Below are 72089 nucleotides of genomic sequence, written 5' to 3' on the forward strand. Positions count from 1 at the left end.
ACGCACGCCATATAAGAACGATTATATTTTGTTTTTCTTTAGAATTAGATATCTTACCTTCTGTTATTTTCTCCAAAACCACTTCTATCTTGGATAAACATAAAGGTAGAGAAGGTATATTTCTAAGTAAACTTTTCATTATAGCTGTCCACATCAATGTCATCATCCCAACTACCTTGTGGATAGTGATCATAATAGCACACTACACTATGTGCAAATTTTAAAAATGGCATAAAATAGTAACAGGCAATAGATGCACCAACCTAGAAAGGTCTCCATACAACAAAACAAAACAAAACACATGGATGTACTTTGTAAACTAAAGAGTCAACAGTCTTCGTGGAACGGCGTTTGAAGAGAGGACTATCACTGGCATATTTGCTGGGTTTTTGTCAGGAAAAAAAATCATCACTTTTCTTCAAGGAGTCAGAAATGCACTACTGGATATTTACCCTAAAGATACAAACGTAGTGATCCAAAGGGGCACGTGCACCCGAATGTTTATAGCAGCAATGTCCACAATAGCCAAACTATGGTAAGAACCTAGATGTCCATCAACAGATGAATGATCAAGAAGATGTGGTATATATACACAATGGAATACTATGCAGCCATCAAAAGAAATGAAATCTTGCCATTTGCGACAACATGGATGGAACTAGAGCATATCATGCTTAGTGAAATAAGTCAAGCAGAGAAAGACAGCTATCATATGATCTCCCTGATATGAGGAAGTGGTGATGCAACATGGGGGCTTAAGTGGGTAGAAGAAAAATCAATGAAACAAGATGGAATTGAGAGGGAGACAAACCATAAGTGACTCTTAATCTCACAAAACAAACTGCGGGTTGCTGGGGGGAGGGGGGTTGGGAGACGGGGGTGGGATTATGGACATTGGGGAGGGTATGTGCTTTGGTGAGTGCTGTGAAGTGTGTAAACCTGGTGATTCACAGACCTGGACCCCTGGGGATAAAAATATATGTTTATAAAAAATAAAAAATTAAAAAAAAAGAGACTGTTTGCATCGTGAACTTGAGATGTCTTGAGCTTGTGGCAAAGGCATAAATTGGAATGTGTGTGATGTAGATCAAGTTTTGAGCAGGGTGTTCTCAGTTCTCGTAAATTCCTCGTAGGGCTGGTCAGTCTAGCTGTACCTTTCTATCAAGAAGAGGTCTACTTCTCTATCTTCATACCACCTTTGCCTTCAGTTTTGAGTGCCTAAGGCTGATTTCCCGCTATGGGCACCTAGGAGTTTGCCAACGAGTGCCCCCGTATCATCCCTCCTGCTTTCCAGGACAAGTAAAACCAACCAGCGTAGTGCCTGGAAATATAGAGACTCAGCAACGACTCTCCCAAAGTAAGAGAAGTGAAGTGAGAATGATGGAGGTACGGTGCCTTGATCCCTTATTTTTATATGCTACACTGTTTGTTCAACCTAATTTCAAGGTAATGTTACCCATGGTGCATGGAATTCAGCAAAATAAAATAATGGAAACTTTTTTCCAACCCCTGGGGGAAAAAAATGACATCACTGACCACACTCTCATTGTTCATTATCTTCCACATATATTTATGCTTCATTTTTGGTGTCTACTACTGTTTGTCTTCTAGGAAATGCTGGTGCTTAAAAAATGTGCAGAGATCATAAAAAAATAGCAACAGCAAACCCTCATAACAATAGCCAACACCTACTGGGGCTCCTTCCATACTCCATGGTCTAACGTGCATGAACTTACACAGACAAAACCCTGATGGTCATTGTAGGTAAGAAGTTGAACTGACTTGACTCTCATCTCACCTATGAGGAAAACTGAAGGTTGGTGGCTTCAGTGGTTAAGATTGCACTAGCTGCTAACAAAGATGAACTCTTAGTAACTAAAACAGAAGAAATGGATTTCTCTTCTATACAATAGTCCAAAGAGAGTGTTAAGTGGATAGTCTTTCTTGCCATAATTCAAGACTCAAGATTCATACTGTTAGGATTCGCCATCTTTAAGACATACCTTGCAAAGTCGCTGTGGAAGAGGAAAAATCATAGCACCCTAGAAATGATACTCTTCATTCCTACACAACTTCCATTTGTGAGAATTCGTCATATGGCTTCATTTAGAAGCAAAGATGATTGGAAAATTGAGGCCATAACTTGGAAGCCTCTGTCCAGCAGTATGTTCACACAATGGGTGGGGAGCATAAATTTTTGGTGGACAGCTGGCCATTTCTGCTAGAGGAGGGGTAACCTACTTTCTTAAGAGTGCTCTTGATAACTAGGCAACCAGGAATCTGAGCTCATCTTTGTGTCCAGATGTAAGCTCCGGCTCACAATTTCATACTTTTGGAAGTATGGCTTATGGTTTCTTGGCTCCTTCACCACCCTGTACATAAATCTCTATGGTTGTGACTATATATAGCATAGTGAAATTATAATAATATTTTATGACATTCTGAGAAAAAAGAAAAAGTCCCATTACTGCCTGAAATTCTGCCAGCAAAATAATCTTGAGAAATTCCATGATGGGGTAGGACAGTCATGTTCTAAGACCGGAATGGGTGTCACGAAAAGATAATAATTTTTAGTACTCAGAGGACACAATTCTCAGCACTTTCCCTATAATATTCCCTATAGAAAAAAAAATCTTAATGTACAGTTTGCCAAATCAAATATTATTCAATGGTGCTTTATCTCTTTTCTATATCAATCTTATTTGATGAAGTCATATGTGGCCTAGAACAGAACTGTTTTTCTTATTAACAGCTTTTCTAATATAAAATTTCACAAAGGCAAGTTTTGTATAAAATATTAATGTTGGAAGTAACTGCCCTCTACCAATAAGACTTTATCGGTCATGTCTAAGCACACCAGAAAAAAGAAAACCACTTGCCTCCCACTGTTCAACAGCAACGGAGAACTAGAGGAACCCCAAAGATAAAAAATATACGGAAATGGAAAAGACAATATTACCCTCCTTCATTATGTTCTTTAGACAAAACACCCTGATGGGATTTGCTATATACATTGCTGAGCAAGTTGAATCTCTCTTGAAATTATACACAAAATAAAATTGCTACATAACTCTTTAATTCAACATATTCAATTTTACATATGTTTATTTAACAATGCAGCCGAACTGGGAATGCTGACAGATAGGACTAGCTGACTGACAGTCTGCACTGAAAATAAACTGTAAGATCAGTGTTTTGCTATTTCCAACCTTTCTTCCTATTAACGACAACATAATTATAATTTCTGAATCAAATGCACCAATGATCTACACTTATTTTTAATTCAGATGAAAAGGTCAAAAGTAAGACCTGTAACTACCTGTAACTACTAACATTGTTTTCTTAAAATGTCAAAAATGGAGAAAAATATAACAAAACTAGAGGCTGAAAATTAGTCTTTTCAACTACTGAGATCAACATCAGTTCTTTCCAACAAACATTTAGTGAGCACTAACCGTGTGCTACACCTTGCGATAGTGTCCCACAAGAATGAATCATATTTCCTTTTTCTCTTCAAGATGTCTACAATGTAGTTGGGGGAAATGTGTGCTTACATTCTTTAAATAACAAAATACAGATAACATCCACTAATGTAGTTCTTCTTAGAGTTCACCTGTGACCAAATCTGGGAAGGGGCTGTATGTTTGTAGCATTTTTACAGAGGTCTGAAGGTGAATCATTAAACTTCATCTACTGAAAATCACCCAATAACCAAAAACATCAGGAATCAATGTGAAGTTCCTTATTATACTGATTTATATCCATGAGATGGAGGAAACCCCCCAAGCTGGTATGTGCTCCTCTTTCCTGTCTTAAGAGATTTCACAAACAGCTATACACACAAGGGACAGCGACACACGAGGAATTCAATCACCACATAGTGTAATAATCCAACTGTCCGTAACTCCCAGTTAAACCCCACAGTACAGCTGAGGTGGAAGGCTTGACTTCGACAGAAGGAGACACCCTTCCTTGGCTTGGAGTTCCATCAAAACCAGTTGCTGAGCCTGTTAGTGAGAAATCCAATGCACGAATGCAGTTGTACCAGATGAAGGTGGCTTGTCTTCCCCAAAGAGTCACACCAACCTCTGTTTGTAGCTTTTATGATGGAGACAAGAGATGGAGAAAGAAGGACATTAGAGCCAAGAATGGTTGCTTACGTCATGGAAGCAAGAAGACAGAGCTACATCCGTGGGGACCACTTTTTCACAGAGCGATCCTCCACAACAAGATGGATCCAATTTGTGTTTTGGAAACTGGCCGAACTGGCAATGCCTGTGTGTGGTTTGGGTCAACAGAAGCCATGTGAGAAGGACTAAGGGCCAGGTCAATAGGGAAGAGACAGCTTTCCTAAAATTCAAATTCTGCTCTCCTCTCTGCTCTGGAAAACTTTTCTGAGAAAAATTTCAATAACCAGCTGGTTTGAAAAAATAATTTACATCCTGATAGGATGTCATTATAAAATTAGTCTAAAAGGAAAACAGACTGATATAGGTCAAACTCCATGTACATAGGTTCTCTTCCTTTGAGAGGATGGAGGGGACAGCAGCAAGGTAAGGAGTGAGTGAAGTGGGTGATTTCCCCTCTACTCATGCAATATCATATTATCACATGACACATGTTATTACATGACATAAGCTTCACCTTCATCCTTTATTCTCAACCAATTCAGAATAGTACCTATGAGTACTATAAATAGTTAATGCACGCTTCTAATCTGGGAGGAATCTATAAGGCCATCCCAAATCCAATAATTTGTTGATACACTCTGAAAGACGACCAGCAATAAGGCAAATATTAATATAACACATAAACCTTGCCCAAGTGGTACCTCAAGCTGTTGCTTGCAATGCCAGCCCATCAAATTAGGACATGTCATGGAACCTACGAACAACTTCTCAGAGGTTCCTTTTGCTGTGTTTCTTTCCAGACATACTACTAGGTGTCCTTTTGAATGGCCTAACATAGTACTTCCATTCCTGCTCTTAACATAGCACTTCCATTCCTGCCTTGGGATATAATACAGCTAATAATCAGAAGTATTTTCAAGTGAGTGATACCACCAAGGTGGTAGGACAGGAGACCCCATCCTTCATCCCCCATAAAGAACAATAACTACATAGCTATTCATCAACAGAAACAACCCTGGAAGACCTCAGGAATCCACTTACAAAGCTTCAGTAACACAATGGAGAAAGCACTTGAGAATAACAGCACAGGAAGAGTAGGAAAGTGGTTTCATTTTGCCTGTATCATCCTCTCCCCCAGGCCAGCACTCCTCACAGCCAAGAGAGAACTCTCCAGCCTGAGGCATTTCTCCTTACCAGGGAAAGGACAGTGGTGGGAGCAACAAGCTGCCTCAGCCTTCTCAGGACTGCATGAAGGACAGTGTTTGGATTCACCCCACCCAGAGCCCAGCGTAGGGGAGACATATACTTGTGGCTAGAATAAGGGAGAAATCTATTGCTACTGGTTCTACCAGTAGCAGCCACATGGCGGGAGTGACCATGGTTGCCAAGGGCCTTCACCACTGTGAACACCGTGGATCCTAACAGCTTCTACCACAGGTGACCTTCTCACAGACACAGCAGACTACTCCACAGAGAACTCGAGCAGCTTTCACCACTGAGAAAACTAATCCAATGGTCACACAATCACCATGAAACCCTGCAAAAGAGCTCCAGGGAAGACCTCTGGAAAATTCACAAGTATGGTGAGATTGAACAATATGCTCCTAAACAACTAATCAGTAAATGAAGAAATCAAAAAGGAAATCAAAAATTTAAAAATGCCTTGAGACAAAAAAAGTTAATACAATATACTAAAACAAATGGTATGTAGCAAGAACAGTTCTAAGAGGGAAATTAATAATGATAAATACCTACAATAAGAAAAAAGAAAAAAATAAGAAAACTATCTTTATATTACTAAAAACTAGAAAAAAAAATCTAAGCTCAAAGTTAGTATAAGGAAAGAAATAAAAATTAGAGCAGAAATAAATGAAATAGAAACTGGAAAGAAAAAAATAAAAGATCAATGAACCTAGGAGGGTTTTTTTGGAAAAGATAAAATCAATTAATCTAAATTAATTAATTAATTAAATCATATGTTAAATTAATATATAATATATAACTATTAATTATATTATGAAATGTGTATTTTATATCATGTTAAAATATATTATATAAAATATATAATATATGATTAGTTATATAAAGTTGCTTAAATTAAATTAAAAAGACTTAGCTAGACTAAGGGAAAAAAGAAGATTCAAATAAAATCAGAAATGAAAGAGATGTTACAACTAATAGCACAGATATACAAAGAATCATGAGACTACTATGAAAGATTATAGGCTAACAAATATGATAAAAGTCTTAGAAACACACAATTCACCAACACTGAATCAAAAGAAATAGAAAATTTGAATAAATTAAGATAGAGCAAGAAAATAAAATCAGTAATAAAAAAAAAACCATAAAAACAAAACAAAACAAAACCCTCCAACAAAGAAAAGTCCAGGACAAAATGGTTACACTAGTGAATTCTATCAGTCATTTGAAGAAGAATTAATACAATCCTCTAACTCTTCCAAAAAACTGAAGAGGAGGGAACACTCCCAGACTCATTCTACAAGGCCAGCATTACCTTGATTACTACAACCTAACAATGACACTATAAGAAAAGAAAACTACAGGCCAATACCCCTAATGAACATAGATTCAAAAATAGTCAACAAAATACTAGCAAACTGAATTCAGTGGCACATTAAAAGAATCATACATCATGATCAAGTTAAATTTATCCCTGGAAAGCAAGGATAATTCAGTATATGCTAAACAATAAACATGATACAGCACCTTAACAAAAGGAAAACTAAAAACCATTTAAACATTTTGATACCAAAAAAAGCATTTCACAAAACTCAACAACCTTTTATGATTTAAAAAGAAAAAAAAAATCTCCTAATAAAGTACATATGGAAGGGATGTTCCTTAACATAACAAAAGTCATATAGAACAAGCCCATATCATACTCAATGGTGAAAAGCTACAAGCTTTTCCTCTCAGATGAGAAACAAGACAAGGATGCCTGGTCTTGCCACTTGTATCCAGCAGAGTACTGAAAGTCCCAGCCAGAGTAATTAGACAAGGAAAAAAAAACCATCCGAATTGGAAAGGAAAAAGTAAAAAGTCTCTATTTTCAGGTGACATAATCTTATATATAGAAAACCCTAAAGTCTCTACCAAAAAAACTAAAATTTAGAAAAAGTTGCAGGATATAAAGTCAACATACAACAATCAATTGCATTCTATACGCTAACACCAAATTACCAAAAAAAGACATTTAGAAAACAATCCCACCTACAATTACATCGAGAAGAATACAATACTTAGAAATAAATTTAACCAAGGAAATGAAAACATCCGTGTGCTTAAAACTATAAAATACTGATGGAAGAAATAAAAAAGGACACAAATAAATGGAAAGATATTTTATGTTCATACATTAGAAGAATTGATACTGTTGAAATATCCATTCTGCCCAAAGTGATCTACACATTCAATGCAATGCCTATCAAAATTCCAATGGCATTTTTCACAGAAGAGACATTGAATAGCTTAAGCAACCTTGAGTGAGAAGAATAAAGCTGGAGGCATCTGAAGTCGCAATTTCTAATTTCAAACTATATTGCATAGCTGTAGTAACCAAAATCACAAGGTATCATCATAAAAACAGACACACAGAACAATAGAACAGAATGGAGAGCCCAGGAAGAAATCCATCCGTATACAATCAAGTAATTTTTTACAAAGTTTCAAGAATACACAATGGGGAAAGAATAATCTCTTTGATAAATAGTGTTGTGACAACTGGGTATCTACATGTAAAAGAATTAAATTATATTATACCAGATGCAAAAATCAACTCAAAATCAATTAAGACCTAAAATCATGAAACTCCTAGAAGAAAACACAAGGGAAAAACTCTTTAATATTGGTCTTAGCAATGATTTGCTTTTTGAATAGATACTAAAAGCAGAAAGTAAACAAGGTGGACTACTTTAAATAAAAATTTTCTGCATAACAGAGCAAATAATCAACAATTAAAAGGCTATCGACGGAATGGGAAAAACACGTGCAAACCACACATTTGATAATGGGTTAGTATCAAATCCTGCCATTTTCAACAACATGAAGGCATCTAGATGTTATACTAGGGGAAATAAGCCAGACACGGAAAGACAAATATCAGATTATCTCACTCATATGTGGAATCTTTAAGAAAAAAAAAAAAAAGAATAGAATTTATAGTAACAAGAGTGACAGTTACCAGAGGTGAGAAAATGGAAGGAAAAGGGAAATATTGATCAAAAGGTACCAATTTTCACTTATAAGATGAATAAATTTTGGAAAGCTGATGTACAAACTAGTGATTGCAGTTAATAATAATGTACTATATACTTGAAATTTGTTAAAAAAAAAAAAGTTGATCTTAAATCTACCACAAGAAAAGAAATGGTAACTATGGAAGGTGATGGATGTATTAATTAGTTCGACTGTATAATCATTTCACAATGTATAGATATATCAAAAGATCATGTTGGACACCTTCCATATATACAATTCTTACTTGTCAATGATAAATAAATTATTTTTTAAAAATAATTTCAGGGTCCGTGGTAGTAGTCAGTTAAGCGCCAGACCCGTGGTTCCAACTCAGGTCATGATCTCAGGGTCATGAGATTGAGCCCCACCACATCAGGCTCCACACTCAGTGTGGAGTCTGCTTGAGATTCTCTTTCTCCCTCTGCCCTCCCACCCCTGTGCTCTCTCTAATAATAAGTAAGTAAATAAGTAAATGACTAAATAAATAATTTCAAAGACCAGAAGAACATCATGCAGAAATTCAAACAATTCGCCCATCCCTTTCCTTTCTGAATTCTTCAGCAGCCTACTCCATTTTGCTCTGAAGAACTTGGAAAAATGGGTGAGAGAGGTTGAGGGAACCAGGGGGTAGGTATTAGAGAGGGCGCAGATTGCATGGAACACTGGGTGTGGTGAAAAAACAATGAATACTGTTATGCTGAAAAGAAATAAAAAAATTTTTAAAAAAGATTAAAAAAAAAAAGAAAAGAACTTGGTAAAAGATATTTGCTGTCCCAGGGGCGCCTGGGTGGCTCAGTGGGTTAAGCCGCTGCCTTTGGCTCAGGTCATGATCTCAGGGTCCTGGGATCGAGTCCCGCCTCGGGCTCTCTGCTCAGCAGGGAGCCTGCTTGCTCCTCTCTCTCTGCCTGCCTCTCTGCCTACTTGTGATCTCTCTCTGTCCAATAAATAAATAAAATAAAAAAAAAAGATATTTGCTATTCTTGTACCAGCACTTCATTCATTTCATCCACTGTCTTGTGAATTTGTTGAAGTAATTGCCAGAATTTTCCATCACCAAGTAGTTCATCGATTTAAGATAGGGTTTTAGATCGGGCCCGACTACCTTTCAATAGAATCAGACTGTATGTTGACGGAGCGAGGAATATTAGAGGAGGGGTTATCCCTGCTAAGTTTCTAAAGTGAAATATGAAAAAAATGGTCTTTGAGCCAAAGAGAGGGGAAAAATGAGAAAAGGAAGCAACCTTCTGACCACCCAACTCATAGCGAATGGCATCTGTCTAGCCTTAGGAATGTATCCCACAAATGATACTATGAGAAGGCTCTTTAGATATTTCCGATGCATCAGACATGTTTCCCCTGCACTCAAAACCTGCAAGGCCTGTCGTGGCCAGACACGCCCAGGAAGCACATGGGGTGACATCACATGTTTCCGCAATTGGGCGGGGAGGGGGAGTTTACAGTGTGATGTCTGGCTTCAGTGCAGAGTCTGTCTCCATGCCCCAGGCTGTTGCTTCTTTGTCGATACCCTCAATGGCATATCCCGGAATGTTGCTTATTTCTTAATGCGACTTATTGTTACTTATTGCCTAATGAAAAAACAGATTGCTCTGCCTAGCATCTAACAGTTGTTAATATCCTAATAACATTAATGTATGCAATATCGAGCTGAATTGTAAGACTGACAAGAGCCTGCGTGTGTGGAAATGTAATTACAGTGCAAGTTTAATGATAAGTCACTGCAGTTTCTCTCTTCCCTAATAAACTGTCAGGTAGTACCAAATACAGCAGAAGCAATTAGGGGAAGCAAGAGGATCTGGGGCTGAGGGACAGGAGGAATGGAGGAAACAGAATGTCTGCACCCCCAAAATAGCTTGCATCAACCGCGGGGACTTCGCAGGTACCGATCTCTGGCCAGCAGGAACGTCAGGCCCCTCGTGCAACCACCGAAAATTGAGCGTTTTGATGGCTCATTGGAGGTCCCTTATTTTCAACTGTGATAAAGGACCTTAGATAGCCAAACAGCCTCATTAAATTCCACCTATTATTTCTGTATTCCCCTCACACCTGTTTAAAGTGGTAATTTATAAAACACTAACATTTTATTTAGTTTTTGCAAAGGCAAGAAATCCCTTATTCCCCAGGTCTTTTAGCTGCAATTGTCAGATGGACAGAAAAGGGTCCAGACAGGGCCATGGATCTAGGACAGCCCATGGCACAGGATAGGGACTGCGCTGCCAAGTGGGGAACAGCAAAGGATTTAGAGAGTGACAGACCTGAGTCCACTGCCCAGCTCCATAACTTTATAGCTGGGTGACTTTGGGCAAGTTACTTCAATCATTTTGATATCCTATTTCCTGATATAGAGCATGAGGATATCAGTTAATAATATCTACTTTATAAGGTTATTATGAGGAATAAATTAAATAATGTATTAAACTTCTGACATGTGCACCGAAGATGTGCTCAGTCCGGATGATTATTGATAGTTTATTATTTCATCATCTGTTGCCATGTGTATACGTGTTCACCCCCCTGCTCCTGCAGCAAAACTAAATGACGGAATCACTACGGCATCCGGACAGACAGGATTATCGTCATTGCTCTGGCAACCCTATTGTTGGACACCTGAGGGAACTCAGTTGATCTGAATTCATCCAACTCATCTTCAGTTGGACAGATATGAGCTAGGAAACAGGCTCGGAGGGGGCACCCGAAATGCAGACAGGAGTAGAGCAGAGCCCCTCTTCACCCAAGAGTCACCATGTTGGTACTGAAGCAGTTCAGAGGCGACGTGACAAAGGCCGCCATTGCTGCTCAGACACCAAAGAGAAGGGACGTGCCTCTCTGGCTGGCTCTCTGACAAGGCGTTCTAGAGAAGATGGTATCGGCTCTGTTGTCTCTCGATTATTTCAGTGCGGAGCTGCTCTCCTGGGTAAGGGTGAGTGTTCCAACAACTTGTAGCTCTACTTCATTCCAGGAGGGCAACAACGTAGAGGGGTTTGGGTTGGGTCTTGGCTTGGTCTTGTCTTATAAAAATTCCTCTTGGTCAAGGGCCTGGATAGGATGAGGATGAGGGAAGGGAGCCCGAAACAGGGAATGAGGCACCTGGGGAACAAGGACAAGAAGAGAAAAGTTTAGAGAAGTGACTCTGCGCTTCCACCGGGAATCGACCCATTGGGGTTTTATCACGACTGAGTCTTCTGAGGTTCCTCCGTCACTAGACACAGTACCAAGCACGGTGTCTTGAAAGGAAATCTTTGTTCTAATTCCCCCCTGGCAGGAAAAAGCTTCTGGGTTCACTCAACCCTATCTGTATCCTTTACAAAGGAAAACTATAGAGGGAATGGCTTTACTCCCAGGGGCTTCAGCAGCAACTTATTTAACTAGCTCTGTCTAACCAGACAAGTGTTCCGACTCCCTCCATGCACCTGCTGCAGCCCTCACACAACACAAAAGCCTGCCTAGATGCTTTTATTTGCTTTCCTTTGGGGGTTCCTCAAAGTCTAGGTGCACCAGAGAGGAAGGCTTTGAAACCGGGTGACCTAAGTGATTGATAAAAGGGTTGGAACATTCCAAAAGTTCCAGTGGTTATTGCTTGTTTTCCTCAACCCCGCAAGAGTGGAGAATACATGACCCAGATTCAAATCGTCAGAAGGAGAGGCTTCCAATCCTACATTAAAACACAGAGGAATGGCAATAGGTCTCATATCACATTGAATGGCTGAGAGCCTCTACCATTCATTATATACGAAGAACACTGACAAGCCCTCACTCCAAAGCAGGACTGCATCCACTGCATTTTAGAAAAATTAGCATTTACTTAATTTTAGGGAGTTCTGGTAAAGAATATTCAATCTCAAGATAACACCTATCAATTTTTTTACAGCATTCTATAGTTGAATTTTCTTTTTCTTTAAGATTTTAATTAATTAATTAATTTTTAATATATTTATACAAGATAGAGAGTGCATGTGCACATGGGTGGGGGGAGCAGAGGCAGAAGTGGACTCCTCACTGAGCCCAACAAAGGGCTTAATCTCAGGACCCCAACATCATGACCTGAGCCAGAGGCAGAAGCTTAACCGACTGAGCCACCCAGGAACCCCTATAGTTGAATTTTCTAATATTTATCTCCAATCTCCTATGTATGTACTGGATCACAATTTCACGTGTATTGCAAAACTGCAGACATCTTCCCAAGGAATAATGCTAGGCCTGGAATTAAAATGATCACTTCCCGTTCTAATAATGCTCCATGTTCACCTCATGTGTATTGGGCAAGATCCGTAGCTGTAAGCAACAGAATCTGGTCCTGGGTATTTATTATTTATAAATTATTTTATAATAATAATAATTATAAACTACTTATTTATTATTGTTTACTAGAGAGAGAGAGAGAGAGAGAGCACACACGCATGAGTGGGGGCGGGAGAGGGGAGTGAATCACAAGCTGACTCCTCGCTGAGCAAGCTGAGCACAGAGCCTGACTTAGGACTTGATCTCATAACCCTGACATCACGACCTGAGCCAAAATCAAGAGTGGGAGGCTTAAATGGCTGTGCCCCTGGTCCTGGGTAATTTAAATAAAAATGTATTTATTGGGGCACCTGGGTAACTCAGTCATTAAACGTCTGTCTTGGCTCAGGTCATGATCCCGGGGTCCTGGAATCGAGCCCCGCATCCAGCTCCCTGCTGGGCGGGAAGCCTGCTTCTCCCTCACCTTCTGCCCCTGCTTGTGTTCCCTCTCTCGCTGTGTTTCTGTCAACTAAATAAATTAAATCTTAAAAAAAAAAATAATAATAATAATAAAAGAAATGTATTTATTGAAACTATATTCAGGTTCCCAGAATCTGCAGGAGGATGGAAAATCCGCCTTAGGAAATAAATAGACCTAAAGTAAGGGAATTTGGTAAAGACAAGAAGCAAGAAGCAAAGAAACCACTGCCTTGGGGCAGAAATGTCCAATGGAGACATTGCCTCGGTACTACAGAGCAGCGATGGGAACAGATCCTGTACCCTCATTGGTCACAGTGAGAACTGTGAATGTACCTTCAATCCCTCTCTCTATAAGGCTACTGTTCCAGATGAAAATTTAGAAGCTGAAATACCTAATTGACCAAGGCAAAGTCATGTCCTTGTGTGTGCTGACTGCTGATTACTCACAAGGACACTCTCTACACATCAAACAATGCTACCACCAGAGCGCCTTCCTCTAAAAGGTCTTCTTGACAATAAAAATCTGAAACTCCAGAGAGGAGGGAAAATATCTTCATTATATCACTACCTACCACAAGATAGTAGCTCAAATATCAACAGAGAACCACAGGATAATAACAGAAAAATGGAAGGGGGCCATTAAGACGCCTCTACTCTGCTCTTGGCATTAATTTTGGCTGAAGTGTGCTCACATTTGGTTAGGCCACAAACTCGCAGGGCACTCACCAGCACCAACAAAGAGATTTTTGTCCCGTGTGGTTATTTCTTGATTACGGGGAAAGTCAGCGGCCTCGGAACAGGTGGCTTCCTTCAGTCAGCTGCGTTCCTGAGAGATGAGAGGCGAGGCAGGTCTTGCGAGATCTGTCACCGTCTGGCAGTGGCTCAGACATCCCAAGACTTCCCGTCACGTTCTGGAAAGAAGGGGACATTTCAGAAACTACAAAGCTTTTCTCAGTTTTGATTTGGTGCATGGCTCCCAACAGCTGTAAAAGTCGAAAAGTTGACCCTTCGGGGGTGGCGAAAAAGGTCAAGTCTGATTATAATGAGGTTGTGCCGGAGTGTACTGTTTTCAGAAGAGGGGAAAGATGACTGTGTATAAAATATGCAGAGAGTGAAGAGTGAAAAGAAAAAAAAAAGGTGTTAGTTTTTTTTTTTCTTTTTTTAAGATTCTATTTATTTACTTGACAGACAGATCACAAGTAGGCAGAGAGGCAGGCAGAGAGAGGAGGAAGCAGGCTCCCCGCTGAGCAGAGAGCCCGATGTGGGGCTCGATCCCAGGACCCTGAGATCACGACCTGAGCCAAAGGCAGAGGCTTAACCCACTGAGCCACCCAGGCACCCCAAAAGGTACTAGTTTTAGTTCAAGCCAAAGAGATTGAACCCACAATCCCAGTTACATATCATACATTTCTAGGGGCAGAAGGAATAACTAACTGTCTTTGAAACACTCCGACATCATCTCCAAGAACATTCCCTGTTTTTAGTTTGTTTTAAGCTGTCATGATCGAACAGTGAGGGGTGATGGTGTCTAAACGCTAAACAGGTTAGTAAAACAAAATTATTGATTTAAAAACGAGGGACCGATTTTCACTGTGTCCTACGGATTCAGGAGCAAAGTGAAGAATTTTTCCCTTTGGACTTATTTCCTTTTATTTATTTCCTACTATAAGGAGATTATAAACAATTCAAACATGTCTCTCTCTTCTCTAGAGATTCAAACTGGAACTTTTTTTTTTTCCCCCTCAAAAGCAGTAGAGTTGTCTCTTCAAACAATTACCAGGTTTTTCAGGGTTCTGTTATCAGTTAGCTGATAGTGGAAGTGTTCCCGTCACTTTTGACAATAAATGCCAGCAGGAAGGTAGTTCCATTTTAATTATTTAGGATAGCAGCTCTTGACCCTCGAAGCATGTTAGAATCTCCTGGAGCACTTCAACAAAATGGATGTCTGGGCCTTCTTCCAGACCAGCTAAATCATCGTCTCTAGACACGGAGCCCATCTTGGTATTTTCTTTTTTTAACCTCTCAATTGAATCAAATGGGAACCTGGGCTAAAAACTCCTTCTGCCACTTCTTTGTGGCCAAGGATCGAATTTTGTACAAAAGGATTTCTATAAGGCTACAAAGAAAGAATTAAAGCTGAGATATTTCTGCCTCTCTTCCATAGAGGAACCCATGAGCTTGTGAGCCCAGATGTAATATAAAAACAATGACAGCAGATATCTCACCAAGCCCCATAGCTCTAGCTCTCTTTCTCCCTAATTAGTGTTTTTGATCCAGAAATGGTGCCTGAAACTTGTAGCTTCAGTATCTCTGACTTTCAGAGATCCTGGCTCTCACGACGTTGCTTGCTAGAAATGGTATCGTCCATCAGAGAATACAGGAATCCCAAGGCGTATGACTTTGACAATTTCTGGAAACATTTTTAAAGTACTTTTGAGATTCTAAGGGTGAGTTCCCCACTGGTATCCACTTGATGCGCAGAGGAAACTCAGGTAAAAGGAGTGCAGAGCAGGTTAACACTGAGCCCAGCTGGGGCCCAACTCCCACAGCACAGAGCGATGGCTCTCCGATCTGACATTCTGACTCGGTACATCAGAGGTAAAACCCTAAGATGGGCAATTTTTAAAATATGAACCTTCAGAAGATTCTGCAACAGATGGTCTGCAGGCCACCCAGGGAAATATGGCTATAGACTATTATAAGAAAAGCTTTCAAAGAAACCAGGAATATTTAGCTGGGGAAAGCTAAGCTGTCTTCAAATATTTAAAAGGTCTTCCTATTTGGAAAAAAAAAAAAAGTAAAATAAATTTTTTTAAAGCCCTCTTCTATAAGACCTCAAGAGACAGAAAAATGAAATATGGGTGAAACTGTAGAAAAACTGATTTGGCCTCAATTTAGAGAAGAATTTCATAGCAATCAAATTGGACTGCTTTGGAAAGCAGTATTTCTAGATTCGCCCTAGAATGACTGCCACTTAGAAAAGATATGATCAAGGGGATCCAAGTTTATGGAGGGTAGACGGTTCAGTTTGCCATGTCCCTTAAAATATGAATTTACTTTGAATAATAACATTTATCTCTATAGCGAGATAAGAAAAATGCAGCTGGGCATTTGTGCACCATTTTAACTAACTCATTTTCCTAAACCACATCATTGCATCTTGAATATTTTATACAAAGGAATCTTGAAACTAGCTTTTGAGTTAAGAAATTCGAACCTAAACAATTAATAGGGCTGCCAAAATAAAATGTTGATCAGCCATTTATAGCTTTATAGTCTAGCATCTAAGCTAATCTAATATAGGAATGGATACATAGATGGATAGATAGATAGACAGGACAGTAGAGGTAGAGAGAGACAGAGACAGAGATTCATTCTCTGCTAGCTAAGACAGACTAAGCACTCCCCACTCCATCTCTGTTTGAATGTGCTTTAAAACCTAGAAAGAAGGAGATTGGAGTGGTTACTTGAAGATTCTGAAAAGAATATAGCAGCAAGTGGACTGGATAAGACCAGAATTCAAAGTACCATCAAACAGTTCACCAGTCGTATTCCCCTCTGGAGGTTCATGACCTGAATTCAAGATAACCCAAGAATTAAAAAGGGTCCTTGGCACAGACAGAAATCCAGGACAAGCATTCTAGTTCTGACTCAAGGAGTACTAAGAGGGTCTCCAAATGCTCATGGCAAGTGTGGAAGTCCCAATTTCTTTCTTTCTTTCTTTTTTTTTTTTTTTTCCATCTTTTTCTTTTCCTTTGCTGCTTTCTTTAGTGCCTCAGCCAAGCGATCCTAGAGCAGTGGTGGCAATGACAACAAGTGATCCAGCAGGAGCCCATGACTTTGAGAAAAGACCTTCCCTTCCAAATACAGGCATTCTGGTTTCAAAAAGGGGAGGCGGGAGCCCCAGTTACTTCCTCTTCTCCTAATTTCCCATTCTAACCTCCCTGGACCCCAATGTAGGTACAGACAAGGAAAGCGTGCAACCCCACAGGATAGATGAAAGCCCTGGCTTTACGGCCAGAGGACTGAAAAGGTTGAGTTGAAGAAAAGTACTGAGGAGCTAGCAGAAAGGGAAGAGCTTGAGACGGTCACTCCTGCCGTTGTGTATGAACTCTTGTGCTTAGCGGAGCTACATGTGCAAGGATCTGAGTCTGAACAACACACACTAACTGTGAGAACCAAATGACAATTTAGTCCACTCTCCCCCCACCAAACCCCGAGTCCCAGACTGGCTGTACGTGGGACATGCAGGACAGATTGGAATAGGACTGCGAATGGATTTGAAAATCAAATCAACAGCGGGACTACAACCTGAAGAAGTCTAGTCAAGACCTGAAGAAGTCTAGTCAAGACCTGTGATTTGAACCCTAACAAGTTGACTGCTTCCAGAACAAAAAATACCAACATCTCTGTAGGCTTTCAACCAGAGCCAGCGATGCATGGTGGTACTCAAAATGTCCACAACATAACTTGAAATTTCTCAGCAGATGCAGAACCTAGAAAACCCCAACTTGCGTAGGAAAAGACAATCTGAGATGACGGGCGTCCTGGAATTATCTGAGGGAAACTTTAAAGCAGTTCTATAAAATTCTCCAACAAGAAAGGGCAACAGAAATACCCTTGACAGAATGGGAAGACAGACAATCTCAGCAAAGAAGCAGAAGACATAAAGAAGAAATGAAGTGAAAATCTTAGCACTGAAAAATATAATAACTGAAAGGAAAATATCGTAGCTTGGTCTCTCTGACAGAAGGCAAGCGGCACAAGAAAGAGTCCGTAAGCTTGAAGACTGAAGGACAGAGGGAAGGAAGGGAGGTAGAGGAGGGAGAAAGAGAGAAGGGGAGACACATAGAAGAAAGAGAGAAGGGGAGAGGAGCAGTGGGGACGGGAGGAAGAGAGAGAGGGAGCAAGGAAGGAAACAGAAAAGGAAAGCAAGAAAGCCAACAGAGCACCAGGGGACTGTGGGATAATGCCAAATGCTCCAACACTTGTATCCTCATAGTGCCAGGAAAAAGAAAAAAGATGTGGCTGGAAAAAATTGTGGAGGAATAATGGCTGAAAGCTTTGCAAATTTGGTGAAGGACTACCTAGAGAAGATCCTGCCTGCAACCTTGGGCAGAACAGCCAGCGTCTAAAGGGACAACAAGAAAAGCAGATTGGCCCAGCCCTCTGGGAACCCCAGCTGCAGGAGACAGAGAGCGATACCGCGCCCCCACCTCGTTTGGAATTAGTTTGTCTCCTCTGCCTTTCCGTAGCGCTCGCTCCACTGCTGCCCTGGGATTGGCTGGCGCTGCTGCAGGCGGAGGGTGGGGCGTCTCCCTGTTTCTCAGGTGGGAAGTTGCAGGTTCAGCTCTTCCAGCCAGGCTGCCGCTGGCGCTTTCTCTGATTGGGTTGTGCCACTCCCGGGGTTCGGGCTGTGTTAGGTGCGGGTCCGAGGATGCTACAGGATGCTACAGGGGAAAAAAGGAAAACTCACTCAGTATGAAAAGTCCGCTCTTCTCCAGCCCTCGTGCTGCCGCATTTACCTGCGCCCACAAGGTGCTGCCCCTGGGTGCTCCCCAGGTCTCGTAGGGGCTTTCGGTCAGAGAGACGAGGACGCCTGCTCCAGTCCCGCAACCCCATCCTTCCAGAACCGCTACAAAGGAGATATATATATATATATAATATTATATGTATATAATATATATGCATATAATATATATGCATATTATTATATCACATTATTGATATATTATTAATATACAATATTAATATATATTATATACTTATATAATGTATTATATATTATAATATATAATATATATTATAATATATAATATATATTATAATATTATATTATATTATATTATATATTTATATAATATACAATATATATACATATTATATTATACTATATATTACAATAATATACAATATATTAATATACAATATTATATATTGTATATTATATATTTATATACATTATATACATATATGTATATTATATATATATATTTGGGGGGCAGTTGCGAAATACTACAAAAGGTTACTTCTTGAATCTTCGGTAACATTTTCACGGATGAGTGCTAAATAAGTTGCTTCTGGTTTTCTGTTTATAGATGACTCAAAGGATTCTAATTCCCTTAATTATATTCCTAGTCACTTCCCCATCACACTGCCAATGCATCTTGAAAAACTAGTAGGATATTTTAAATGTATCCAAGAAAATCATCTTTTAGAAACTTAAAACGTTTGTCTCTAAATATATAGACTTTACAGATTTAAATAGTCGTGATTTTGGACTATTCTGCCACCGACTACTGTCATTAGTGCAAATAGTGGGAAGGTGGCTGTATATTGAAGCATATAGTCTTACATGTTAATCATACATTCTGTATTATTTATTCAGCAGATACTGAGTGTTCATCTAGTTCTGGCTTTGACAGTGGAGCAGCGATCAAGTTGGGTAAGGTCCTGTCTTCACCCTATCAATGTGGATATTTGAATAAAATACCGTAGGCAAGCTGACAAGCACAACTGTTCAGTAGTGTGAATATGTAGATATTTTCTTTCTTAATTATTCTGCAAATACAGCTTGCCTACTTGTCTTTTCCAATGCACTGTGTGGTTTTAGCTATGAGTAACCCTGCTCACTGAGAAATCCTTGCCTTGAAATATTTTGCAAATTTTTAAAATTTGGGCAACTATGTCAGCTTTACAAAAGCAAAAAACGAAAGAAAAAATATGTTAAGTCCAGTCTTGTTTCTACTGATTCGTGCTCTCCCAGCTGAAGTTAATAATTATACCTTTTATTTTCTTAAGCAACTTTTTAACTTAAAATGATAACATGACTTGGGCATCTGGGTGGCTCAGATGGCCAAGCATTTGCCTTCAGCTCAGGTCATGATCCCAGGATACTGGGATGGAGTCCCTCATCGGGCTCCCTGCTCATGAAGAGCCTACTCCTCCCTCTGCCTCTCTCTCTCTCATGAATAAATAGATAAAATCTTAAAAAAAAATGAAAAAAATGATAATATGACTTGACTTAGCCCGGTTTTCTCTTTTCCCATGTGGTTTATTAAATGTCACAGTTAACCTCAGGCCTAAAAATAAGGATAAAATTTTTTTTTTTTAAAGATTTTATTTATTTATTTATTTTTCAGAGAGCGAACACATAAGCAGGCAGAGTGGCAGGCAGAGGTGGAAAGAGAAACAGGCTCCTGCTGAGCAAGGAGCCCGATGCAGGGCTCGATCCCAAGACACCGATATCATGACCTGAGCTGAAGGCAGCGGTTTAACTGATTGAGCCACCCAGGCATCCCAATAAGGATAAATTCTTAACGAAAATGAATTTTTGTTTCTTCATTTTATATCATTTTGGCTTAATTACAACAGAAATTGGGTTAAGTGCTACAAATGCATTAGCTCATTAACTTGGGGGATAGTGTTAGCTTAGTATTCTGTACTTGAGCTCTGTGTCAGAAGTCAGCATACTTACGGTGTCGGACACCAGGCTTCAATCTTTCCTGTCTTCCTCGGTCTCCATCATACCCTCTCTGACCCATCTTTGGTCAATTATCATCTTCCAGAATGTTTTCACCTGGAACTGGGAGTAGACGCATGCCATCACTTCTCAAATATATCCAGGTGTGGTTCACAGCCAAGTCCGAGAGAGACTAAGGCAAGTCTATCATCACGATCACAGGCGGTGTGCACGCGTCTGTTTGTAGGAGTCCAAGAATGCAAATAACCCTCACTTGGCAGAAACACATTCAACTCATTAAAGCTGGTGGAAACTACAAAAATTTCACCGAGTTCCAAAAATCATATAACCTCTCAGTTTGTTTTGAGGCATTTTTCCCCTAACATTGGTTAAATAGCTATCATTTTTAACATTTGCATTCCTCCACCCCCCCCCCCAGGGAGGATAGTACTATTGTAATTATACTACATTCTTCTGAGGTTCCATAACGAGCTATTATTTTGCTAATGGAATATTCAAGTAGTCTGTAGTAATTTATCAAATAGTCCTAAATCCCATTTTCTCAGTGTGAATCTTTTTGTTCACAGGTAAATTGATGTGTGGGGGGGTTATCCAGGCTTTTTTGTAATTCAAATTATCCATTTCACCTCCCTTCACAAAAAAAAAAAAGAAAATACATTCAATCTTAGAAGAGTTTTTAGAAATATTTAGAATTAAAACTGTCCAGACTTCATGTAAGTGGTATTTTTTGCATTTTAATTTGTTTTCTATTTTTTGCATTTTGATACCTAATTTTGAAAAAGCCTCCAAACTGAGCTTGGGGGGGCGCAGTCAAAAATGTAATTCAAGTTCTTTCACACTACAATCTGTTCTTTGTCTGTTTAACTGCTCGCAGGAGAGCAGTATTTTAAATGAGATCCAGTGACAGGAAACGATCTTAGCTCAAGCTCTCCCACTTCCCTTCAGTCTGAACGACAAGAATTTAAACTGGTGCTGTTCTCATGGATATGGCCACTACTCTTCAGCCCAGAACTCTTCAACGTATAATGACTCGTGCACATATTGATGAATATATAAGAGCCCTTGAGTGAGAAAACTACGCCAACAGACCCAAGCTTGAAGAAGGGTTTTTAACTATTTAGACAACAGTAACAACACAAGCAAACAAATGCAAACGACTTGTAAAATTAACGAAGCCGCTGACCTGAAGGGTGCCAGTTCTTGTCATGATGGTGAAATGGCTCCTACTGCTGGTTCTGTCTCCTCAAATCAACCTTACAAGTTTATTTTGTCATATTGTCACTATGGGAAAATGTCTCTGAGAAGCTAACAGAAATAAGTAACAGACAGCCCTGAAAAGGCTGAGGGATGTCTGAAATCGCTGCGTGTGGAAAGGGTCAGGGCTCGCATCCTTCCGCAAGATTTGTATCCTATGGACGTGCTCCAGACATGACGCTGGGAAGACAGAGTGGAGAAAAGCCTTTCAAATTTGGCACTTGTCTTTCCCCTATGTGGTCTGTGGACAACCTCATCTGCCCATTCACTGGAAGTCTGCTACAGCAGCTCAGATCACTAAAGCGGTGTCCCTGAGATATTGAGGCAGCACAGAGGCCCTGCCTGAGTGATGAATTGTCAAAAACAGGTGAAGGTTGACCAGCTGCCCTTGAGCATTCACTGTCCCCAACCCCTGACCCCTGCCTCCATATTCATTTGCGGATGAATGTCAACCTAGACAGACAGCCTCCTCCCATTGCTGTGTTACCATTAAAAATGAGCCATGAATCACCCACAGGATGCAACTCCTGTGAGTGACAGTTAACAGCCTGGAATGCATGAACTTCTGTGGTTCCTGGACACTGCCCCAGGGCTTACCCCCTCCTCTATTTTTAAATTCCCCACAATCGTGTAGACTGGAGTCTGGCCTTTGGCCTTTGCCCCAAACACATTTCCAGAAATTCAAGATCATCTTTTCTTTTTAGAGGTCCTGCTGAAACAGAGTATCTGATGCACCAGGAAAACAGGAACCAGAATAACTAGATGTCAAAACCTACCATTACCTAGAAGAGAAAGCACAGACCGGGCAACATACACCATCTTAAGCAAAATTATTGGAACTGACACATTAAGAATTTAAAACAGTATGATCAATATAGAGATATTAGACAGTTTTAGCCATATAAAAGAAGAAAAATGAACCACAACGAAATTCTAAGTGTGAATACGATGTATACAAATGTGGGCATTTTTCTCAGAATTAAAGAAACATGAAAAATCTTGTATTTAGAGAGACAACTGAGTACCAAATTGGGATGTTAATGAAAAACCCACACCTAGACAGAGTATAATTAAATTAAAGAATATAAAAGAGAAAGAGAAAAATCTGAATCCTACTAAATAAAAAGCAAAGGAAGGAACTAACACCTCAATTCAAACAACTTTAGAGGATATAATCAAATCAGAAAAGAACGCATCCAGAATATGACGGAAGAAATAGGGTTAAGTAGGATGAGTGGATATTGTGGCTAACAGTTATTGTTGGCAAAACTTGAGAGAGAATCTAAAGCAAATGAAGAGGTATTATACAATAACCCAGAACTAAAAGTTAACATGATTCAATTTGATGAGGTAGCGAACTTGAATAGTAAGACTGAATTAAGATGTTTGTCTTGTGAAGGAAAATGTCCCTTCAGAAAGTTACGTTCATCACTGGTTTTGTTAGAAGGAAAATATACACAATTCTTAAAACATGTATACCTCATATACATATAGATGTCTGTGTGTGTACATAATACAAATTTAAAAATTTGCTACAAGAATATAATCATGATTATTGGGTCTTTGGAGAGGACATTATCATAGTAACAAAAAAAATGCCATGTATACATTTTAAATAGCAAAACAAATCATTAAAAACATGAGTAGAGAAAAGAAAAATGTGACACTTATGTGAAAAATAAGTACCAGTATAATAGCAGTGTATTTATCTAGTAGTTATAGTTATCTATAAAAGCGACCTAAACATGAATCAAAAGGTATGGACTCTAATAATTCATGTGAAAAACACAAAGATTTAATAATACATTCTATAAAAAAAGATGTATCAAGCAAATATGAATCAAAAGAGAACTGACATAGTAATCTTATTACCTGAAAAATATAATTTGATGTCAAGAGGGATGTTATCAACCCATAAAAGAAACACTAGAATAAGAGGATATATTTATCACAAGCCACAACTATTCATTTGCATATTGTCTGTGGTAGCTTCTCACAACACTGGCACAAATGTATAGTTGTGACACATCAAATGACTTGCAAATCCTAATGTATTTTCTCTCTGGTCTTTCACAGAAAAAGTATCAACTCTTGATATATACAGCTGAGTACTCCACAGAGAGAAAGAGAGTGGAGCAAAAATAAGATCTTAAGAGAACCAGAAATACACAAATGACAGAATTGGTAAAGAAGAGCATTAAAAAAGCTATTATGTCTGTATGCCATATGTTCAAGAAATTAGAGGAAGGAGTGAATATTTAAAATGGAGACATAGAAGATAAACTTTTTTTTGAAAATTTTTTTATTCATTTGAGAGAGAGAGAGAGAACATGAGACAGCATATGTGAGAGAGAGAGAAAATACAAGCAGGGGGAGGGGCAGAGAGAGAAGCAGACTCCCCATTGAGCAGGGAGTCCATTGCAGGACTTGATTCCAGAGCCCTGGGATCATGACCTGAACTGAAAGTAGATGCTTAACCCACTGAGCCACACAGACACCCCAGAAGATAGACTTTTAAAAAACTAAATTGAACTACCATATCTGAGATGAAAAAAATCACTGGGTAGGATTCATGGCTGATTAGACATTGCAGAAGAAGAGATTATGAAGACATCAATAAAAAGTAATTTTTTTTAATGTAGAAGATTAAAGGCTAAAGAAATATGGGTATAACAACAGTGAGCACTGGGAAAAATAAACATGATTGGAGCTGCTGAAAGACCGAGTACAGAAAATATTTGAAAAAAACAACAGACATAATTTTTCTGAATTTGCTGAAAAGCCTATATCCCAAGATCCAAAAACCTCAATAAGCCTCAAGTGCAAGTGACATGAAAAAGGCTTTGCCAAGTCACATCAGAATCAAACTTCTTAAAATCAGGGATTAAGGAAATCTTAAAAGCAGCCAGAGGTAGAATAAAGTACATTTCATATAAAAGAACAACACGTCACAGCAAATTTCTCATTAGATGTAATGTGAGAACCAGAAGTACTAAAAGAAAAACTATCAACCTACAATTATTTACCCATTGACAATATCTTTCAAAAACAAATACTGAATAAAGACTATTCAAATATACAAAACCTGTGGGCAATAAAGAGCTTTGGGAATAATAACTATGTAGCTACATGTAAAGCTTTGTAAGAAAATTATTTAAATAGTTTTTAAAAGGATTTGCTATTTAAAGCAAAATTAATAACTGTGCAATATGATTTGTAACATATGTCAAAGCAAAATATTTAGTTACAATAGCTCAAAAGCTCAGAGGGAACAATGGAAATAGATCATTTTATGTTTCTTAGAGTATACATGAATTTGTATCATATCACTTAAAGGTGGACTCTTATGGTTAAGGATATATACCTACAGACCCTAGAGTAAACACTAAAATAAATGCTCCATCCAACAAAAGAGATAATATAAAATCATAAATAATACTCAAAAAGAAGGCAGAAGAGAAAAAAAAAAAAGGAGAATGGAACAAATAGAAATCAAATGGTAAGACAATAGAATGTCAATAATCACATCAAATCTAAATGATCTAGACCCCAGTTAACAGAGAGGGACTGTATTATATAAATTTATATAATTGAAATAATACACATGCAGAGAGAGAGAGAGAGGACACAAAATACATTTATAGGTTGCCTAAAAGAAATCCATTCTATAAGGAAAAAAGTTAAAAGCAAAAAGATAGGAAAAGCTGTGATACACATGAAATGTATGAAAATAAATGATCAATATATGAAAATGTTTTTCTCTTATACAGGAGCAATACTGTATAAGAGAAAAACATTATATGCTGAGAAAAACATCTTATACTGGCTAGAAATGGAACCTGTTTGCTTATGTTATAGCTCTGTTCTGTATGAACTGCCTACCTGGAATTAGTTTAGAGGCCATATATTTGCCTGCTAATGTGTTTTTCTTGGCTTGTAACAGAAAAATGTGAATTTGTTGATGACCTTAAAAATCTGGAGACTTCACATAAAAATTCATAGTCCTAGCTTTTCACAAAAGGCTAGAATGATTGGCAGCCCTGGATAGCATTCTCACCTAGTGACACAGAACCAGAGTCCAGTGGCTACCACAGCCCTTCATCAGAACCTGCTGTCTTCAATTAGCTCTACTTACATGCACTACTTCACTTGCTTGCATGACCTGTCTGACTTCTATCAGTAATTCAACAATTGAGAATGTGAGCCCTGACATTGCTTGACTGGTTTCTAGAATTTTGTGTTATTGGAAAAAACAAAACAAAACAAAACAGAAAACAAAAATCCTGTGATACAATTCTGGTTTTTGTGGTTTGGTTTGTTGTAACTTCTTTAACGCTTTTCCTGGATTCAGATTTCTCTAAAAGTTGAAACCGCAAGTATACAAGAAAGAAAGCAAAACTGTATAGATCTAGGTCTAATGGTTTTTCTCCATTTACTTGTCTGGAACCTAATTTGTTTTACATACTGAAGTATTGACTTAGTAAGTTTGGCTTCCATTATAATTTATTACTTTTATGTCTTTATGATGATAAGCATATGTTGATGATGTTTCTCTGACTTTAATATCTATCATTTTTTCTATCACTGTTTCTGAGGTAGGAAAGACATTGCCTACAATGCAGTGGCCAAGAAAGAATTCTTGAGAAATCTTTGGTGCAAAAAGGTGATTTTATTAAAGCACAGGGACAGGACCCATGGGCAGAGAGAGTAGCACTAGGGTCATGAGGAGTGACCCATTTTATACTTTCAAGTTGAGAGGGGGTCAGGGAGAGCATAGGTGTCCAAGGAATTTTGGAAGCAAGGTTTCTAGGACCTTGAGGGAGCTGGCTATCATTGGGAAAAGATCATTTATTACTGTCTAATAAAACCTTAGTCATGAGACCCGTCAGATGTATATCGGTGGGTCATATGCTTGGGGGATGATTGCCAACATATATCTTTAGGGGGTCGAGATAAGGGAAGTTTCCAAAGTAATTTTTATAAGTTAAAGTAGATTTACAGGACCCTAGGGGTTGGGCTGAGATTGGCTCTTGCCTTTAGCAGAGTATTAACATCATTGCAACTGGATTCCTAGAGCAATGTCACTCTTCCTGTTTCAAGGACTCGTCAATTTGCTGTAGGTAGTAAGGAAATTTAGTAATTTTACTTCTGCCTTTGTTTCCCACATCAGTTTCCATTTCCTTGTTCTTTTTTTTTTTTTTTTTCTTCTGGGTTCTAAGACACTTAAGATTTTATTCCTTATTAAAAGCTCAATTTTCCATAATGTTGATACAGTTTATTACTTCTAATAATTTTAATTATGTAATTACATTTTAGTTTTTGAACATATTAAAAATATTTATTGAGCACTTAACTATATGCCAAACAGCATTTAAAGATTTTGGATATATTATTTCAATGATTTTTTTCCAAAAATCTTATTAAAAAAGGTACTATTATTATCCCTTATAAAGGCAAAAATAATGAGGCTTTCAGAGATTAAGTAACTTTTCTGAAATAAAAGAGGTAGAAAAGAGTGGAACCAGGATATGTAATTAGGCTTTTTCTTTTTTTAAATCCAAAGCCCATGCTCTTATTTAATGAGCTGCATGGCAAGATTTCTTTATCTCTAAATGGTGAAATAAATATTCCAACATCTGGGTCTAAAAGGTTAGCCACACCCATGTTGGCCTCAGTAATGTTTCACTCCCTAGGACTATTGGGCAAAGGTGCATTCATTCAAGACTCAAGTGGAGCCAAAGGGGAGAAGAGTGTGTTGGGATCCCACATGGAGGAGCTTTCACAAAACAGAAAGGTGCACCTGTGCCTCCATGAGGTGGTGTAGATGGAAAATCCCCCACCTGGGTAGGAACCCACCTGGCTTGGTCATTCTGCCTCCAGCCTCAAGCTTTCCCTCCTTGACTCCCCACCTGACATTTCTGACCACCCTTCAAGTTTTCACTGCTGTCCAAACTGTTCTCTCTTTTCCTGTTTTCATGAGCATTGTAATGGAAGGCAGCAGAGGGAGAGATGGGAACTGCAGACCGCCAACAAGGTTGCCAGAATGCCCTCTTTTCATATTTAAAGAAGATGAATGTAGGGTGCCTGTGTGTCATGATCCCAGGGTCCTGGGATGGAGTTCCACATCCTGCTCCCTGCTCCACAGGAAGCCTGCTTCTCCCTCTCCTACTCCCCTTGCTTGTGTTCCCTCTCCCACTGTCTCTCTCTCTATGTCAAATAAATAAATAAAATCTTAAAAAAAAAATAAGATGAAGCTAGTAGTGGTGTTTGCCTTTTTGTGCCTAAAATCCAGTGTGTGCCAACAGTCACACACAAGGATGAAGTACCCTTCGACTGTAACTTCAGCTGGTCTTTGAAGAGCCAATTTCTGTTTACTACTACAATCTTTCCCATTTTCTTATCAGTAGTATTGTACAGGAAAAGGTATATATAAATTTTATAAATTACCTATATTATATCAAGATACTATTTGTATTTTTTCCTCAAAAATATTCATTTTTTTAAAGATTTTATTTTTGTTTGAGAGAGAGACAGAGAGGGGGTGCATGCGTGAGCACAAGCAGGGGGGAAGGGCTGGGAGGGAAGCAGACTCCCGGCTGAGCAGGGAGACAGAGGCAGAACTCAGTCCCAGGACCCTGGGATCACAACCTGAGCCGGAGACAGACATTTATCTAACTGACCGAGGCACCCAGATGCCCCAATATTCACGTCTTTTTCAACATCTTTAAGACCAAGTATAATTCTGATGTGATAACTTTAACTACTATCACGGTCAAGATTTGAATATGTCCCACCTTCCAAATTCTGTTTCGTGTCCCTAATGCCTGTGAGTTTAATGACCAGCCTTTGTGGAAGGGACAATAACTCCATTATACAATCTGTTGAAAACCCATTCTCCTGTGGTCTAGTTCTTTCATTACATGACTTAGGGAGGGTGGAACAAGTAGGAACAGAAGAACAGAGTGTGAAATTTCGGCAACAACTGTGGGCCAAAGCTTGAAATTAAAATTCCAACTAAAGCTTGTTTTAAGAAAACAAAAACAAACTGAACCAAGAATGGGATTTTGTGCATGTGTGTGTGTGTGTGTGTGTGTGCTGGTGTATGTGTGTATGTGTGCATTCACTGTGGCCCACGAACGTTCTGTGAGTTAGCTCATCGGCCATGACCGCAGTATTTTTTAGGGGAAGAATGGGGTATTGTTAGCATGACCTCATCTATCCTCAAGGAGCAAGAGGTGGTTTACGTGCAAAGGCTTTGAACAATAATAATTCTAAAGAGAGGAAGTGTTGCCCAGTGCTTAGAGTCAGCTGCTTGGATTCTATTTCTGGGTCCATCAGCGTTTTGAAGGAGGTTTTAGACAGGTCACATTTTCTTAGGACTACTGTTTCTATATCTGTCTTTGATTGGCATACCAACAGTTTCCATTTTATTACTTCAAGGCTATTTTGTGAGTTTTAAAAGGCTTAGGTAGAGTAATCTGCAAAAATGTTTTAGAGTCACTGGAGAGCCTCCAAACAAAGGAGGAAGTGTTACTTCTCTGGAGAAAATGTAATATCTTTTCATAGCAAGTGTTGTGTGGTCTTTCGTTCCTTTTTTTTTTTTTTTTTTTTTTTTTTAAGTGGAAAGGCTCAGCAGTGCCAAGTAAATTCCATAAACTTTCTTTCCAAAATTGCCACTTAGCAGCACCTTACCAGAAGCTGTAGGCATTTTACATGACCTCATTATTATAGATGCTTTGTAGCAAATACATTTTCTTATTTTCTTACTATGTTTCAAAGGGGAAAAATAACTGGGGGGGGGGGGGGCGGTGGGGAAGAAATTTGGGAAATATTCCTGGAGCAATATTTGTCACATATTTTGGAAATGTACTTGTGAGAACAAGCCTACTCTTTCTTATAAGATGCCCTGGGCAGGTAAGTGAGGAGAAGCCAGTGATTACATTGTTTATCTGACTGGCACCAAAGAGGAAGTGTAGGTGCTTGAGACTTAGCTATAGGGAAATCAATGGAGCTGATGGGTTCGCCAGTATCTAGAAGCCGAGTATTCACGTTCATCTGTCAATTCATATGAAAAACCTAAATCCAAAACGGGGTCAACATTTTAAGGAGCACGTTTACCTAAGTAGTTCCACGAAAACTGCGAGGCAGATGAAAGCATCCGTCCTTTCAAGATGAGAAAACTCACATGCAGGCTTCCTAACAGATCTGTCCACGGTTTCCCAGGCAGAGCACTAGTACCCTAGCCCAATGTTCTGATTCTTCTGAAAAAAACAACTAATGCTCTACCCTTGATTCACAGCGAGGGAACAGAGGGGGGCAGTTTTCACACATTTCGTGTTCCCTACCCAGCTCCTCTGCAAATATGGATAAGCAATGTCCCACCAGTTGAGAATCCCTGACCAGTCAGCCGTCGTGATGCCCAGCTTCCCTCCAGGTATTAGAACAGAACCGAACTCGTCAACCACAGAATATGGCTTTTATGTGGACGTTTTCCTTTTCTTTCTATGTCAATGATGCAACTATATCATGAACATGAAATACTTATCTTCATTTTCTAAAGCATGATTTTTTTTTTTTTTTTTAGTGTTCCCAGATCCTTATGAAAACGATTAGCCCCACTGGAGAGTTGAAATCTGGCTGCTGTTTTTATGCCCTGATAATATCCCCAGCCGTCTTCCACTGCCTGCACCTAAAACTGACATTCCCCAGACCTCCGTCCCTTCACGGCTGGGGCCCGGGTTTTTTTACTAATGCACATTTTAACTGAAAACACATGATGCTGGAGAGATTAAAACCTTTCTAAAACATAACCAAGACCCATTTCATACTTGATTTTCCTCTGGACCTTATTCCAATGAGATTTTCACGAGGCTGCAAATGTTGAACTTCACACTGGCATCTATGTTTTGGTATGAACTTGGAGAGAGAAATAAAAGGGGCTCCTTTTCTCATGAAAACCTCCTCTCAGCCTTCAGAGAAAGAAATGGGGAACGTTTCAAGAGGGACATACCTTAATTTTGTTGCAAATCCTTTTCTGCCTTCCAGACTTCAATATCAATATGTCACACTAAATTATTTCATTAAGTACTTCGTCTCCTCTGTAACCTGCTTGTCTTTGAGGACAAACTTTAGATCTGCCATGGACACGTCTGCAATATTTCCACTCAAAGGACATCGGCGGACTCTCACCCAGAAAGCTGGTGTGCATTCTTTTCTTCTCCCCTTCATAAATATATATTGCAATTGCCACTGTTATTAAAAAAAATTATCCTTTGGTCCTTAGTGGTCTACCGTGCTCTACTCTCCCTTCATTCTTAAGCTGACCTTGCTCCCTCAGAAAGACAAGAAGACAACCTTAAGTGACAACGAGACAAATTTCATTTTGTTGGGAACTGCCTTTTCAATTATTTCTCTCTTCTCGATTTCTCCGTGCTGGCCCCGTCCAAGCTGTTAACTTTGACAGGGGTCTCTAACCTCTAAATTAAAATATGCAAATTGTTATGCTTCCTGCACCAGGACCAGTAAAGCCTATGCATTGTAATTGCAAAGGATCGCTCAGTTCCGTTTGGCACCAGAAGAATATAGTTACCTACTTCTGCCATTTCCTGTTATGAGAAAAATAATACCCTGCAGACGGGATACATTAGAAGCAATACATTTATGCATCAGTATATTTCTATTTTAAAAATGAAAGATTATTCTCTGTGACCCACATTCTGCCACAAGGAAAATATGTCCAAATATATCCAAAGACTTTCAAAGACTTAGTGGATATATTTTAAATGTTTCAATACTGACACCTCGTCTACCTTAATCGGAGACCTAACTATGCTTTTAAGTACTTAATTTTTATTTAATAGACTTGAAATGCAGAACACTTACCGCAGGTGGAGTTTTCTATACATTCCTCTCCTGGAACATTCTTGGAACTGGGAATACTTCTCTAGTCACTTGATCAATCAAGTCCTGTTCCAGGCCAATGAGCAAATCATTTTCAAGGCTATCCTACATACTGTTTGCCTGTATGGACAGATACAGCATTTTCCTAATATATTTTAAAAGTTCTGTTTCTCAGTCCTATAATAAAATCAGCTTTATAAATATCCACTGTGATGACAAATAGTATTTACAAAAATTTCTTAAGGCCTATCTCTACGAGGCTGTTATGTTTGCTATAATTCTCAAAAATTTCTAAGTGATCCTGAAACATTTCCTGAGCCTTGTGATTCTTTTCAAGTTGTCTTGGGATTTGGGGGGTGAAGCTTATTTGGAAGCCACTGAATGGGAACCAGCTATGTACAGAAGAAATAGCAATAAAAAATAAAACTGTTGGAAAATCCAAAAGTTATTTATTGCTTTGGGATACGTTTGATATTTTCTATTTACTTTTTCCATCAAAATTTGATTGTGTCAGATTGGCTTAAAGTGAAAATTTTAATACTTAAACATTTGTTGAAAGGAAGAAAACCTATCAAGTAATCAGAAGAAACCCATCTTGAGTTTAAAATTTTACACATTTTGAGTTTACAATTCTAATGCAAACATCTTCAGATGAAGACATCAAATGTCAAGTCTTGTCTCTGTTGGTGAAGAGTAGTAATATAGGCACAGGGTAAATAACTGATCTATCCCTTATTTTCCAAATCAGTTAAATTCTACATTCCATGTCAGTGAACTTTAGGGTTGAGGGGACTTTGATCACCTCATCTACCCCCTTGGTTTAGAGGGTAACAGGATAAATTATGTGACATAGCACACCATGAGTTTCTAGAAAGGCAGGTTGAGAATCTAAGTCGTTTGTTCTTTCTTTGAACACTGCACTGAGGAGTGACAGGGCTGGAGAAACCATTGGAGGCCATGTGAAAATGGCAGTCGTGGAGGGGATAAGACAATCATTGACTCTTAACCCAGTCCAAGGTCATTTGAAAATGGGCAGGGGTCTCACCAATCTTCTCTCAGTTCCTGAATGCTGTGGCGTTAGGACCTAGCTCTAGTACCAATTCTTTGTTCTCATTGAGTTGGTCTTCCTCTCGAAGAGATTGTAAAAAGCCATCCCACAGTTACTGTGCTTGTTTCACAAGATAGCAAGCGGTTGTTAGATTTGAACGAGAAGGGAAGAAGCCAAAAGGCCCAATTTTGTTTTGTTTTCTTCCCCCAGCAATATGCTTAGATATTTGGGTCTACCATGATGTGGCAGTTTTCCTTGTGTTTCCCTCTTCTGCTGAGAACATGTGGTCATTTGACCATAGTATACTAAGGCAACTGGAGAAGTATTCAGCAGAGACAGGGTTCCTGAATCCCAGATGACTGGGAGACCCAAGTTTTTACATGTAAACGCAACACACACTTGCCTCTGTGTATGTTTTTTTGTGTGTACATGCCTGTACCCATGTGTTTAATGTTTGTAAAGCAAGGAATTTGGCAAGATCCTAAATTTTGTTTAAAAGTAGTAACAACAACAACAATGACAGAAAAGATCAATGGCTGCAGATATAACATAGCAAAGTTTACAAATTCAGAATGAAAACAAACTCAGAGGAAATTATGTATTTCTTTACCACTGAAATAGTTTCAGAGGCATGAAGGATGGTTAAACATGCTAGAAAACAATGTCTCATGTCAGGCAGACAGAAGGTAATGTCCTACCAGGATACACCCAATTTTAGGAAAACTAGCCCTTGTATATATGTCTATGTGTGCTAATATCTAAAATTGGTTTCTAGAGATCAAAGTACTGAATAAGAAAAGGGACATGTATGCTGGAGTTTTGTTTTGTTATGTTTTTTTTTTTTTCCGTGTGTGTGAGGGGTCTAAGAGAAAATGATTAAGTTTTTACAAACTAAAATAAAAATGTGGAAGAGAGTTTTCCCTGATCTCTTAGATATTACTGAAGAATATCAGTTCTGTGATTATAACGCCCTGGTTCTGGGCCCCCTTGTTAAACTTTCCTTGCTTATTGGGGGCATATAGAAAAAAATGTATCATTACAAATCATCCTTTATAACTCTGAATGTCTGAGATTATTAAATAGATTCTAAAATAAATGATTTTTTTCTCTTGGTTTTATCTTTTCTCACTGTTTTTTAATTTTCCCCAACGCCCACTCTAATCTTACATTCCATCTTTACAAACTAATAGAGTTCTGGTGGCATCAAGATAGCAACAAAGGTCATTCCTGACTTCAGTCCCCCTCATGAGAAGATGAACTAACAACTATTCATAGACCAGATACCATTGGGAAAATCCTAGAACAGAGGGGATGAGGCTGAGCCCTTCCTTGAATCACAGAGACAAGGAAGAAGTACATCAGAGGGGCGAGAGAACCAGCCATATTCTGACCGAGTGGCCCCTTCCCAAGGTTGGCATTATGTCACACCAAGAGCCGTGCCCCTGACCCCAAGTCTATGCTTCCCACAGTAGGAAAAAGAGAGTCCAAGGTGGACATCCAGCTCCCCCAGCACTGTCGTTCCTGGGAAGCCCATTCGGGTCTCACTCCTCAGGAACTGCAGGGGGAATGTGAGGCTTGACTACAGAAGGTCAGACTATGATGGAGAAGAAGGATAGGGCTTAAAGCCACCAGCACTTGGGTTTTGGCAGACGACATTTCTATTCAATGTCGTCTGCCAAACTAATACTCCTAACTAGCAGACTGTAATACCTCAACATTGGACAAATCAACCAAAAAGAGAATCAATAAGGAAACAGTACATTTAAATAACACTAGAGACCAGATGGCCTAACGGATAGATATGAACATTCTATCCAACAATAGCGGAGTGTGCATACTTCTCTAGTGCACCTGGAACATTCTTCAGGTCAGATCATAAGTTAGGCCACAAAACAAGTCTTATTAAATTAAGAATATTGAACTCATGGCAAGAAAACTTTTTCTAAGGGCACCTGGGTGGCTCAGTCGTTAAATATCTGCTTTCAGCCAAGGTCATGATCCCAGGTCCTGGGATCGAGGCCTGCATCGAGCTCCCTGCTCAGCAGGAAGCCTGCTTCTCCCTCTCCCACATCCTGTGCTTGTGTTCCCTCTGTTGCAGTCTCTCTCTCTGTCAAATAAATAAATAAAAATTAAAAAAAAAAAAGAAAAGAAAAAAGAAGACCTTTACTATATCTAGTATCTAGTACGATACTAGAAATCAATAATAGGAAGAAAAATAGAAAACTCACAGATACATGGAAATTAAACACCATGCTCCTGAACAGCCAATGGATCAAGCAAGAGATTACAAAGAAAATAAAAAAGTATCTTGAGACAAATGAAAATGGAAATACAATATGCCAGAACTTATGGGATGCAGCAAAAGCAGCAGAAAGAGGGTGGTGCATAGCTCTACGTGCACACATCCAGAACACAGAAAGACCTCAAGTAATCAACCTAACATTGCATGTAAAGGGCCCAGAAAAAGAAGAACAAACTAAGCCCAAAGTTAGAAGAAGGAAAAGAATACAATAACGCAGGAATAAATGAAATTGAGAATAGGAAAACAATAGAAAACTTAGATTTGGTTCTTTGGAAGGAAAACAAAACCAAACCAAAATTGAAAAAACTGTAGCTAGACTGACTATAGATAAATAAATGATAAATAAATAATGAGAGAGATGACCCAAATTAATAAAATTAATTACAACTTTACAACTGTACACTTTACAACTGATACCACAGGAATACAAAGGGTCATAAAAGATTTAAACCACTCCACAGCAACAAACTAGGCAACCTAGAGGAAATGGAGAAGTTCCTGGAAATACACATCCTACCAAGTCTGAAATAGGAAGGAATCGAAAATCTAAACAGACCAGTAGTAATCAATGAGACTGAAAACCTCCCCCTAAAGCAAAGCACTGTGCCATAGGGCTTCACGGGTGAATTTTACCAAACATTTCAAAAACATAATGAATGCCAGTTCTTCTCAAACTTTTCAGACAATTAAAGAGGAGGGCCCACTCCCGAAGTCATTTTCTCAAAGCCAGATAAGGAAAGTACGAGAAAGGACCACTACCAGCCAATAGCTCTGATGAACACGGGCGTGAACATTCTGTACAAAATACTAGCAAACCAAGTTCAGCAGTATAGGATATGAGAATTAGGGGAGAAGAGCGATCGAGATTTGTGGACTCCTGCTAAGATGCTCATGTTTAGAAAAATCTCTTCGAAGGAAAAATATCACTATTGTTGTGCGTAAAAGTTCTATCAATATTTTGGTAAATATAAGCCTTATAGTACTTTGTTGGCCTTATTCAGTCCCATAGGGATGTCATCAAACATTACTATTATCAAATATTAGCTTGATAATGCCTGAGATTTCACAGGAACTTTCTGGTGAGAGTTCCGCCAAGAGCAAGATGCTGTGATAGTAAGCTCAGGTGTGGGCGGGGGGGGGGGGCACGGAAAGGGTTCCACCGAAAGCAGGGAGGAAAGGCACACAGTCTGACCATTTAGTTTGGGGTATACTGATCTTGCAAAAATATTAGGAAGGGTTGGTTTTGAGGGGTGTCATTTTAAAAATAATTTACCAGTAGGGTATGTGTGTACACAGTAGGAAATTGTGTGGCTAATATTTTACCCTAAGAAAAATGAAGCCAATAAAGTCCTCTCCAAAATTCAGTTAATATTAGACCTTCAAAAGAGGCTGTCTGATTCAACCAATGGGCAAAGCAGGCATAATTAAGAGACCTCAAGATGCAGGGTCTTTTATATTTACCTTTTATTGGAGTTTATTTCTCTCTGACATACGAGCAGTAGGTACGTTGAGTGGTTTCTTATTGGAGGATCTCCCGCACAGTGGAAAGGAGAAATGGGAAGGATCCATCCCTCCAGAAGGCATCTTGTCCCTTCTGCTGGATCGTGACCAGGATTTAGTCACTCCAAACTTAGGAGAAGCTAGAAAATAACAGTTCTTATCTGGCTGTGCATTCAGGGGAAACTGAGAAGCTCCCGTATTAGGTAAAGAAGAAGGGAAACCAATAGACAACCAATAGACAACAGTTTCTGCCATTTTACATTCAATTGATTTCAATGGAACAAATGAACGCCATTTGCATGACATTCATTTCAAATCCAGAACAGGAATCCTGGGTGAATTCCCCACTGAATCAGAATAATGTTTTTAAGCTAGTATTATACAGTTATAAAGCATATTCGCATTAAGTATCATTTATAGGAGAAAGTAACTCACAAATATTCCTTTTCTGATTACTGATATTTATTTTCTCCTTTCTGCAGGATGACTTAATGTGGCTCTGTAAAACATGTCTGTGGTAAAGGACAAAGAAAAACACACACACCGAGGCTGGTCTAAAATATTAAGGGATCACCCCATGCATATCTATTCTGAAATATATAGTAAGGAAAAGAAACCAATATTTTATCACCTGCTCCTATCCATGGAGTGTCTCCCCAATTCTCTTTTTACTTTTCCAGGCCAACTGACATGTTCTTGCTAAGACGGCTTGGTACACCCTTATTTTGCCACCAACTGAAGGAGAATGTCAACTCCAGCCAGTATCTCCCATCTCTGTCTACTTTCTGCAACATCTATCAGGGCTGTGGTTACCTAATTAGTTCAGAGCAACGGTACTAATAATTAAATAACACGTGCAAGCCTCTTCAAGAAGAGTAGCAGGAAGTGATTTTGTTTTTCCTCCACCAAACCTTGTTTAAATTAGCTCTGTTCATTTTCTAGTGCGTTTGCTGGCCTTAACTGAAATTCAGTTTACTATATCTTAGGGATTACCTCCACGTTATGCACCACTCTGCCAAGGGCTCTCAAATACACTTATTTATATGCGGCCTTTGGGCTTCCCAAAACTATTATAAAAGCAAGCTGACCAAGAGACACGCGTGTTTTCTCAAAGGGACTAAAATGTCTGCTTCGTATAGGTAATACTAAGGGCAACGATTTATTTAAGTTCTGTAGTGGAGCAAGCAAAATTGGCATAGAAGATATTGACATCAACATTCAAAGAATCAAAAAAATTCAAAAGATCATAGAAACTAATAAAGGTAAAGACAGAGGACGTAAAAGTTGATCAAATTTTAATCTAAAAGTATCCTATGCAATTTTAATTAACCTATTGTTTCTCATGCTACATAAAGTTAAATCATTTATAGATGCTATTGGTGTGTTTTAGCAATATTATTAGTTTCTCATGTTTCCTTTTCTCTATTCCCATACCCAACCCACCCCATTGAAGTAATTAGAATAATCACCAACATTATAAGATCATTTTCCTCATTCCAAATAAATGACCATCAAACTCATGCTTTACTCTCTATATTCAGAAATGCTTAAATAGTTCATTATTACCCAAATGACTATGGGGAAATGCTGTGCATAAGATGAAAGGAATAATGACTCATGCCCCCCACAAAGAAGATGAAACTCTCCCACATAAGAATTAATTCACTGTAAGATATCTGAGTATCAGGATGATAATTGAAAGGACTAAAAATAAAAATGAATGCAATAGGTGATCTAAAGGTCATGAGACTTGTCACTAAACAATTAGATTTTTTAAAATATTTCGATAGGTTTTATAAATATTACCATGGCTTGTATTCTGAATGTAGATTATTTTTAAATGGAGTTTTCTTGTATCTAAATGCCTATCTAATGAAAATACTTCATATGCTGCAAGCTTTTCCCTCTATCATTTCAAATTATATTGCTAAGAAGCTAAAGGTCATGAGACTTATCACAAACAGATTTTTTTTTTTTAATTTCCCTAAGGTTAAGTCTTATAAATGTGGCTATTGCTTCTTTGGAATTCAGAACAACTTTTAAATGGCGTTTTTCTATCTAAATGTACATCAAATGGAAGTATTTTTATATATTGTGTGCTTTACATTTCTTACAGCAAACCTAGAGAGAATCTGAAACAATAGTAGCCATTTAATTATCCAACAACAATATCTTCTGTTGGCGACAGGCTTGACAGATTTTCAATTCTGAACCTATAGTACCTGAAACAAATGAGGAGAAATGAGGACAAATAATACTGTCCTCATTTTTAAAAAGATTTTATTCATCTATTTGAGAGACAGCAAGTGAGTGAGAGAGAGAGAGAGAGAGAATGTGCTCAAGGTAGGGGTAGGGGCAGAGGGAGAGGGAGAAGCAGACTCCCAATTGAGCAGGGAGTCCAATATGGGGCTCGATCCCAGGACTGTGGGACCATGGCCTGAGCTGAAACCAGACCTTTAACCGACTGAGCTACCCAGTTGTCCCTACTGTCCTCATTTATAAACAAATTTGCTTATAGGGATACATATCAATTTGCATGGCATCACATGATTTTTTAACAATACTGGTTAATAACAGAATTTAGATTTCTTAACCTTGAACCTAGAGCCCAGGTCTAAGCCAAAGTGTGAAGAGAGGGGTTTACTCGCATATTTTTTTTTCCCCAAATACCTTTTGTGTCCATGTTTGTCTCTAGCATAGAGACAAACAGTCTCTGGAAGTCTCTGGAAGTCTACATCCAGACAGTTCCTCTAGGACTAACATGCATCGGTTAAGGTATAAGTCTTTTATGGTTGGCATGCATATGATACCTACATTCACAGGTGATAAAATATTTTGAAACTCACCCATGGTGCACACTCTTTATGCCAAGCCACTTCTTCCCTAGGAGACTTTCCTAATGGAACTCAATGGCAGAGCTATCTCTTCCTCTCCTGAGTGTCTGTTCCACTTCAAATTCATACAGTCCTGGAGAATCATATACAAGATCAGGGTTTCTCTTCACTTTGGCCAATGTAAATTTCTGGGGTGAGGTCTTAACTTATCTTAAATGTCTGCAAGGGTGCCTGTCAGGAATTAATATTCACTGTTGATATCAAGTTGGGCACCGAACATCTTTAGACATTGTCACAAACCTTCAAGACATTGCAGATATGCAAGATTTTTGTGACAGTTTTCCCAGCTGATGGCTTTGAAACATCTTGAAAAATGAAGGCTTTTTCCCAATTTGCATAAATGTTCAATAAACATAATTTATTTCTAATTTCCAAATGGTCAATAAATACATCAAAGGGTACTCAACATCATTTGTCATGAAAGAAAAGCAAGTGCAAAATATGAAGCTATTAAACTGCGACAAAATGGCTAAAATTAAAATAATTTAGAGCAAATGAGACTCACACCTGATATACCTTCATGCAATTACTTCAATAAATTCTTGGCATCTGGACACACTAATGCCAGTTGTGGATATACCTAAAAGAAAGGCATATATATGGACTCTAACAGAATGGTAAAAAAAACAAACAAGCAAACAAAACCTTCAGTAAAACACTTCATTAAAAAAAAACTGGGAATAAAAACAGTATCTACAGTAAATGGATAAAAAAATTGTGATAATGGGCAATGGAATGCCATCCACCAAGAGAAAAGAGCAGAGAGGAAGCAAGATGGCGGAGGAGTAGGAAACGGAAATGGCAGTAGCTCTCAGGAGTTGAGCTAGATAGTTACCAAACCATTCTGAACACCTACAGACTCAACAGGAGATGGGAGAGAAGAAGAGCAGCAATTCTAGGAACAGAGAACTGACCACTTTTGGGAAAGTAGGATGCGGAGAAGTGAATCTGAAACCCTGGGAAGAGAGACTGTGGGGGAGGGGTGGCTCCCGGCAAGCAGTGGAGCAGCGGAGCACAAAATGAGAACTTTCAGAAGTCTGCTCCACAGAGGGACATCGCTCCAGAGGCGAAGGGGGAGGTGGGGAAGCCCTTGCGGGGACAGTAGGGTCTCAGGACCCAACAGGTCACAGAAAGGTGTCTGAGTGTGACAGAGCTTCCAGGTGTTGGTGGGGGGAAGCCGGCTGCAGAGATGTACCTGAGGAGGAGTTTTCAGATCCTCGTTACCTTGATCTGAGGCAGTCGGGCCGCTGCTCTTCGAACAGGGACCCATAGGGGCAGATCCAGGGAGATTCACCTTCCTTCCCAGGAGGAACAGTGCAGCAGGAATCTGCTGGGTCTGGAGACTCCAAACAGGGCCGTTGGCCAGAGATAGAAACGCTCAGTCACAGGTTGGGTGAGCTCGGAGTGTGGCCGCCGGAGACCCGGGAGATGGGAAGGACTGACTTCTTATCTCTGACGGTGCCCTGAGGAGTGGGGCTGTGAGCTCGGGGCTCCTGCAGGTCTCAGACTAGGCAGCCACCATCTTCATTCCCACCCTCCAGAGCTCTACGGAAAGCGTTCAGGGAACAAAAGCTCCAGAGTGCGAACCAGAGCAGATTATTTAGCTGGCCCCTGCCAAGGGTGGTGCAATTCCGCCTCTGGCAAAGACATTTGAGAATCACAGCAACAGGGCCCTCTTTACAGAAGATCAGCAAGAACAGCCAGCCAAGCCCAAGTTCACTGATCAATGAGAACTGCAAAACTTCACAATTATGGCAATACAGCACATAAAATTCATGGCTTTTTCCCCATGATCCTTTAGTCTCACAAAGTTAGATTTTTAAAATTTTATTTTGCTCTTATTCTATTTTTTAAAACTTTTCTGCTTTCCTCTTTTAACCTTTTTTTTTTTTTTAGCTATTTTACCTTATCAATAGCTTTTTAAAAAATCTTTTAAAATTTTCATTGTTATAGTCATATTTTATCCCTTCGTGGTATTTAATTTTATTTTTGTATACATATAGGTTTTTTTCTTTAAAATTTTAGGATATAATTTCTTTTACTAGATCAAAATATACACTAAATCCAGCTCCAGCCTGATCACATTCTCACCTCTTTTTATTTTCTTTTTCCAACCAACTTATCTTACAATTCCTTTTTCAGAATCCTTTTTGATTTTCATCTTTAAAGTTATATTCCATCCCTTCATCGTGTTTACCCTTATTTGTGTATATATATATATATGTGTTTTTCTTTTTTTAAAATTTTGGGAAGTAGTTTCTTCTAAGAGACCAGAATACACCCAAAATCAAGTGGGTGGCTCTGTTCTATTCACCAGTCTAATATATATATATTTCTATTTTTTACTTTCCCCCCTCTTTTTCTTCCCCCAGTTTCAGGTCTCTTCTGATTTGGGTCGTGTATATTTTTCTGAGGTCTTTGCCACACTTTTAGTATTTTACTCTCTCATTCATATATTCTTATCTGGATAAAATAACAAAGTGGAAAACTCACCACCAAAAAAAAAAAAAAAAAAAGACCAAGAGGCAGTGCTGATGGCTAGGGACCTAATCAATACAGACACTGGCAATATGTCAGAACTAGAGTTCAGAATGATGATTATCAAGGTGCTACGGGGGCTCAAAAATGCATGGAAGATATTAGAGAATCCCTTTCTGGAGAAACAAGATCCCTTTCTGGAGAAATAAAAGAACTAAAATCTAACCAAATTGAAATTAAAAAAGCTATTAATGAGGTGCAATAAAAAATGGAGCTCTTACTGCTAGGATAAATGAGGCAGAAGAGAGAATTAGGGATATAGAAGACCAAATGATGGAGAATAAAGAAGCTGAGCAAAAGAGAGACAAACAACTACTGGACCATGAGGGGAGAATTTGAGAGATAAGTGACACCATAAGACAAAACAATATTAGAATAATTGGGATTCCAGAAGAAGAAGAAAGAGACAGAGGGACAGAAGGTACATTGGAGTAAATCATAATAGAGATTTGCCTAATATGGCAAAGGGAAAAAGCATCAAGATCCAGGAGGCACAGAAAACTGCTGTCAAAATCAATAAAAATAGGTCCACACCCCATCACCTAATGGTCTTAGTAACAAAAAGAAAATCCTGAAAGCAGCTCAGAACAAGAGGTTTGTGACATACAGTGGTAGAAATATTAGACTGACGGCAGACTAATCCACAAAGACCTGGCAGGCCAGAAAGGACTGGCATGATATATCCAGAGCATTAAATGAGAAAAATATGCAGCCAAGAATACTATATCCAGCTAAGCTGTCATTGAAAATAGAAGAGATTAAAAGCTGCCAAGAAAAAGAAAAATTAAAATAATTTGCAAACACAAAACGAGCCATACAGGAAATATTGAAAGGGGTCCTCTAAGCAAAGAGAGCCTAAAAGTAATAGACCAGAAAGGAACAGAGACAAAATACAGTAACAGTCACCTTCCAGGCAATACAATGGCAATAATTGCATATCTTTCAGTAGTTATGCTGAAGGTAAATGGGCTAAATGCCCCAATCAAAAGACACAGGTATCAGAATGGATTAAAAAACAGAAACAAAAAGACCCATAGATATGCTGTCGCAAGAAACTCATTTTAGACTCAAAGACACCTCCAGATTTAAAGTGAAGGGGTGGAAAGCAATTTACCATGCTAATAGACATCAAAAGAAAGCTGCGGTGGCAATCCTTATATCAGATAAATTAATTTTTAAGCCAAAGACTATATAATAAGAGATGAGGAAGGACACTATCATACTGAAAGGGTCTGTCCAACAAGAAGATCTAACAATTGTAAATATCAAAGACCCTAACATGGGAGCAGGCAATGATATAAACCAATTAATAACAAAATCAAAGAAACACATCAATAATAATATAATAATAGTAGAGGACTTTAACACCTCCCTCACTGAAATGGACAGTTCATCTAAGCAAAAGGAAATAAAGGCTATAAAGGAAATAAAGGCTTAAATGACACCCTGGACCAGATGGACATCATAGATATATTCAGAACATTCCATCCCAAATCAACAGAATACACGTTCTTCTCAGGTGCACATGGAACATTCTCCAGAATAGATCACATCCTGGGTCAAAAATAACGTCTCAACCAGTACCAAGATTGGGATCATTCCCTGCATATTTTCAGACCATAATGCTCTGAAACTAGAATTCAATCACAAGAGAAAAATTGGAATGAACTCAAACACATGGAGGCTAAAGAGCATCCTACTAAATGGGTCAACCAGAGAATTAAAGAATTGAAAAAATTCATGGAAACAAATGAAAATAAAAACACAACTGCTCAAAATCTTTGTTACAAAGCAAAGGCAGTCCCAAGAGGAAAGTATATAGTGATACAAGCTTTTTTCAAGAAACAAGAAAGGTCTCAAGTACACAACCTAATCCTACACCCAAAGGAGCTGGAGAAAGAACAGCATCTCCATCATTTGGTCTTCTATATCCCTAATTCTGTCTTCTGCAGAGAGAGCGAAGAGAGTGCAAAGAAAGTCTAGACCCAGCAGGAGAAGAGAAATCATAAAGATCAGAGGAGAAATCAATGAAATAGAAACCAAAAGAATAGTAGAACAAATCAATGAAACTAAGAGCTGGTTCTTTGAAAGGTAATAAGATTGATAACCCCCTGGCCAGACTTACCAAAAAGAAAAGAGAAAGGACCCAAATTAATAAAATCATGAATGACAGGGGAGAGATCACAACCAACACAAGAAATACAAACAATTACAAGAACATATTATGAGCAACTATACACCAGAAAATCTGACAATCTGGAAAAAATGTTTGCATTTCTAGAGACATATAAACTACTAAACTGAACCAGGAAGAAATAGAAAACCTGAACAGATAGACCCATAACCACTAAGGAGATTGAAGCAGTCATTAAAAATCTCTCAACAAATTAAAGCCCAGAGCCAAACAACCTCCCAGGGGAATTCTACCAAACATTTAAGGAAGAATTAATACCTATTCTCCTGAAACTGTTCCAAAACACAGAAATGGAAGGAAAACTTCCAAAGTCATTTTATGAGGCCAGCATTACCTTGATTTTAAAACCAGACAAAGACCCCATCAAAAAGGAGAGTTATAGACCAATATCATTGATGAGTATGGATGCAAAAATTCTCACCAAAATTCTAGCCCAAACCATAAGATACCTAGGAAGAAACCTAACCAAAGAGGCAAAGAACCTGTACTCAGAAAACTATAAATTACTCATGAAAGAAATTGAGGAAGACACAAAGAAATGGAAAAATTGTTCCATGCTCATGGATTGGAAGAACAAATACTGTGAAAATGTCCATGCTATCTAAAGCAATCTACACATTGAATGCAATCCCTACCAAAATACCATCAGTTTTTTTCAAAGAAATGGAACAAATAATCCTAAAATTTATATGGAACCAGAAAAGACCTCTAATAGCCAGAGAAATGTTGAAAAAGAAAGCCAAAGTTGGCAGCATCACAATTCCAGACTTCAAGCTCTATTACAAAGGTGTAATCATCAATATAGTATGTCACTGGCACAAAAACAGACCCATAGATCAATGGAACAGAATAGAGAACCCAGAAATGGACCCTCAGCTCTATGGTCAAGTAATCTTCAACAAAGCAGGAAAGGATGTCCAATGGAAAAAAGACAGTCTCTTCAACAAATTGTATTTTGGAAATTGAACACCACATGCAGCAGAATGAAACTGGACCATTTCCTTACACCACACACAAAAATAGACTCAAATGGATGAAAGACCTCAATGTGAGACAGGATTCCATCAAAATCCTTGAGGAGAACACAGACAGAAACCTCTTTAACCTCAGCCACAGCAACTTCTTCTTAGAAACTTCACCATAGGCAAGGGAAGCAAGGGCAAAATGAACTATTGGGATTTCATCAAGATCAAAAGCTTTTGCTTTTGCACAGCAAAGGAAACAATCAATAAAACCAAAGACAACCAACAGAATGGGAGAAGGTATTTGCAAATGACATATCGGATAAAGGACTAGTATCCAAAATCTAGAAAGAACGTATCAAACTCAACACCCAAAGAACAAATAATCCAATCAAGAAATGGGTGGAAGATATGAACAGACATTTCTGCAAAGAAGACCTCCAAATGGACAACAGACACATGAAAAAGTGCTCAACATCACTCGGCTTCAGGAAAACACAAATTAAAACCACAGTGAGATACCACCTCACACCAGTCAGAATGGCTAAAATTAACAAATCAGGAAATGACATATGTTGGTGAGAATGTGGAGAAAGAGGAACCCTCTTGCATTGTTGGTGAGAATGTTGGTGTGGCCACTCTGGAAAACAGTATGTAGGTTGCTCAAAAAGTTGAAAATAGACCTACCCTACGACCCAGAAATTGTATAATGGGTATTTACCCTATAGATACAAATGAAGTGATCTGAAGGGGCACGTGCACCCGAATATTTATAGCAACAATGTCCACAATAGCCAAACTATGGAAAGAACCTAGATACCTAGATATCCATCAACAGATGAATGGATAAAGAAGATGTGTGTGTGTATATATATATATATATATATATATATATATATGTGTGTGTGTGTGTGTATATATATATATATATATATATATAATGGAATACTATGCAGCCATCAAAAGAAATGAAATCTTGCCATTTGCAATAACGTGGATGGAACTAGAGGGTATTATGCTGAGGGAAAAAAGTCAATTGGAGAAAGACAATTACCATATGATCTCTCTGCTACGGGGAATTTGAGAGACAGGACAGTGGGTTGTGGGGGATAAGGAAGGAAAAAAAAATGAAACAAGATATGATTGGTGGGGAGACAAACCATAAGAGACTCTTAATCTCACAAAACAAACTGAGCTTTGCTGGGGGTGGAAGGGTAGGGAGAGGGTGGTTGGGTGATGGACACTGGGGAGGGTATATGCTATGGTGAGTGCTGTGAAATGTGTATGCCTGATGATTCACAGACCTGTGCTCCTGGGGCAAATAATACTTTATATGTTAATAAAAATAATTTAAAAAAATAAAATTAAAAAAAAGAGAGAAAAGAGCAAATATTGCTACATGCAGAAAATACGGATAAATATGGAGAAGACCCGTTGTAAAAGAGTAAATACTACATTTTTCACTTACTTGAAATGAAAAAGCAAGCAGAATGAAACTCTTGTCTTTGGAGTTGAATCACCGAGGAGGCTGTTCCCTGAGAATTAGGGATGATTCTTTATAAAAGCTGACTGGCTGGGTACTCATAAGGTAGCCTTGGGGTGCCACGTTTTTATGTTTGTTTTTGTTTTTTAAAGAAACTCCATCTCCAAAACAGATTCATCTCTCACAGATAGATGCTCTTCACCCAGGTAATAAGAGTCAGGTGGGCAAACAGAAAGCCAGTTCCTTCATTTAAATTAGTAAATGTAGCAGTTTCATAGACAATAGTTGTGTCAATATAATCAACACATTTATGCCCTGAAAACAATGCCCCACGGAAAGCAATATTATGCAAATACAAGAAGAATGACTGTTGACAACAAATGTCCTTTCATTTCACAATGAACAGAACCTTTCTTATGCAAAGTATGGAGAGCAAATCTGTTCACTCAAGAGGGGCTTGGTTCTATCCGATGACACAGGTTCCATTTTGCTCCTCAAACACACAAACATTTTATCAAGTTCATCTACCACCTCTCCTATGGCTATAGACACAATTTTGACACATAAAGCAGTTTGCATGAAGAACCCCAAGCCACTTAGGGATAGTGTGACTCTCAGAGAAAGTCAGGAATTGGCATTATTTGATTTTATAAGAGGTAAACTCAAGTTTAAAGACATTAGTGCTTCATCCAAATCATGTTTATTTTGAGACCACAGATAAAACTAGAAGATTCAGTATACAGGGCTTTGACTCAGAGGTGCTGCACTCATTCATTCAAGAGCTATTTGTCGAGAGAAAGCTGTTGCCTTCTCTGCTTAGGGACTGAGCTGTCGTTGGAAAAGTCTTTGCCCTCAAGGTGATTACATTCTGCAGGGCAGACAGACAGACCATACGTCTGTAGACAAATAAGAAAATTTCACTTAATGATGTGTGTGCCAAAGAAAATACCAATCAAGATCAGGGCAAAAGGCTGGTGGGGATTGCACACACATCTGGATGTTCTCAGGGAGGGGGGCCAAGAAAGACCCCGAGGCAGGAACAAGGTTGGCACATTTGAGGGACAGCAAGTGGCTCAGCATGGCTGGAGTCCACTGCAAGGAAGGGTGAGAGCAGATCAAGTGGGGGAGGCAGGCAGGGGCCAGGTCATGTTAGGCCTCCAAACCCATAATGAGGGGCTTGGGTATTCAGCAAAACAAGAACACATTTGCAGGGCTTTAAGCAAAGCAAACAATGCCAATGCCTTGAAACGTGCACCCTGGCATGTGGTGTAGAAACATACTTGGACATTTGGAAATGAAACACCTTTGAAGCACCAGCACACTTCCTTCCCGATGGATAAAACGTTCTCTCAAATGCCTTGTAGTAACACCTAGCTCCGGGACTTCTTCACCTTTTGCATGCAGAATTTTATGGTTGCTAACATCACCCCTGCTTCCATGGAAATCTAAAGAATATCTGAAATAAAGGACAGTCTTATCTCAGGGGTGTCTAAAGAGAAATTTATAATAAAGAGCTAGCATCTAAATTAAATTATCGATACATGATATATAAAAAAAAATTCCCTTGGTGGCCAAAATTCATAGCGGCATTTACGGCTCGTCTCCTCCCCCACTGCTCAGCCTACTTTTGGCTGAAGGAACACGGGAGCTTCTTGGGTATGTTTTCTAGGTTGGGTGAGATTATCATCTCTAGTCCTCCCCAAACTCGAGAGCTTGTTTTCTGTATGAACCCAGATGTCTGCAAATAAAACATCCCGAGGAGGGTGTCAGCTCGCTAATTACAGATTGCCTATCTGCTCGCGACGCGTTTGCTGCTATGAACGGCTCCTTACCATTTTGTTATCCTGAAATCCCCAGTGGCTTAGCTCGCCCTGGAAAACCACTGTGAGCGGCATGTTCCGGACATTATCTCCCACTTGGCTCTCCCTTGAGTTCACCCTCAGGCGAACCACCAAGCGCAAGGAAATGGGTCAGGGATGAATCCAATTTCGTGAACATCTGAAAGCTTTCATCCGGTAGAACACGCCATCCTCCTCTCAGAGCTGAACAGATCCCTCCCCAAAAAAGTTATTAGTTAAAAGGCCAAAGTGGGGTCCCCGTGGTGATACTTTCAGTGCTAGGAGCCCTGCAAGAAGAGAGGTAAATAATAGATGGCCTGCTCGCTAGGGAGTTCATGTCAGCCCTTCGCAAGAAGCAGATGGAAATTTTAACCCACTCCCGTCTGGGCTCAGTTGAGAGCCACCTTTCTTGCCCTCCAAAGAATAGAGATGGAATTTCAGGCTTGTTAAATCACTTCCCCTCAAAGGACAAGTTGGAGATGGTGGGGTGAATCCCGGCTCTGACCTTCCTGCTGGGATAGAGTTAACTGCTTACGTGCCTGGTCTTCCAAGCCTAAATAATCAGGGTCGAGCACTTAACCTTGGGCTGGGAAGGGTTGTGGGATTCAAAGTAGATACCTTGGAATGGGCCTCCATACGCGTGCACACTCACACACACACACACACACACACACACACACACACACACATACGCTCTGCAGGATAACCTTTGTTTCCTTTCTCAAATTCACTCTGGCGCTGTCACTGAATTCAGCCAATGGGAGGCTCTGGTGGAAAGAGCAGGTGCAGAGTGCGGTCGGGGTACGTGTGTCCCATGTTTGTCCCCACTGGCCCATTGACTGGCAGTGGGTGTCTTGCTTCACGAAACACCAGCGCTCCATCTGGCTGCCCTCTCCCGCAGCGTGGGGTCTGTCCAGCTCTTTCAACTTGGCCATACGTCTGGTCAACTAAGCACATTCATCTCTTCTGGTCCGAGCGTGCTGTCTCCTTCCTGCCTCACATTGCCAGCCCTCGCTTACAGAAATGGATTCTAAAAATAGCACACGGCGGTTACAGTTCCTATGGCATATGTTTGTTACCGTTATGATTATGTTACTATAGAAGATCAAGGGTACAATATAGTCATCGAAGGTATTTCATTCAAATAATTTTTTTTAAAGAGCAATTTTATATAAACCTGCAGTCAACTGGTGAAGATTTGCCTTAGCAGGTATCAGCCAATAAATTAAGGTTAAACTTTTCAAGTAAATAGGAGATGAGAGCTAACATTTATTGTAAGCCCTCTGAGTGCTAGAGAATTTACACTGTACTCTAATCACTATAACAACTATATATGAATTAGAGTTAGTAAAAATCAGAGCAAATATTGAACAGCTAACCTCACCCTGAGATATCTCCACCTTACTCACAATGCTGTCATTCAAAGGTGATCATGCTTATTTTCTATTTCTATTCTTCGCCATCAAAGAGCGGAGAAGGCAGAATAAAGAGGAATTAGTGAAAATTCAGCATTGTAATCATGGATGCCTCAAAGCACCCCTTCTGGAGGCTGCTGTGATCTGAATGTTGTGTTCCCCTACAATGGGCATGCTGATACCAGAACCCCCGAAAGGTGATGCTATTTGTAGGTGCAAAGTGTTTAAGTTAGGAAGGCACCACCCTCAGGAGCCACTATCTCTGTAAGCTGAAGCCACTGGTTCTCCTATCTGGGTAAAAATTAATACACTTCCTTATACATGCAGAATGTCAAGTTCATGTAATATTACAATAAAGCCACAGGTTTCGAACCCAATTTCCCCTTGGCCTCTCCGTGGAAGTGCAAAACTCCAGCACAAATGCCCTTCCACATTTTTTTCTCCTCTCTCCATTAACAAATGGTTATTTTGGCTGCAGGATTCTCAGCTGACCTGCATTTCTCTTTTTTTACTCTGTGACTGGGGGAGGGGGTGGTGGTGGGGGGCAGGGCACGGAGAAGGTCCTGCAGTTTGGGTTCTCACAGCTCTTCTCTTCCTGACACTTCCTCCCTCCATTGTCTGACATTCTTCTGGGCCTGTTCATGTCAATGCAGCTCACCAGGTCCACTCCCTACCCCCCACCGCAGACGGAGGCTGCCCCATCTCCAGGACACCCATTATTCATCTGCAGATGTCTTCCTGGGCTCCTCCCACAGCTCATAGCACAGGGGTGGATGGGGGTTGGGGGTGAGAGCCCGGTTACCCTTAACCATCCCCTGAGGTTCACTGCAGAAGCCACTGCAGCTGGGGAGGGTCCCTTCTGCTTCCCCAGAGGAGGGGAAGCTTTCCCAGTGGGGTGGCATGTGTGTGTGTGTGTGGGGGGGGATTCTGGGCTTTTCCACCGCCCTTATTAGGATTCATTTTCCTTTCTTCTCTGGATTTGCTGGTCCGACTAATCTCCAAATCTGTGGGTTCTCCTCTCCCTTTTCAGGTCCCTATTTTCTTTTTTCTCTTTCTTCTTTACTGTGTCTCCTTCCTTCCTTCCTCCTTTTCGCCCCTCCTCCATTTCACCCTCCCTTCGTGCTCTTTTGTGGGCAAAATGGTAAACAAAGAAGGGTAAGCAAATTTTAAAAGGTGGTCATTAAGAGGTGAGCCCTGTCTGCTTAGTAGCCTGTAGTTGGGAATACTTATTTTTAATGAGAGAATGCACTCAGTAAAAAGGGCCATGCCCATGGCAGAAGGCATATTGAATTAAGGCACGACTTTTAACCCCACAAATTAGATGAAATGTACTTAATTCTGCCCATAAAATAAAATAAGGAATGGCACAGATTGCATACAGCTTTTGTCCACCTTTACTCTCTAATTTCCTTAAGAATTTAACCTTATCCATGCTGGGGAAAAAAAAAAAAAATCATGCTACACATCATTGTCCACATGGGTATTTCCTTCAAAGTCAAGGATCGCCAAGGCGTAGCATGCCTTCCACACTTTCCCTCCGGTGCCCGTGTTAGTCTCTGCTAATCAATCACTATTATTTTTACATCTGAGCACAGAGGCAGCCTCTGTTTTTCTCAAAACAGTAATCCACGTTGATTCCACCTGTTAGCAGAGCACATCCCTGGAGGAGAAGTCTATTTCCATTCCTGTAAACAGACCCCAGATTCTCGCCGTGATTATCCGCACCTATAGCATTGAGGGTTGTTTCTTCTACTTCTTAGAGATTATCAAAATGTGCTACCATGATTGCACTTTACATCCGTAATCAGACACAGAGGCACTCTGAACGAAGAAATCGTCTACCCTATGTGATTTGAAGACAGAGGGGCCAACACGCAGATTTCCTGCTGACAAAACCGAAGTAGAAAAGTCACGGGAAGTATCTGGGCAAGTCTTTGTCTCCGACCCGGTTCTCAAAACATTACGAACACCCCAAGGGAGTCATATTTAATGATGTCATTTAAAAAAACATGAAGACCAGTATTGATTTTCCAAACATATCTTTTTTTTTTTTTAAAGATTTTATTTATTTATCAGAGAGAGAGAGGGAGAGAGAGCGAACGCGAACACAGGCAGACAGAGTGGCAGGCAGAGGTAGAGGGAGAAGCAGGCTCCCTGCTGAGCAAGGAGCCCCATGTGGGACTCGATCCCAGGACTCTGGGATCATGACCTGAGCTGAAGGCAGCTGCCCAGCCAACTGAGCCACCCAGGCGTCCCTCCAAACATATCTTAAGACCCTTCTTATGATTTGTAGAGAGGCAAAGAGGGAAGGGGGAGAGCAAAGCATGCAGCACCGTGATGACTAGTGGAAACTTACAAGGAGAACACAAGGGGCTCCAAAAAAAAAAAAAAATTTGTCCTTAAGGGATAAAACATTTCATTTCTATTCCAACTGATAAACCTTCAAATTAGTTTTGGCATAACACTTGGAAAAATGTTAGTTAACATTCACAGGCAATAATAGTACTCTAGCTTAAAGAGTGTGTGTGTGTGTGTGCGTGTATGTACATATGTGTGTAAACTTCTATCTAATTCACTGTGATTTAGCTTTATCTTGACATTTACCTGGACTCTGGTAATGGCATTTATACTTAACAATTTATTCTTAACACATATCTTACAACGTTATTCTCAAAAGAAGCTCTTGGTAAATATTGGTCAAGGATCCAGAATCTGTCAAGGAGCCTAATATTGGCTTTCGCTTTTAGCCATCTTTTTTTCATCTCTATATAAAGAAAATCAGAAACCATTAGCACTCAGGATATAAGCTCTCATAAATGTCTCATATATAATCCGGGCAGGATACCAAGGCTATGGGGGAAAATTTGAATAATATGGTGATAGGCCGGTGTGCAGTATGATTACTAAAATGGCTTAGCTACGTTTCACCTACCAGATGCTCCTATACACAGACCCTACACGAACAGAGCCCCAGATACTCAAAGAAATGTTGCAAGGTGTATGCATTTATTCATTTGAAAAGAAAGTGATTGAGAGCTTCTTACTACAACACTGTGTGTATCTTAGAAAGTGATCACGGTATGTTCCCTGCCTCACTGTGCACACAGTTTGGTGAAGAGTATGGACGAACAAATGCCCACCCTACAATACAGGCTGCTAGGATGACTCTCGATTGTGATGCATCGACACCACCCTGTTTTGCCCATTGGCTTCTGATATGGCATTTTGAAAAGGAGATGTCCTTTCTATTTTTTTTTTTTAAAGATTTTATTTATTCGACAGAGAGAGATCACAAGTAGGCAGAGAGGCAGGCAGAGAGAGAGGAGGAAGCAGGATCCCCACCAGGATCCTGGGATCATGACTTGAGCTGAAGGCAGAGGCTTTTACCCTCTGAGCCACTCAGGCGCCCCAGAGATGTCCTTTCTGAATGCATCAATAAATGAGAGAACACGCCTGTTCTTGGAGAACAAGGTTGCTTCTCCCATGCCCTGTTTTCCTCTGCTTAAGCTCACCTTTTCCCCCTAAGACATGAATCTCTTCTATGGAGTACTGGGTCTTTACTTAGTGAAATATCAGCGACAATAAGTTGCAACTCTTTTCTACACTTGGAAATAAAATAAACAGACAAAATATAAAGAACGTTTCTTAACACGGGCTTTTCAGAGAGCACATTTATCCTAGTAGAGGCTATGGAACTTCAAGAGCTATTTGACTCCAGGAGGGACGGACAGGGAAGACATCAGTACGTACCTCCATGAGCTCCAGGTCCGGTGGATAGGTAATTAAACCTCCCAGCAACTCAAAGGGAGGGGATGTTATTATTATTATTATTGCTATTTTATTTTTATCTTATTATTACCATTTTACAGACATGGAAACTGAGCCTCTCCACAGGGAATTACTTATATGAGGCCAGTTAACAGTAAGGGACATAGTTGGGAATCAAATGAGGCCAGTCAGTACTCACAGTTTTTCCTTTCTCATTCCTGAGGTTTCCAGGGCCAGGTACCAGTAAGATGCACCTCTGACTGGTCAGTTGAGAATGAAAAGAGGCCAATCTGTGACTTTATTGGAAGTCACCAGTTATTTTTCTCTATGTTTCATGAATGAAAAGAGCAAATATTCTCCATGAAGGGCTGCCAAACAGAGACAGATCTATTCCAGGGCAGTCAAAGATCTGGAACCCCTTGATGGTTGGAAAACTCACAGTTGTTGGTAAACTGTTGTTGGTAAATTAGACCTGGTCCATTGAGACAGCCAGCCCAAAGCCTTCCAGTCCGTGGCCCAGCATCACAGCTCTGAAGGCTCTGGCTTCTGCCTACCTCCCTGATCCCAAGCACCTATTTTATTTTATTATTTTATTACTTTAACATAAAGCTTTTTTTTTTTTTTAATTATTTATTTATTTATTTGACAGAGAGAGATCACAGCAGACAGAGAGAGAGAGAGAAGCAGGCTCCCCGCCAAGCAGAGAGCCCGATGCAGGACTCGATCCCAGGACCCTGAGATCATGACCCGAGCCGAAGGCAGCGGCTTAACCCACTGAGCCACCCAGGTGCCCCAACATAAAGCATTTTTTAAAGATTTTATTTATTTATTCGAGAGGCAGAAAGAGAGACAGAGAGCACAAGTAGGGAGGAGAGGGAGAGGCAGGTTCCCCACTGAGCAGGGAGCCTGATGATATGGGACTCGATCCCAGGACCCGAGTTCATGACCTGAGCCAAAGGCAGATGCTTAACTGTCTGAGCCACCCAAACAGTCCATCGAGCACCTACCTATTTTAGTTCATGAGACTCTTTGCCTGCAGGAAGAGATGTCAAGGTAGGAGATGGTGAGGCTAAGAGTCCTTGTATATGGTTCCCCATAAAATTCCCTTCCTCCATCATACAAACCGGAAAAGAGATTTTCAGAAAAGTATACCAACAATTTCATTCTTTTTCTATTCCCTTCTTCTCCTGTTCCTGCTGCCCTTAGGTGCCCTAATTCTTTCAATTCTCTTTGATATCTCAATCTAATCCTTTCTACACACACACACACACACACACACACACACACACACACCATTCACTTCCTTCTGTGGTATCACAGAAAGAAGAGATAGTTCAGGCAGTTAAGTTTAATTTTGGCACGAGGCCTGGCATTGAGGGAAACTTCTAGGACAGGGATTTTTAACGCTTTTTGTGCCATGAAGCCCTTACACAGTGTGGCAATTCCTGTGAACACCTTTCCCAAAATGCAATGTCTTTCCTTAAAAGAATGTTTTTTGAGGAGGATAAAATACATAAGATTAAAACGAAAGCCAATTATTTGGAAATAAGGTTTCAAAATATTAGGAAAATATACATGTGATATGTTAATTCCTACTTTTTTTTTTAACAGATCCATTAAATAAAAGGTGTAGCAGCTGGTCCAATAACTACCATAATTTTTAAGTGTTGATGATCTTCAATGATATTTAATGCTCTCTACAACTGCCATAAAATGATACAAAAACCATCTGTGATTCCGATTGGTGAAAAGTTACATTTGCCGCTAAAATATGATTTATCTACCCTTCAAAAATGAAAAAAAAAAAAAACCACTAAATTCTGTTAGCAGTGAGTGAAATTAAAAATGTTATTTTCCCGGGGCGCCTGGGTGGCTCAGTGGGTTAAGCCGCTGCCTTTGGCTCAGGTCATGATCTCAGGGTCCTGGGATCGAGTCCCGCATCGGACTCTCTGCTCAGCAGGGAGCCTGCTTCCCTCTCTCTCTCTCTCTGCCTGCCTCTCCATCTACTTGTGATTTCTCTCTGTCAAATAAATAAATAAAATCTTTAAAAAAAAATCTACCACTACTTTAATCTCCTCACCAGCTTCTTTAAAAAAAAAATGTTATTTTCCCCACGTTATGGACCCCTTCAATTTAGGCGAAGAATTCCTGCTTTAGGGTCAGTGTTGAGCTCCTCCTACAGCACGAGGAAGATCATCAACGAAGTGTAACTTCTCTATGAAGGTAGAAACACCACTCCCAAAAGAGCAATAATCCCACACCCTGGTGCAAGGTGGGCTAAGCCCATATGGACAGGAAGAGCTCTTACATTATTTTGGGGGCAGAAAGGTAATAATCACCAAAGAGTCTGAGGTGCGTGGAAGTTAGTTACGCAATCTTATTACCAGATTACAATGAAAGTAAGGCTACATTCTGCTGCGGTAAATATAGAATGTATTATACAAACACGTCTGCAGTCAAACCTCAAATAGTTAATATTACCTATTCTGTAACTTTGAGAAGAATCTCACCTTTCTGCCTTTGTAGAGGCTCTGGCCACCCTCCTGCATGAAACTCCCCGTCCGGGTAGATGTTACCACATTCAGGAGGCGTGACACTGTGACTTTTCATGGTCAGATCAGGTAATCAAGGACCAGCCAGAGAGAGTGACATGGGATTAAGGAGCTGCTTATAAGAACACTGGTTTTGGGTCCTTCCTGAATTCCCGCATTCCATCCACGCAACTGTGCTCAACATCACTAAAATATTTTAGCCACATCACATCCCTAGAACAATTTTCATCTTACCTAATCAGAGTATGGTTCTACGTGCGATCGTGCTAAATAACAAGCCACTAATTTCACCAAGCAAACCCATGTCTGACCTTCATTATGCTGATTAGAAAACCCTCAGGTGTTGATTGAGCTATAGATAGTAAAGGACTTTAGTAGCCATCTTTGGGATGAGCTCTTCTCATATAATGTTGGGCGCCATTCCTGGAGTCTGGATTCCTGGTTATAGAATCGGAATGGCCCCAGAGCCGAAGCTTGAATTAAGTAGCATGTGTATAATATTGTACAGTGTGTGCCAAATTGTTTTAAAGTACATTATTCCAGGCACTGTAATAGACAGTCCCCCATTTAGCATGAATACAGCAAGTGTCTTACCCTAATCAGTTCCCTCACCAAGTTCTTCCGGGTGCCTGGGAGAATGGTCACATGTTCCGAGACCCGCCTTGTTGGCACTTGTCTCAATTCACTGTTGCTTTTTCTCTCTTCACCCCTCACCATTCCCTCTTCTATCCAATGCTGTGAGAACACTGGACTGAACCTCAGAATTGAAATGACATCCTTCCTTAACAAACTCTTCAGTTTTCATTAATTATCTCAAATTGACTTATCTGGTAAGGTCGCTGATACATTCAAGTGTGAGTTGTTTATTTATTTAGTTGAGTTGTTTCCTTTCAAGGAAGGAAGTTGAAAGGTAACATGAATTCCAGTTATTATTGCAGAAGTCTAAATGTATTTTTTTTTCTATACAAGGTAGCAACAAGATGGATTCATTCTAAAGGGACCAGAAAATATATGCTAGTGGCACTTGCAAGTTATTACAGTCTAATTGTAGTTAATTTTATTCTCTGGGACAACTAATCTCTCGATAACATTTGCAGTGATTGATTAAAATCCACTCCTTGCTAAAATCAAGGTCTTTGGGTAATTGATGTGCTAATAGACCTGCAATTATTTGAGGCTGTGCTTCCTCACAGAGAGCAAGTCAAGGAAAGGATAAAGTCCAAATAAAATACCTATTTTGCAACAGGCCCTATGATAATTGCCAGGAGACAACCTGCTTATCAGCTGTGAGAGGTTTCCATCCTTCATTAATATGTAGTTCAGTTGGACATCAGAGAAACTGGCCCCCATGGGAATACTCTTTGAATCTCCCATTATCTCATTCCCCATACACTTGGCTTGATCCATTTTTTATCTACGTTCACAGAAAGATCTGGCTTTTCACATATGAGCTTTCTAAACAATCAGCTAGCCGTGAACCTGAGCCCCAAAGCTCCATGCGGTGTCTGCTGCTGTAAATTTGGACAAGTGCGTACACCATGAAAGGATCCGCTTAAATATTCCAGGCTAAATAGTTTAGAAGAAGACAAAATAAATACTCCAAAGTGGTAACCTGTGAGTTTTCCATTCTGTGTCTTGTGCCTACATGAGCGCCCCGCAGTAGACTCTTAATAGGGGCTACAGGTCTTTACCGACTTCAGGCATCTTTCTGAGTGGTCCTGTTCTGCTGTCCACTGACTCCTGGTTTCTTGTGCATCGGACTGACCTCTCTACTGAGTCTAAACTTGCCTAAAGAGAGACCGGGATGAATGCATTAAACACTCATTTAGTGGGGCACTTGGCTGACTCTGTCAGAAGAGCACAGGACTCTTGATCTCAAGGTCATGAGTTTGAACCCCAGTTTCCTCATAGAGATTACTTAAAAAAAAAAAAAAAGGACCTCATTTAGTAAAATAACAATCATTTTCTTCTATCTCAGCCAGACATGATCCAGGTGGCCAAAATGATAGAACTGTTACCTGACACTAATCAATTTTATTTTCTCCTAGGCCTTATGGGAGAATTTTTAATCGGTGTGCAATTCTTTGTGGCTTTGGCTCCCTTTATCTTTGGCCTCATAAAGAATATTCTTGCCTTAGGGTTTATAAGTGAAGTTTATTAAAGGTGATTCTTTATAATTATGAGAAATGACTGTGTTATCTTTATATTTCATCGTCACGACGGCTCAAAACAAATAGCCAATGTGGTTAATTACTATGGACAAATGAAGAGAAAACACAGCTGTTCAAGTATTAGTAAAATACCATTTTCAGGTCCTATAATAATGGCTAATGTATATTGTGCATATTACACAATATATACAATGTGTGAATATAACAATGTATGTACTGGGAACTATATACCAGACTCTGTGCTGAACTTCCCTCCTACTGTGTTATTTCATCCGTACAACATGTATTATTTCCCTTATATTACATCCCGACTGGTACTGTTAATCTTCCCATTTTACAGATGAGTACACTGAGGGATGGAAAGGTTAGCTTGACTAAGGTCTCCTGGGGAGTAAGGAGCAGATCCCAGACCAAACCAGAACACTGATCAACTGTTTGATGACAACACCCTCAACTATGACTTGAGCTATTTTGAATAAAATGTAGCAAAAGACAAAGTGGCCATCGATCATTTTAACCAAGGTCACCTCTTGTTGTTGCTGTTTAAGTATGATTTCATCCCAGGAAATTGGTAGTGAGTGATTATGATTACATTTTCCTCATCTACATGCCTCTGACACTCTTGCTGAAGATGCTAATCCTGGATGAAGCTGTCTTTGGGGTTGATGATGCTGCCACATGCCACCTCCTGTGGGAAATGGATAGATGTCATGAATAAAATAGAATAAAACGCACTGAGGCAAGCTAGGCTGCTAATAAGACTAGATCACAGTAATAGATTTAAAGTTTATTTTAAGTCTAGTTTTAACCACATAAGTCCATTTCAGAACTCCTACGGATATGAGAGAAATTCATAAATTCTATACAAATTGAAAGCAGAGATTATACTGTTTGTTAAAATACTACTGTCTAGACTATCATATATGTAAATTTATGCATATATACATAAAATTATACATTTATATGTATAAACTTTAATTTATCAGGACTAATCAGTTTCATCCCCTACTAAATTTAGTCCTGACTAACCTTCAATATTCCCATCCAGATATATTCTCTCATCAATGATGATAAAAACATAAGAGCATTCTAAGATTACTGAGTGTGTTTTCTAAACAAAATTTGCTTCCCATTTTAGAAACTTGATGTCACTGAGGCATCACCATCAAATTTAACTTCTGTATTTTTCGTTAAGATAAAAACGGAGAAGGAATCTTTCTAAATGTGTAAGTCCAAGACAAACTTCAATTAGAACCCCCTGACTCTTGCTTAGGATTAAGTCTACATCTCACTTTAGTTTGATAGTAGGGAGACTTTTCCTTAAAGTCTAGGTTGAAACCAGAATAAAATGTACTTTGGAAAAACAAAACAAAACAAAACCAAAATACACCAATGCAGAATATTTGAAAGCATCTTCAACCCACCTAGCTCCTGTCACCAAAAACACTGGATGGCTGACTCCTGGGGGTGCCCTGGTTGATCACACTGGAAGGCTGTGACCTGAATGGATCCAGAGAAGCTTTGCAGACTCACTGAGGGAGCGGTCAAGCTAGAGGTCTCAGGTACTCTAATGAGTCTCATTTATTTTGTCACTCAAGTCTGGAGGGCTTTCCCACCAATGGCTTTGCTATGTGGGGTTCAAAACATTGTTATTTTGCCTGAACAGTCCTTGTGGTTAAATGGTTGGCACTGGTTATTGCATGAGACTTGGGTTTTGAAACCCAAGATAGCCTCCTATAAACTTTCAACTTTCTTTTTAGTTAAGCACAGAAGACCTTCAGTCCATCATCATTGTGGCTGAGCTGTCAAAAAAGCCTGGTCTGAACATGGATAGGCGGGCAGCCCAGAACTTGCTGGCAGGAAGCCTACAATGGCGGGGCTCGACACACCTTCCCAGGGATGTGCGGAGGGAGGAAGTGAATGGGGCTGACTCGGAAGCTCAGGCTAGTGGAGGAAGACCAGCCTCCAGACTGGTCTTACGGTCCCCATCCCGGTGAGCTTTCCCAAGTGTGATGCCGATTGTGCTCCTCCCTTGCCTGAGACGTTTCAAGAACCAGGGCTTGGGGCAAGAGCCGGAGGGGGAGAGGTAGTCTCACAAGAATATAACTAAATTCAGTGCAGGGGTATAAAGCAGTTTAACAAACTGATGAACAGCAGATATTTTGTGAATTTTATGCCTTTATGTGGACAAAATAGCACCATGACATGTCAAGTTATGGGTTTTTTATATGAAGGAAGGCAGGGGATCCTGGGTGGCTCAGTCAGCTGAGTGTTGGACTCTTGAGCTCAGCTCAAGTCTTGACCTCAGGGTCCTGAGTTGGGACCCTGCATTGGGTTTTGCATTGGGTGGGGGTCTACTTAAGAAAAGGAAAAAAATATATATATATGTATGTATATGAATGAAAACAGAAAAAGAGTTAAACAACTAAATTACATTATTGTGCATATCTGGGTATTCTGATATAGTCTGATTATGTTAGGATGATTAAGAAAATAGAGACAAAATATACAGCTATTGTATATTCTATAATAGAATCTTAGCAAAATCACTACTTATGTTTTTTTAAGGATTTTATTTATTTGTCAGGGAGAGGGGCATAAGTGGGGGAGGGGCGAGGGAGAGGGAGAAACAGACTCCCTGGTGAGCAGGGAAACTCCCCTAATCTCCCTACCCTGGGCTCAATCCCAGTAGCCTGGGATCATGACCTGAGCCAAAGGCAGATACTTAACCCACTGAACCACATAGGCATCCCACTAATTGTGTTTTTAATCAAGATTTTCTGATAATTTATGTTCTAGTGATAGTAAAGAATTGATCTAAAGAATTGAAAATTTTAAAAACGTGCAAAATTAATATTGTATTTTTACCCAAGATCTATGATAAAATAAATGCAAAAAATGAAAAATGAAAATCATTTTTCCTAAGTTCGGAAAGGACTTTTGTCCAAAAAGTTCAAAGTTAAAATTAAAAGGTAAAATTAAAAAGCAAAAGCCAAATTATAATGAAACAACATGAAAATAAGACCTTTTAAAATAAAGCCTTCTCCCTCACGGACCCATTTTGCTACCAGGTACTGCAGGATGAGAAACTTTCAGGAGAAAAAGCAAGTCGCAGAGTTGAAAGCCCCAATCCTGTTAGACACTGGGAGGGAGGTCCAGACGGCCCAGGTGAGCACAGGTGAACACAGGTGTGCCCAGGTGAACCCAATCCCCACAGGACACATCAGCTGAATGCCCCCTCCTGAGGGAGCCCATGCAAGATGAAAAAAAGTACCAACTGGTCCGTACACAGAATCCTAAGAAATGATAACTCATTCTTACAAGTCTGAGGTAGTATTATGTCTATTTACAAACATGGAAAGATGGCAAAGAGAAAGATGCCTTGCCCCATGTAATACTGTCACTTCCCGCAGGGGCTGGGGTTTTAAATAAATTCTCCATAATCTCTGTTCCCCCTCCCTGCTCTTTCTTAGAAAACTGCTGGGAATCTTCCGGAAATTGAGAAAACTAATCGGGCCTGGATGATTGCTTTGGCCCAAAGATTTCATCTGCCAGGCAAAGTTAGCCTCATTTTTAGGAGCCCTGACTCCTACGCGGAGTAGCAGAAAATTAAGGGCCAGGTTTCTACTGGCCTTGAGTTAACAGAGGCGTGAACATGTGTCAGATGAACTAAGGAAGGTAACACGAAGGAGCGTTTGGCGAAACCCCTGGCGCTAACCTATATATTATTTCATTTTCTTAACCGCACACCTACAGACTTGACCAAAAATGAGAATTTATGATCTTCAGGGAAACCATGTGCGTCTGGTTCTGTAAAGCTGATTACCTGAGGTACCATTAATCCAGCCTGTCAAATGAACAGACAGATACCTGTTGAGCTCGCACCCTGCATGAAGCTCTGTGTTGGGTCTTGTATCTCGTTTTTCCGGCTGAAAACCCAGCGTGGATGGTATGCTTGCAACCAGCTCTGATTTCTCGAACGATGTGGATATTCTTCTTTGGTGGTAACAGGGGACAAAGGAAGACCCCAGATTAATTGCTGGGGACCCTTGAGGGCATATGAACTACCGGTCATCCGTATACATCAAATAAAACGTTCCTGCCGTCTGTATTTTGTCCAGATACACATTTGTTATGATTTCATCCATCCATTTCAAACAGAAGGAAGGAAGGGAAGCTACTTTTTGTACTTTTTTACTCTCTTTGGCGGTTTGAATATTTCTTGTGTATAAGAATTATTTTTATTGAAAAATATGAGCTTAAAAAAGGACATGTGCTTGGGAGTTAATATATTTAAGATGCCGTGTGTCTGTCTTTTTAATCCTCGTTGTGTGAATGTGTATTTTTATTATTTAACATTGATTTTTGCCGTGGTCGGCTCAGGGCGCCGTAATACCGCAGAGTGGATGGCTCGGACACGTCTCTCCCAGTTTCTGCAGGTAGAAAGTGCAAGATCAGGCTGTTGGCAGGTTTGCCTTCTCCTGAGGCTCCTTTTTTTGTTTTGCAGTACGTCTCCTTGTCCCTGTGTCCTCACATGGTCTTTTTGCTGTGTATGTCCATCCCCGGTGTCTCTTCTTGTGTCCAGATTCCCTCTTATAACACTAGTCAGAACAGATGAGGACCCCCAGAGGACCTCGTGTGACCTTGATGAGCTCTTTAAAGGTCCTGTCTTGGGGCACGTTGGTGGCTCAGTCATGAAGCATCTGTCTTCAGCTCAGGTCAGGATCCCAGGCTCCCTGCTCAGCCAGGAGTTTGCTTCTCCCTCTCCCACTCCCCTTGCTTGTGTTCCCTCTCTTTGTCAAATAAATAAATAAAATCTTAAAAAAAAAAAAAGCCTACTTCTATGGGGCGAGCAATGAGGGTGATACCTGTCTGCAAACTTGGCAGACCTCGAAGACACCTGTGTATGGCTGGTTGGTGCCTGCACCGGCGACCCACTGGGTTTCACGTTTCGGACAGTTTCAGCTGTCGCTTTGAATGGAAAGCCCTGGGGTCTCAGCGAGCTTTCCATTAGAATCCAATTCGTTGGATTCTGGGTACTGCTGGGAGTAACTGGGAAACACGGATCCTTTATGAGAGCACAGAATGATGACATCCTAAGCACTTCAAACGCCTCTTAGTGTTTTCCACTTGGAAATCAAATTTGATCGTGTTACGCTTTTTGCCCCTCATTGTAGCCAATTCTGTGCTAACTTAATAGGCCTTTCTTGACTTTCCATCTTGTAAAAATAGGAGAGAGGCTGTTTACCAGCAATTTCTTAAACATGTTCCTTACTCAAACAAACACAGAGGTGTTTTGCCTTGTTCTAAATTGGTGTTTTCATTGTACACACCTGCTCATAAAACACACATTTACTCCCTTTTATTTAGTCTTCTGCTACGTGTAAAACTGATTGGTTCCACTATTCATACCTAATTTTAAAGAAATAATTTTATCTTTTTTTTGTTTTAACCATTTAATTTGCTCATCTGGAGACAGTCCGTCTGAATTATGTCAGGGGTAACCGAGGGAAATAAATTCCAGTTCAGAAAGAAGTTTAAGTGGCTCTGCGGAAGGATTTTATAATTGATATTATTTTTGTTCCCATCAACACACTGCAGAGAGTAATAGAAACAATTTTAAATGCACGAGGTCTGGACCTCGTGTGCCAGGGTTCAAGTGTAATTCTGTTTCAACATAGATGCCTTAAGTTCAGCTCCGTGTGTGATTGGACCGGCAAAAGGCAGAGACTCCACAAACTCATTACAATCAAATGGGACTCGGATTCTCTTGTCTAATGTCATAATAAGCAATTACGAGCATCTTCTCAGGATTCAAATAGGGTAATAGTGAACCCCTAGAGAGACATTCCGTGCTGGCGGGCTCTGGCTGATGGAATATGCATGTGCTCAGTGGGCCCCTAGAGGCAGGATGGGCTGCTCGATGCTAGGGCCGATTGGCCGCACTATTTAGGGTCGACGCTACCTTCCATGATGACTTGTGTTTTATAAGCTGAACGGTTATAATAATATGTGTGTTCATTCTGGAGAATTCTCCGTAGCAACAGAACCAACAGCCTTTCCCATCTATTTCCCATTTCCATGAGAGAATAGCAGAAGGAGCTTGTCTTTTAACTTCACATTTCTCCGATGGCCCGGGCTGGGAAAAGAGAAGTTGCTGCTGTGTGTAGCCCTTGCACGTTAAGTTAAATGCCCTTTTGTCCACGCCAGGAAAGGCAGCAGCTTTTGCATTATCAGAGGGACAATTTGTAGAGATAATTAGATAAGTAAACACTTGCCAACCTACAGCAAGGCAGTGAGCCTCTGACTTATTGGAAAATTCTCTGCAAACGGATACTACTGAGTTGACGTATCCTTTTTCAGCCGGGTCCTCATAGCAACACAAAATAGCCTCTTTTTTTGCGAGTTAAAAAGGAGGTACAACTAAGGGATAGTTGTGCTCCAAATGTATGATTCAGCAAAATAACGATAAGATGACATTAATACATATTGTAATATTTAAACTGGATATCTTGAGAAGAATGTACTTTCCGTAAGGACCCAGTCTACAGGGTACAAGTAAAATAGAAAGTTGGGCCAAATTAAATAGCTCTAAAACAAGTATCAGCATTAAAATTTTTTTCTAATGTGAAGAAAAACATAGAGAAATGGGAATGATTTGCAGGAATTATTGAATTATTTTCATATATCCCTCATTTGCACCTTACCTATTTCCGAAAACTATTTAAGGCCCAAAGTACACATTGAAAATTGAACCATTATAGACACTCCAAATGTGTAGAATAAGCCGTAGACATCAGTATTTAAAAATGTTCCATTTATTTATTTTTTTCTCCAGCAAAATCAATGTAGTTATTTTGTCTATCTTAACCAGGTCCCCCTGCTCTGTGGTTGATCTGATCCACGATGGTAGTCAGTTACCGAAAGAGAAGCCTGATGTGGCCGCCCCATGCAAAGGTGGTCAGAACCAAGCCTTAGCTGTATCCTGGAGTCTCTTTAATGCATACGAATCATAAAAGAATTCTTTTTTGGCTCTTTTTAAGCATCAAAGTGAGTTATTTGAAGACCCTCTCACCTTGAGAAGGCTATTTTTCATTTTGCAAATTACAGATGTCATGCTTTCTTCCAGGTAGTGTCGCCTCTCTAGATCAACCAAAACAGTTGTCAATAAAGGGGCAAGTACCCACTTTAACAAACAGAGAGACATTCGCCTGTTTATCAACATCAGATGTAGGGATTTTCGCAGCATGTGGACAGAAAGCTGAATACAAAGGTATGAGCGGTCGCAAACACATCACATTGAAATTCTTTTTTGAGTAGAAAAAAATTTGGTTGGCTTGACCTCCAAATCGGTGTCTTATTCACAGTAATATTTATTTACACAGTTTGGCTGAAGGATTGGGAGGAGGGATTAAAAACAACCTAGTCAACAACCAACAATCGAGGGATGGCGGGAGATCGGACGTCGTTGAACAGTGGCCTGGAGTTCAAAAGGCCGGCTTTCCACCTCGGTTTTCATAATTCTGATTCCCCCTGTAATGACCTCGGCTCTGTGTTTCTATGTGATATCGAGCGCTGGTAACACCGAGAAAGAAGCACGAAACAATGCTCCCAAGTGTGAGAAAGACATTTTTTTTCCATGCTTTTAGCAATGTGACCTTAGGTATTGATTTATAGCCCGCTGCAGCCCCCCAGAGCAAAAGGGAACATTGATAATTAAGTCAGTATCTGCACTTTCTAAAATAGTGCTGACTTGCAATAAAGAGAGACCCTTTATTTTTCCTCTCTGTCTCCCCATGAATGCAGATGCAGGCGTTGACCTCTGACCTTTCTCCAAACTCTCTCCCTGCAGCTGCTGTTTTTCCTTCTCTGGGCCTTTAGCTGCTGATAGACTGGTAAGATTCATTAAATGGTGTGTGTGCAATTTTCTTTTAAGCAAACATGAAACAACTTATATCCCAAGACTTACTTATAAAAATATATCTTTATTGAGCTCAGAAAGAAAGTAAATGCTTCCATTGGGGTGCCTATCAGGGATTTGTCGATTAAGTACCAATTGGCTAAAATAAGAAGGCACAGTATTTTTTCTTTTTCAAGAATTTTATATTAAACCTTGAACTTTCCATTGTAAAACTCCCAAGATTGTAAAGCAAATTGAGTTAGAAATCTTTCTCTCTCTCTTTTTTATATTCCATTAGAGTCATTACTGAAATAGGGCCACAAAAGGTAATAGCAATAAAAACCAAATACCTTGAGGTGTGTATGCAAATTATATGCTAATATATGATAATCTGAGTACCATGTTCAGTGGCCATAAAAAATACTAAATGCAGCTAATTAAAGGTAGGTAAGTTGCTGTGTTTTATACTTCACAGTAATACGAGGGAGGTAGTATATTATGATAATTATAGCATCACTTGCCTTGGGGAATACATCCAACATTTTAACAGGATTTCTTATTCTGGTATATTTGTCCATTTCACCGAATGTAATCACTTATTCTCTTTTCTACCCTAGGTTGTAGATCCATGAAGTTAGTGCAGAACTAAGTAACAAATTACATCTTTAGCCAGAAGTAAAGCACATACTACTCTCTGTAGAAATTTTGGAAGTATCATTCCCACTTCACAAGCCTATAATAAGGAGTGCTCCCCACTGGGGTAGTGGGGCTCAGCAGTCAGCCACATTGAAAATCTGGGTAACCAGAGCCAAGAATTCTCAACATAACTGGGAAATGCACAGAACTCCCTCCCCTAGAAATGTAAGCTCAATATAGAGCATGCTTTCATATGGGAGGTTGGGTCATGGAATATATATTTCTTTTTTAATCCTAAGAAGTTCAAAGAAAATATAAACAAAAACTGCAATGAGATTTATAAGAGAGCATAAAGTTGATGTGAGATCTACCTGACAAAAAAAACAACAACCCTGCTTTTCCATAATCTAACAAAAAAAGTTACGCATGTATATTTAATGTTGGTAGTAATTTAATCTCTAAAACGATTTTGCTCCATAATACAAAGTATATATGAAACCAGTTTGAATATTACCTAAGTTAGGCACAAAACTCAGTGGAAATCAATTTACCAACTTGTGATGTTTATGTTGTTGATGTTTTCTGGGCTCTTGGTTGGAGATTTCAGTGTTCTGCAACAATAAGATGGGTTGATATTTTATGAATTCATCATATATCATGCATCAGCATTTCAAATAAAATGAAATGCAAAAGCAAAACAAAACAAAACAAAGACAACCTACCCCAATCCAACCCACAAAACTCCCAGTGATATGGTCATCCTGTGGGTTGCTTCCATCTTGAGGATGCTGACCTTTGAGTTTGTGGGAGAATGCTGAAGATACATCTTTACAGCGATTAAAGTGAAAAGATTTGGGATATTTGGTTGATTTTGAAGTTTAAAATAAACCCTCCAACTCATAATCTTAGTTTAGTTGGATGGAGAGGTTCTTTTGGACCAAGATGGTGTCTATGGAGGGGGTTATTGGCCAAGGATAGATAAGGGGACATGGCCCAGAACAGTGTGGATAATGTCAAGAAGGAAAGAGACACCAAATGTACAAAAATGTTAAGAGTAACTGAAAGCACTCTGTAGAGTGGAGGACAGGTAAGCAAAGGGCATGAGATACAATAGTAACAAATGACACTACAAAGGCAGAGTGGACAGGGATTTTCTTGTGACTTCACCAAAGAATGGTCTTCAACTTGAAAACAAGCATATGGATCCAAAAACAGATAAAAGAGATGCTTAAAGAATATCTTTTTTTTTTTTTTTTTTGCTTAAATGAGTTCCTATCTTCAGAGTGAGATGATTCCTGAATGGTGAATTAATTTCCAGACAAAGAGCCCAGACCCACAGTCTCTGAAAAGTTCTGAAGAACTGGTGAAGGGCTCAAAGCCCAAAAGCCCAGCACCTGAATGTTACGGTCCCCTGGGGAGGAGTGTCCAGGTTGGTAATCTGGTTTCTGATAAAGTCTACAATGGGCTACTCTGACACGTTGTTGTTTGTGGTTAGAGAATGTGAAGGCGTTAACGTAAATTCATGAATGGGAAGTCATTTCATCTTTATTTCACTTTTATCTGTTTTTTTTTTTTTTTTTTTTTTTTTTTGAGGACACACAAAGTTTGGAGAAAGCTAACTCATTGGACTGTAATTAAATTCTTAAATAGAATAAATATATCTGTTTTGGAAATAGACCCAGACACGGTGCAAGAGTCCGGGGAGATGTGAAGTCCCGTGTTTAGCTTTAAGAAGTCAAACAAACAGGGCAAATGGAAGGGTGTGAGGATCTAGCTTTAGAGTAGTTAAGTGCCAAGGGGCACCCAGTTGGCTCAGATGGTAGAACATACGAATCTTGATCTTGGGGTTGTAGGTTTGAGCCCCATGTTGGGTGTAGAGTACTTAAAAATAAAATCTTAACCCAGCAATTGCACTACTGGATATTTACCCTAAAGATACAAATGCAGTGATCCATAGGGGCATGTGCACCCAAATGTTTATAGCAGCAATGTCCACAATGGCCAAACTATGGAAAGAGCCTAGATGTCCATCAACAGATGAATGGATAAAGAAGATGTGGTGTATATATGCAATGGAATACTATGCAGCCATCAAAATAAATGAAATCTTGCCATTTGCAATGACGTGGATGGAACTAGAGGGTATTATGCTTAGCGAAATAAGTCAATCAGAGAAAGACAACTATCATATGATCCCCCTGATATGAAGAAGTGGAGATGCAACGTGGGGGGTTTGGGGGGTAGGAAAAGAATAAATGAAACAAGATGGGATCGGGAGGGAGACAAACCATAAGAGACTCTTAATCTCACAAAACAAACGGGGTGGGGGGAGGGCATTAGGGAGATGGTGGTGGGGTTATGGACATTGGGGAAGGTATGTGATATGGTGAGTGTTGTGAGTGCAAACCTGGCGATTCACAGACCTGTACCTCTGGGACTAATAATACATTATATGTTTATAAAAAAAAATAAAAATAAAATCTTGAAAAAAAAAGGGGAAATGCCCGAAGATTTAAGTTGGGTTTGTCATCAGGAACATGGATCATGTCAGACAAAGAAGAAAAGAGCTTTATCCTCAATGGCAAAGATTCCATTTTCAACATTGAGTTGTCTTTTGGGCACTCTATTTTAAAGGGACAAAAATTAAAAGAAAGGAAACTCTTGGGATCTGGAAATTATGCCAAATGAGTAAAAGTTGAAGGAGCTAATTACAATGTTTAGGCCGGAGAAGACATGTTATATCTTCAAATATTTGAAGAAATGATGAGATTAGGCTTCTAATTTTCTTTAGCGTGAGAAGTGGAAATTAGTGCAATGAGGTACGATTAAACTCAATATTGAAATAACTTCTAAAAATGAGATCTTCTAAATTTCATCTAATACCCAGTCCCTACAAATTTTTTTTTCATTAAAAAAAAATGATTGGGCTTCCTGATGAGAGATGATTCTTCTCCATAACAATCCTCAGATACAGACTAAGAGACCCCTTGTCAGGGATGTTGGAAAAGAAATTCTAGCAATAGGTCTGAGGTTGAAATATATCAGCCTTCTCCCTATCTTTTCAACCATGAATATTACTTTTAACTAAAAAAAAAATATTCCATGGGTCTTCATATGCTGATACTTCTACCCATTACATGACGAAGTAGGGACAGTAACATCAAATATTTATTTTGGTCCAGAACTATAGTCATATAGATATATATATTGAAATGGCCCAAAGTATGTTCACGTTTTGCAAAAATCAAATCCTCAAGACATACTTATTCCACAGACAATGCCTACTGCTCCTTTGGATTCATGGCTCCATGAATAACCTCATGTCCTCTCACCTTGGCACGGTTCAGACTGAGACTGAACAAGACCATAACGATGGGATTCAGTAGGTCTGGCTGGCGTCTGAGAATCTGCATTTTTAAGTGATAGAGAAATGCTGTTGAAGCTGCCAGTTTGCAGATCACATTTTGCATAGCAATAAAGCATCTTCCAGGTTCAAGTTTTGTCTTGTTAGGAGTTTTACCCTTCATCCAAATCCAACGTTGATAGTGTGCCCTGTGGATAATTTATAGCCTAATTCCCCAGCTTCTTTAGAATCCTGACTTTCCTGTTTACTAAAGCGGAGTGATCTTGAGGAAGTTCATTGAGATTTCCGACTCCTTTGGGAGTTGGTTACATAAGATTAAGTGTAATACTATATATAAAGTGCTTCATACGTTACCTGATAGATAGCATTCATTCTATGTCTGTGGTCACAGATTATTTCAATGACAATGAGCATAAAGGTGTTGGTGAGAAATTCAGTGGAATGAGAATACAGGAATGTCTTCTCAAATGCTCTATGCGTTCCTTTAAAAATTGCACATTAATGGGATTGGGAGGGAGACAAACCATAAGTGACTCTTAATCTCACAAAACAAACTGAGGGTTGCTGGGGGGAGGGGGGTTGGGAGAGGGGGGTAGGGTTATGGACATGGGGGAGGGTGTGTGCTATGGTGAGTGCTGTGAAGTGTGTAAACCTGGCAATTCACAGACCTGTCCCCCTGGGGCTAAAAATATATTATATGTTTATAAAAAATAAAAAACTAAAAATAAAAGTGCATATGAAAAATAATAGAGTTTAGAGCATCAGAACAGTCCAATGCATTTTCTGTAATCAGAGTACTAAGAAGGAGAAGGGGGAGGGGCGGAAGGAAAGGAAGTAAGCCTGGGATTTAATTCAGATGGCCCAGGCAGATGGCTCGGCATTGCCGAAAATTGCCTCCCTGGATGTTAAAAATAAGCAGAAGAGAGTACAGAAGCAATACTGACAACAGTTCCATGAGTGCGGCGTCGGTGGGTGAAGGGATTGGGGTGCTAGGGCTGCCATTAAGTTGGGCGAAGAGGGGTGCCCGGAGCGAGAGCTCCAGGAGACTGACCAGGCCCCTAAAATTCCTTCAAGTACAGTCGAATAGGCTCCTGCCGGGATGACAACCGACAACCGCTGAGCTGATTTTCCCCCCTTTCCTCCTGAAAATCCTAGTTCTGTCCTGCACACATCATTGCCTCAGGGTGGGGAGGGCAGGGACCACATCCGAGCCAAACCGACTCCCGCATCCTACTGACGTCATCCCCATGACAATACTGCCTTTCAGAACTAGTTCCTAATCTTGGTTACCCAAACCTGCACTGCAGCAGAACAGAAGGTACTGAGTTTTAATTTTAAGAAGACTAAAAAAAATTTTTTTTTGGAGAACAAAGCTACATTTTTTCAGGAAGGCCCTGAGAAGGAACAGTTCCCATCACCTTCTTGGATTCCCTAACAGCCAGGTGATCGAAGCCTCCCCAGGGGGAGCAGCTTCTGGAAGCTCTGATGAATACAGACAAGGGTGTGACGCAGCCCCCACCGAGGCTCGTCCTGCTGGTTAAACATCACCCATCATCTTCCTTTTGGTGCTCTCACTTCCTTCCCCAGTGAGGGCAGAGCTCGGCTCAGAAGCACTGTCCTCTCATTCCAAGTCATTCCCAAACCCCCTTCTCCTCTTCCCACACCCCTGCACCCGCAGCTTCCTTGGACGACAGCCATAGCAACTGGGCAAGTAGGCATCTTCAAAGGGAACGGAGAAGACCAGGTGCCACGTTGGGTTTGGAGACCTCATTTCTTTGGGG

At 39.7% G+C, this 72089-nt stretch overlaps 2 long non-coding RNA genes across 3 annotated transcripts; both read right to left on the bottom strand.

Annotated features, from left to right (window-relative positions):
• Positions 1 to 3769: 3769 nt before the first annotated feature.
• Positions 3770 to 18755, bottom strand: LOC101690015. 2 transcript variants are annotated; one of them, XR_006608131.1, is made up of 4 exons: positions 18632 to 18755; positions 18323 to 18556; positions 13799 to 14017; positions 4109 to 4275 (listed from the first exon to the last, which is right to left on the bottom strand). It is a non-coding gene; the product is annotated as an uncharacterized LOC101690015 (long non-coding RNA). The 2 variants fall into 2 exon arrangements; XR_006608132.1 differs by lacking the exon at positions 4109 to 4275 and adding an exon at positions 3770 to 4098 and having other exon boundaries at positions 18323 to 18735.
• A 1834-nt stretch (positions 18756 to 20589) lies between these two features.
• On the bottom strand, positions 20590 to 36817 carry LOC123393375. The gene is made up of 3 exons (XR_006608144.1): positions 36555 to 36817; positions 31726 to 31863; positions 20590 to 20691 (listed from the first exon to the last, which is right to left on the bottom strand). It is a non-coding gene; the product is annotated as an uncharacterized LOC123393375 (long non-coding RNA).
• Positions 36818 to 72089: the final 35272 nt, after the last annotated feature.

The sequence above is a fragment of the Mustela putorius genome, unplaced genomic scaffold, assembly GCF_011764305.1.
Source record: "Mustela putorius furo isolate JIRA1106 unplaced genomic scaffold, ASM1176430v1.1 tig00000831_pilon_pilon_pilon, whole genome shotgun sequence".
NCBI lineage: Eukaryota > Metazoa > Chordata > Mammalia > Carnivora > Mustelidae > Mustela > Mustela putorius.